At 33.2% G+C, this 72089-nt stretch overlaps 3 protein-coding genes and 2 long non-coding RNA genes across 5 annotated transcripts in view; 4 read left to right on the top strand and 1 right to left on the bottom strand.

Annotated features, from left to right (window-relative positions):
* Nucleotides 1-2708, top strand: part of LOC147401881 (polygalacturonase-like) — a 10651-nt gene extending 7943 nt beyond the window's left edge. Inside the window, exons 2-5 of the mRNA XM_086444452.1 lie at nucleotides 1199-1631; nucleotides 1707-1996; nucleotides 2100-2328; nucleotides 2425-2708. Of these exons, the coding sequence (XP_086300578.1) occupies nucleotides 1199-1631; nucleotides 1707-1996; nucleotides 2100-2328; nucleotides 2425-2646 (1174 nt within the window). The 3' untranslated portion in view covers nucleotides 2647-2708. The remainder of the gene's footprint in view (nucleotides 1-1198; nucleotides 1632-1706; nucleotides 1997-2099; nucleotides 2329-2424) is intronic.
* Nucleotides 2709-17673: 14965 nt separating this feature from the next.
* Nucleotides 17674-19387, top strand: LOC147401882 (uncharacterized). Its single transcript, XR_015178231.1, has 3 exons — nucleotides 17674-17804; nucleotides 18048-18206; nucleotides 19005-19387. It is a non-coding gene; the product is annotated as an uncharacterized LOC147401882 (long non-coding RNA).
* Nucleotides 19388-35016: 15629 nt separating this feature from the next.
* On the top strand, nucleotides 35017-39646 carry LOC147401883 (uncharacterized). The gene is made up of 2 exons (XR_015178743.1): nucleotides 35017-35368; nucleotides 39363-39646. It is a non-coding gene; the product is annotated as an uncharacterized LOC147401883 (long non-coding RNA).
* On the bottom strand, nucleotides 39157-41445 carry LOC147401884 (polygalacturonase-like). Its single transcript, XM_086443358.1, has 4 exons — nucleotides 41017-41445; nucleotides 40117-40406; nucleotides 39546-39774; nucleotides 39157-39460 (listed from the first exon to the last, which is right to left on the bottom strand). Exons 1-4 carry the CDS (start codon nucleotides 41443-41445, stop codon nucleotides 39242-39244), a joined length of 1167 nt encoding a protein of 388 aa, XP_086299484.1. The 3' UTR covers nucleotides 39157-39241.
* A 10965-nt stretch (nucleotides 41446-52410) lies between these two features.
* LOC147401885 (polygalacturonase-like) lies at nucleotides 52411-54976 on the top strand. The gene is made up of 4 exons (XM_086443356.1): nucleotides 52411-52895; nucleotides 52980-53269; nucleotides 54278-54506; nucleotides 54605-54976. The coding sequence occupies exons 1-4, from the start codon at nucleotides 52452-52454 to the stop codon at nucleotides 54824-54826; spliced, it is 1185 nt and encodes a 394-aa protein (XP_086299482.1). The 5' UTR covers nucleotides 52411-52451; the 3' UTR covers nucleotides 54827-54976.
* Nucleotides 54977-72089: the final 17113 nt, after the last annotated feature.

Genomic DNA, 72089 nt, shown 5'->3' on the forward strand with positions numbered 1-72089 from the left:
AATACTTGACTAATGTGGCATGGACCCGGAACCATGGATCTTTTTCCTTGGGATACACAATCACAATCTTTAAAGGGGATGTATAGTTGTGTATCCCAAGGAAAAAGACTTATGGTTCGGTGTCCGTGCCACATTGACCGAGTGAAGACTTTCTAGTTAGAAAATCAGCACTCTATAAACATTAGGCAAGAAATGAGCCATAAATTAAAGCAATGACATATTAATTAAGAGAGTCGTGATAATCTGACACTTTTTTGTATGCTCCCTTCTCAAAACCATAGATCCTTTGACTTCAGGATACACAAGGACAAAGATTTATGATTTTGTAAACAACCAGGTCGGAGAGTGTACAAAAATAGTACAGAAAAGAGTGTCAGTTTATCATGATTCTAATTAAGAACATGTATGCGGGGACTATAACTAGTGAGACGGAAAATTGAAAAGAGCAAGAAGAATGTGTTCTATGTTATATAAAATTATTTTATCTTAGGAACCAACTTTAAATCCATGCTTAGTACGCTACAAATCATTTGTATATGTTATGATTTGCATTGCAAATGTTTTGAGATGAAAATTTTACTTTTGCTTGGTAGTCACAACAAAATCTCTCGTGAAATAATGTTTATTTTAGTTAATATTTGTCATGTAAAATGGTTTTGCAATGATTTCTTGTTAAAATAAAATATAAAAATAATTTTAACAGCATTTTTGGTTCGGCATGTTTTCCTTTCTATTTAACTTTAAATTTTTTACTTGACTCGAGTAAATGGATATTCGAATCGAGTTAAATTGAAGCTCGAATTTTAAAACTATGCTTTGGACCAATCAAACTACCCATGGGCCAAATATTCGTGACATAGAGTGCTTGAAATGGTGCCAACGTCTTGTGCACTCAACATATCAAATCAACAAATACCAAAAATAAAGGGCAAAAGAAAGGTTATGTAGCACGTAAGTTAGGCAAGCCGAGATTAAGGGAATGGTTTTTGACCCAAGAATCACCCACACATGCACCAAAATTCAAAGTTTCTATCCTTTTAACTTCCAAATTTTCGGCTGCAGGTATGGAGCTTGCTTGCTTCACCATTCCAACTCTATAAATAACCCAAACCCTCTACCTCTTCTCTTATCCCATCATCTACTCACCTCTCTCTCTGTCACACACACACACACACACACACACACATACACAATGAAGAGCCCACTTCTTCTTCTTCTTCTTCTTCTTCATCATCTTCCATTGCACATTATCAGCAAGTGATGCTGTGTTCAATGTGGTTGATTTAGGTGCCAAAGCTGACGGATCTTCCGACTCCACCCATTCCTTCCTTGATGCATGGGCAGCTGCTTGTGCCTCTTCCACCTCTGCTACCATCTACGTGCCACGTGGAACATATTTGATAGCTCAAAAAACTATCTTCCAAGGCCAATGTAAGAACACCCATATCACCATTCAAATCGATGGGACCCTCGTGGCTCCATCAGATTATCATGCACTCGGCAACAATGGAAATTGGATCATTTTCGATAGGGTCAATGGGGTGTCCATCATAGGGGGCACATTGGACGGACAAGGCACGGCTTTGTGGGCTTGCAAGGCTGATGTGAAAAATTGCCCACAAGGAGCCACGGTATGTGAATCCTACCTATGAGACCCAGCTAGTGATATTAATTTATTCTGAATATTTGATCGTGTGTATCTGCAGTCGCTTGAATTTAGCAACTCCAAAGACATAGTGATCACAGGATTAACTTCGATCAACAGTCAGAAGTTTCACATCGTCATCAACGGTTGTGAGAATGTAAATGTTCAAGGAGTGAAGATCACGGCACTAGGCAACAGTCCCAACACAGATGGAGTACACGTGGAATCATCAACAGGTGTCACGATCACGATGGCGGGCATCAAGACTGGTGATGATTGCATCTCTATTGGACCCGGAACCTCAAATTTGTGGATTGAACAAATCGCCTGTGGACCAGGACATGGCATCAGGTAATTACACAGGATCATTTCTTTTTTTCTTTTTTTTTAAATAAATAATATTTAACTCATAAATACTATATTCCTAAATACTTTGGTTGGGTTGCCGTTGCAGCATAGGAAGTCTGGGGAAGGAAATTAATGAAGCAGGTGTGCAAAATGTGACCGTTAAAACCGTTACTTTTACCGGTACTGAAAACGGATTAAGGATAAAGACTTGGGGAAAACCAAGCAATGGGTTCGTCAAAGGTGTCCTTTTCCAAGATGCTACCATGAATAATGTCCAAAACCCCATCATTATCAACCAAAATTACTGCCCTAACAGTGAAGATTGCCCTGACCAGGTACACAATATTCAAAGGGTAGTTTTGTAAATTTCTTTAATTTGTATGACACACATGTGATGTAATTAATGTAACTTTTGTTTCCTTTTTATATAGGTTTCAGGAGTTAAAATAAGTGAAGTAACTTATAAAGACGTAAAAGGAACATCAGCAACACAAGTGGCAGTAAAATTTGATTGTAGTACAAAGAATCCATGCAGTGGGATTGTATTGGAGGACGTCAATCTTACTTATGAAAATCAACAAGCGACATCCTCATGCACAAGTGCTGATGGATCTGCTTATGGTGTGGTTAAGCCATCAAGTTGTTTGTATTAGAAAATTAATTATATTTCCATATTTACATCATTTTAGCATCAAAGATATACAATGTAATTCAATCGTGACACTCTTTATTATTCTTGTTGTATTGAGGGCAAGAATTTTAATGATAAATTAATATAAAATTGGGTGTCATGTTAAAACAATTTTTACCAAGTTATTTTTTTATTATTTATTACTTTTGCTTACATTGTCGGCCACCAGCTCATTTTGTTCATACTACACATTCCCCAGAACAGCTTGTTGGTTGCAATTGATTTGTTAGGGCCTATCAGATCAGGAATGATTGAAATGAAGCTTGGTTGTGATGGATTTGTTAGGGCTCATCAGATCAAGAAATGATTGATTGGGAACCATTCCAATAAGTTATCAAATCAAATCCTTATAATTGGAATCCATATCCTCCATCTTGATCACAAATTTTTGGATCAGTTTGAGTCTCATCTAGCACATTAACACTAGGTGAAAACTAAAAAATTAGACATGAAAATTTGACGAGCCAAGGCCCACGAATTTTAGAAATTGAATTTCGACAGTCCAATGCCATTGAAATTTTTTATGTTCTTGAATTCGACGGCTTAGAGGCATCGAATTTCTCCATCCTCCATTAATTTGATTGTTTTAGCCAGTCAAAAGAAAAATATTCGACACTTTGGTCCATCTAATTTTCTGAAATTCGACGGCCTTGGGCCACTGAATATGGGCTTTTTCCAAATTGTATAAGTCAATCTCATTGTAGTCATCATCATGATGTGAGCTCATATATTGTGGTCCATACTACATGTTGGTCTAAAATTTCATCATCAAACATGACATTAATGAACAATTCAATACAAAGATTCATGCTTATATATATATATATGGGAGCAGTTCGGCTGCCCTAAAGTGTGCCAAGTTTGGTGCCAAACATTTTTTGTAAATCACACAAGTGGCACCAGAGGAATTAATGCTCATACTGGTATCGAACTCACGACCTATCGAGCATCAACAGTTTATATGTACTAGGCCTTACTTCCATGCCTAAACCCAAGTGAAAATTGGGCTATGCCCAGGATGAAAGGCAAGATTTCTTATACTAGTATAATGAGAGTAATATTTACATACCAATATATATCTATATTATATATATATATATATATATATATATATATATATATATATATATATATATATATATATATAGGGTCGGGTTCTTGCGACACACATATAGACAACGTGTTTGTCTTATATGGGCAAAAATGTTTGGAATGGGCTGATTTTTTGTGAGGATGATGTCTGTGATGAGGGGATCATCCTGGCAAAAAATCATCACATTCCAAAACTTGTAACCCCATCAAAATTGATTTACAAAAATTGGACGGTATATAATTTTTCAACAAAAATTGGACGGTCTAGAAGTTTCATAATGAGCTGATTTTTGGCAAGGATGATCTCCTCACCACAGAGATCATCCTCACAAAAAATCAGCCCATTCCAAATATTTTTGCCCATATAAGACAAAACACGTTGTCTATATGTGTGTTGAAATGGTTGTCGTTTGAACCTGACCCATATATATATATATATATGGGAAATGTTCAGCACCCTAAGTTTTACCACACACTTTAACAAACGTTTTTTGTCCTACATGGGTTAGAAGTTTTGGAATGAGCTGATTTTTGGTGAGGATGATCTCTATGATTAGAAGATCATCCTCCCCAAAAATCAGCCCATTCCAAAATGTTTAGCCCCATGTTTACACGTTGAAAAATCGTGAACCGTCCATTTTTTGTAAATCAATTTTGATGGGGTTAGAAGTTTTGGAATGAGCTGATTTTTGGTGAGGATGATCTCCTCACCATAGAGATCATCCTCACCAAAAATCAGCTCATTCCAAAACTTCTAACCCATGTAAGACAAAACGCGTTTGTTAAAGTGTGTGGTAAAACTAAGGGTGGCGAACGGGACCCTATATATATATATGTAGGGAAGCATTCAGAGGTCCTAAAGAGAGCCAAACATTTTTCAAAATAAGGGTTGGAAGTTTCGAAATGGACTGATTTTTTGTAAGGATGATCTCTTTGGTGAAGAGATCATCCTCACCAAAAATCAGCTCAGTCCAAAACTTCTAACCCTAGTTTAGTAGTTGAAGAATCGTGGATCGTCCGAATTTTGTAAACCGCTTTTGACGGTGTTTGAAGTCTCTGAAAGGGATGATTTTTTGTGAGGGTGATCTCCTCACATAGAGATCATCCTCACAAAAAATCAGCCCATTCCAAAACTTCTAACTCATATATTGAAAAAATGTTTAGCTCTCTTTAGGGCTTCCGCACGCCACCTATATATTATTATTCTTTTACCTTATGTTTAAATAAAATATTACATAGGGACCTACGCCATTTATACATTTCAAATACATGGCTGGATTGAGTCCCTATTAGGTCGAAAGTAACAAAGTTAGGATTTGCTAATTATTCAGTGGGGCTTGAGTTTGGTTTATTTGGATAGTTCGTAAAGTTTCGTCCAAAAATGAGGAAAAAATGAAAAAATATAAAAGCAATGTTTTTTTATTTCTTACCTAAATGCATTAAATTCAACCCCCCTAAAAAGATTCTTATCTTCTGCATGAGATTTGAATGTTGAAAAAAATAAAATTTTGAGGTTCATGGATAAAAATCTTACTATGTTTCACGATTAATAGATAAGTCATCAATTAATTAGTCGATTCATTGAATTAATCAACTAATCCTATTTGGAAGATGGTTGATTTAAAATTGACCGATCTGATAAATTATTCAATTGGATCTTTCTTAGGATCCAAAACCTAGTTGATCAAGTACCCACAATTGTTGTTTCAAGTGAATCAGATTTTAGATTTGATGTGATCCATCAAAATCCTTACCGCCTATCATAATATTGTAAAGAATCCACACAATAAAACAAAGTGCATATCATGTGAATTTTTTATTCGGATTCGAATCCAACTCGAATCCTACTAACTAAAATCATATTCAAACCATTTTATTTTTACCAAACCCATATCCAAATCTGATCCGATCGAATTAATTGATTCAGATAAGGTTCGAACCATTCAAAGTTATTTCAATAAAAATCATCAAAGGTGTGACTTCAACTCAAGACTTCTTCTTTTGTTGAGGGAGGCCTTAGCCACTATATCCAACACTTATTGGTTTTAAAAAAATACCTGAAAAATATAAAATATAACTTACAAAGTAATATATCATTTGGATCTAGACAAATGTAGGGATGATCTGTATCTGACCCGGATCCAACTCGAGTCTAGGCACATCAACCCATTTCTAACCCATTTTTAATTGGGATATACTTTTAAAAATTAAACCCACTAAAGTTGGGTTTAGATCACTCGTATTTCAGATAAAATCCAACAAATTTTTTAGCCTTACTGTGAGTACATGTGCTTGCACATAGAAGGACATGTGAAGTCCACCGTAAGTGGGCCCCACAATGGAGAGAAAGTCTTGTATATATACATCATAAAAGTGAAAGATTGGATAAATTATCTTAGATTTTCGATTTTGGATTTCTTTTCCCCTTTTTAATTCAATAAAATATTAATTTTAGAATGCGTCGCAATCATTAGAAAAAAAGAAAAAAACAGAAAACATGGCAACCAAGAAACAAGCAAACGTGGGTTCATGAACACAAGCACCCTCCTCTAACTAAAATAATGGCAACCAAGAAAAAGATTTATAATTCTATGTATCCCAAGGCAAATGATCTACGATTCTATGATGGGGGTGTAGTGGGCATCATATTATCATAACTCTATAATCAATTTTCAAGATATATAAATTGTCTAACCTATGCTCTAATACCACACGTGAGATTTTTGTCTATTCAAAATCCTCACCTCTTGGGCATTCAAATATATTGAGATTATGTAAGGAATATTCAATTTTCTATGATTTAGATTGAAGGGATCCATTTACTTCCCAAAATTACACTCGTGCCAAAAACATCAAGAAAGAAATGAGTCATAACTTGATATAATGACATAACTAAAAACATGTATGAAAGGATGATGATTAGAACGAGGACAACTGGAAAAAAAAGATAGGAATGTATTCCAAATTACAATTGTTCTGGTAACGAGTCGATTTGAAGTCTCTCATTGTTTACTTTAATTATAGTTGCTTAGGTGTTGATACTATAACCTGGGTTCAAAATCTTCCTTCACTTACAATTTTTCACTTTTTAATCTGTCAACATGTTTTTTACGAGGATTGTAACTTAATAATGGTGGGAATTATAAATAGGTTTATTGTACCTACACCCATAGACTTCCTTAAGTATTTTTAAAATAAGTAGAATCAATATTAAGTATATTTTAAAATAATAATATATGAATAATATTGAATATTTTACTGAACACCCTATAATTATTATCTTATAATTAATATCCAATCCTTACAGGGCAATCTTGTTACAAGAACTATTGGCTAAGCCACTATTCGTAAAGAAGTTGAACTGTAATTTAGGGTCAACCTAGTAAAAGTAGCAATAGGTGAACTATTGTGGATGAAAATCCAAGAAAGAAATGTAAGAAATCAAGAGAAAAGCATTTTTAACACGGAAACGGATCCTTTGCAGCACACTTTAAAGGGATGAGAAGATACTTTTTAAAAATTAACATCTCAGCCTATTATGATCATGACTTATAACTGATTAAAAAATCGAAAAATAAATTTTTTTTTATGCAGATCCAAATCTTTAAAAATGAACGAATACTGAACTCCCAACAATTTAAATTGGGAGGTCTTATTTTATCATGCGACAATCATTTAAAGTGTGCTACAGACGATCCACTTCTTAAACGACAAGCAAACCACGTGTAACACTGTAACCTACAGTGAAAAATAACTCCCATTTAAAAACGTACGGCTCATTATTGTAGGTAGGCACAGGGCATATTGCTTATGTGCTTGACAACCTAATAAAATAATGAACAAGTCCTCCTTAATAAGGAATCTCCACAAAGCCAAGAAATCTCCTACTTTGGATAATAGCACTATTGTCGAGTCCACTTGAAACTTGGCCGAGTTGATTAGGCTTGATTTGATTACAAGGTGATTCCGTCCTTAAACTCAATGTAAGAGCATCTCCAATGCTAATGCTGAATTTGTTTTTGATAATTCTATTTTTCGAGAGAATAAAATGCTAAAGTTATCATATTTGACATGTACATCTCCAATGTCTTATCTGAAAAAAAAAAAAAAAAAAATTATATCATTGTTATGCTTTGGATGGTAATTTGATAAGAAAAAATTGTCAAATAGGAACAACCGTTTAAAACGGCATTCACTGTGTCAAAACAGTAAATTTTTGGCATTACTGTAGTACAAAGAATCCATGCAGTGGGATTGTATTGGAGGACATCAACCTTACTTATGAAAATCAACCAGCGACGTCCTCATGCACAAGTGCTGATGGATCTGCTTATGGTGTGGTTAAGCCATCAAGTTGTTTGTATTAGAAAATTAATTATATTTCCATATTTACATCATTTTAGCATAAAAAATATACAGTGTAATTCAATCGTGACACCCTTTTATCATTCTTGTTGTTTTGAGGGCAAGAATTTTAATTACTCATATAGAAGAAATAAACAATTAATGATAAATTAATATAAAATTGGGTGTAATGGTAAAACAATTTTTACTAAGTTATTTTTTATTATATATTAAGATATATACTTTTGCTACATTGTCGACCACAAGCTCATTTTGTTCATACTACACATTGCCCAAGACAGCTTGTTGAAATGAAACTTGGTTGCAATGGATTTGTTAATTAGGGCTTATCAGATCAGGAATGATTGAAATGAAGCTTGGTTGCGATGGATTTGTTAGGGCTCATCAGATCGAGAAATGATTGATTGGGAACCATTCCAATAAGTTATCGAATCAAATCCCTATAATTGGAATCCATATCCTACATCTTGATCTCAAACTTTTGGATCAGTTTGAGTCTAATCTGACACATTAACACTAGGTGAAAATTGAAAATTTTGACAAGATAATTTTACGAGCCAAGGTTCACGAATTTTAGAAACTAAATTTCGACAGTCCAATGCCATTGAAATTTCTTATGTTCCTGAATTCGACAACTTAAAGGCATCGAATTTCTCCCATCCTCCATTAATTTGATGGTTTTGGCCAGTCGAAAGAAAAAAAAAATTCTACAATAATGAAAAATTCGACACTTTGGTTCTCAAATTTTCTGAAATTCGACACCCTTGGGTCATCGAATATAGGCATTTTTCAAATTGTGTAAGTCAATCTCATTGAAATTAATAAATAAAACAGTAAATAATGTAAAGTAAAACATTAATAAAATTAATTTAAAATTTTTGAACCAAAAAATCGATCAAGGACCCCTCCATCTAGGGGCCTAAAGAATTAAAGATATAATAAAGGGGGTTCTCAAAAAAAAATTAAAGTCAATCAAGTAAGACTAAAGTCAAGATCTTAAAGTCAATCAAATAAGACTAAAGTCAATATATTAAAAGTCAACCAAGTAAGACTAAAGTCAAAATCTTAAAGTCAATCAAATGAGACTAAAAGTCAAAATCCTAATAGAGTTATAATTAAATAATAATTTTATTTAAAGCAATGATAATTAAATAACAACTCTATTTAATAGAATTCTAATTAAATAATAACTCTTTCTAAAAAAATTATAATTAAACAATAATTCTCTCTAAAATAATTATAATTAAACATTAACTCTATCTAAAAGGCACTTAAAAAAGTTTATAAATAGGAGTCTCCACACCCTATTTTCGTATGAAAAAATAAACCCTAAAAAATGTAGGTCAAAAAGCTTTCCTAACCTCCCATAAACCCTAATTTTGAAGTCCCGACTCCTTACCTAACATCTATACCTCAATTTTAACTCAAAAAACACCTAAAAGTTCTTTAAAAACACGTAGAAATTTAGAAAAAGTCAGAAAATTCAGATATAAGAAGAAAGTACCTCGTCTTGGAGATCTGAAGTAAATCCAGTGACAGAACCAAGCGAGGAGTGTTGTACGAAGAACTGTTCTATTAGATCTGAGGGAACAAAAACGTTGCGTTCGCGAAGGTAACTTTTTTTTTTATTATTTAGGTCTTTTTAGCAATGTAGTTTTATTTGGAAATTAGTAGAGATCGACGTTCGTCGGGCTGGGTTGGTGCCTAACACCATCCAAGCACGTAATGTGATCCCCGGACTCAGTATTTTTTTAGTAGATTAGTTATTTTTTATCCGTTTCGAGTCGATGTTCGTTTCATAGACCGTAATAACTAGGTGGCAACTCCCAAACTTCAAAATTAAAAGCGGATCCGCACACCCCGCGGATCAATGGCACTTTCACTATCGACTCTCTTACATTTAGGAGGCAATTCAACAAGATCTCAAACACTATTCTAATTCATAGATTTTAACTCTTCTTTCATAACATCCATCTACTTAATATAATTATTACTTTTCATTCCTTGTGAAAACGTAACCGGGTCTTTATTTATACCAAATATCAAAATCAGATTCTTGTAGATATACCATGTAATCATCTAAAATGACAGGTATTTTTTCTCTAAGAGATCTTCTCATAAATACCTGTGGTAAATCTTTAATTATAATGGTTGAGTCTTTATGTAGTGATGAACTAACTTGCTCTAATTATTGTTCATTCTCCTCAAGTTATTAAATATCTTGAGAACTAATAATTTCATGAAGATTTAGAGGTGATAGGATATTTATTTCTTCAAGAGTTATTTTACGTGATTCGACACTTCAACTAATCTAACCATTTTCCAAAAATCTAACATTTCCAATTTCAATTATTGTAAGGATAATACTTGTATCTTTTAGACTTTTATGAATGACCAATGAAATATCTAAATATAGGCTTAGGATCCAATTTCTTTTCCTGTGAGTCATAAATCATTGTTTCCGCTGGGTAATCCCAAACATATAAGTGTCTTAAATTGGGTTTCCTACCAATCCATAACTTGAATAGAGTTTTAGGAACTACTTTACTGGGAACTCTGTTTAAGATGTACACTGTGGTATTTACTACTTATCACTACAAGAATTTTGGAACTATTGAATGACTCAACATACTTCTAACAATGTCCATAAGTATACGATTTCGCCTTTCAGTTACACCATTTTGTTGAAGCATTATAGGCATTGTGTACTATACACAAATACCTAACCTTTATAGCTAATTCATCAAATCTACCATAGTATTTACCTTCTCTATCTGATTTAACTATTTTAAACTTTTTGTTTAACTACCTTTCTACCTCAATTATAAATATTAAAAGGATATCCATATGTTGGGATTTTTCATGAATTAGATAAATGTAATCATAGCTAAAGAAGTTATCTATGATGGTGATGAAATATCTTTCTCTACTCAAACATACAATGGGAAAATATTCACAAATATCAGTATATATGATCTCAAGAAGTTCTTTACTTCTTGTGACTCTTCTTTTAGTATATCTAGTTTGCTTTCCTTAAATGTAATTCATGCATATTGAGAAATCTGTGAAGTCCAAATTGTCTAAAACTTTGTCCTAGCTCTATGCTACAAGATTATAGAATTTTCATTAATCAAACCATGTTTCAAACCATTATTCGAATGCAAGGAAACTAAAGACTAGGCATAATCATAATTTTAACTTATTTTACATAAACCATCAATTAAAATCTCAGATCCAACTAAAACTGAACTGAAAAATAAATTTAATTATCTAGATTCAAAAGAAACCGAATAACCTAAATTATCTAATATAGATAAATAAACTAAATTCCTAAATATGGTAGGAACATAAAATAATGCTTTCTAGATCCATCTAATTACCAATCTCTAATATATAATGATAAGTCCCTACAGCTAGCACTTGCGCTTCAAGACGATTTCCAATGAAAATAAATCTTTCACTTTGTATTGAATTCCTACTTGAAAGCAATTCCTGTATCGAATTCGTAATGTGAGTTGTAGCCTCAGAATTAATCCACTACGTATTAGAGGGTATTTTAACAAAATTTGATTCATAACATACAAAAGAAATAAACATATATTTCTTTTCGAACCAACTTCAACATTTAGCGCAATCTTTTTTGTATGTCCCGTCTTACAACAAAAGTAGCATTTGACACTATTGTTGTTCTTCCTTTACAAAGACATTAAAGGAACATCAACGAGACAAGTGGCAGTAAAATTTGATTGCAGCAACAAGAATCCATGCACTGGTAGCTTATTGGAGGACGTCAACCTTACTTATCGAAATTAACCCATCAAGCTGTTTGTCATCGAAAATTTTATTTCCTAATTTACATCATTTTAGCATAAAATATACATTGTACTTCAAATATTGTAATTTCTTCCAACATTCCTATGATATGTGATCGAGCAAGAATATTAATCACTCAAACAAGAAATAAATTAGAAAATTGGGTGAATTTTTTTCTTTCCTTTTTTAAAAGAATAACTTCTTCCAATTCATCTTTAAATCTATTTAATTTTATTATTGAGGTTATACGTTCATAACTACATTGTTTGTCCCGATCGAACTCGAGGCAAGTTGTATCAAGTTGACAGGTGATGTAAAAAATAAGCACTCATTTGGATTTCAATAATATTTAAATAGCTATTATGAGTATGGGTGTAATAGGTATGAGTAGAACGACATTTTAGATAATATAGTATGTATGAATTATATATTAAAGATCATACAATTTTATTTTCATTTTCTACCTAAGAAATTATATTAAAAGAAGAAATTTTCTAAAGATCATATAATATATGACCAATCAATCTCCTAAAATGTACAATTTCAATGACCGAGCCTCCCAACTATAATACTAGTAGAATGAGAAATTTATGTTCTATACCTCCATGCCCTCTTATAGTTTATTTTATGTTTTTATCATTATAATGAGATTAGGTAGAAAGATGGCATCAAAATTTGAATTTCACAAATGCCCCCACCTTTACATTTAACCTTAATATAATTAAAGTCATTTCGATCAAAAATCAAGAAAATTGCAATCCCCTTTAGTTTTTAAAATTATAGAATTATCTTTTTTTTACTATGTAATCTTCAAAAACCCTTTGATTAATATTTGAAATTTCAATAAGTCCTCCTATTATGAGTCATGCTGGAGTGATCTCAGCGGGGAACACACGGGAGACACCTTGATGTGGTGGCACACACATGTCAGTAGATGCATTTTTACTTGTATCTCAGAGAAAATACAGTTATGGGCATGCACGCACCACCACGTCAAGATGTGCCCCGTGTGTCCCCCCACTAAGGTCACTCTAGCATTAGTCTCCTAATATATGTGTGTGCGTATGCACATGCACATGCCACCTAGTACAAAAAAATATATACACTTGAGCCGCGAAGACAACCAAATAAAATGGACAAAATTTTAAACGTGATTTAGACATACCTCTCCACATTTCCGTGAATGTATTAGAGATGCCTTTGAGTTTTCAAACCCATGACTTTGGCCTTTCTTCACCAGTCAATGAAAAATGGTATGAATGCACTCATCTTTAACCCTTACCCCCAAACACTTGATTTTTCTTAGCAAAATGTTATAAGGAGTGACTTTTACTGATAATACAAAGGTTAAATTTGGAATTTTGATCAAATAACACCCTTGACGTGTTTGCTCACAGCCCAAAAATGTTTGACATGTGGCACGAATGACATCAGCAATAGAGGAAAGCTTCTCTCTCTTGCCCGCATGTCCTTTGCCTACAGATTTATATTTTAAGATTTCGAACCTTAAAAAGGGTTGCTAGCCCAAATTGATTATCAACATTGACAATCCAACAACCCAGCATTCTAGATTTAATGAAAATATTCATATTAAATATATATATATATATTAATTGTTTTGCTAGCTTGATCCAAAGTGTGGAAAACAGATGATTACCGAGCACCCAAATTTAAAAATAAATTTCAACGGAGAAAAATAACTATTTAAAAACAAAAATTAAGTTGATATAATTTCATCCTCTACAACCCGCATTTCATCGTATTGTGACACTCAGGTGGCAACAATAATATGAGAATAGAAATCAGATCAAAAAAACATTTTTTATGCCAATCTTAGGAATTAATTTAATCTCTCTCTCTCTCTCTCTCTCTCTCTCATGTTTGAAGGGGGTTTCTCTCAAACAAATGCCTTTATTTGTTATGTTTTCATAGTTAAAATGATTAGTGTACTGATATGGGAATTTCACAATTTTCGATGAACACTTTGATAAATTAGCCCATTATTAATGTTGAGTTTAGTCCCACACGAGACATTTATTGCCTTGTCTCTCTCCGTAAAAATTCCTGGTCCTCTCCACTCTTTGCCAATTGATTTTTGCGATGGATACCCAAATTTATCATGGTATCAAAGCAGACATTTCTCTCATCCATGTCATCAAATTCAATCGGCGAATCCCTACCAATCGAAAGATGGTTAAGCCAAAACCAGTCAAATAGGTTGTTTGATCGGATCCATGTTGAAAACCCATATCCTTAAACCAAAACCATACATATCAGATCGAATCAAATTAGATTTCGAATTCGATCAGATCCCTTCTATCATAATAATGCAAAGAATCCACAAATGAAATCAATTGAATAAGGTGAGTGCATTTTGCATGCTCATGGCATGTGCTTATAAAGAAAAAGTCTACCATCAGTGGGTTCCACAATAAAGAAAAAGTTTTACATTTTTCCTTCTATGCGGAATAAGATATTTTTTGAAAACTTTCCCTAACCAAAATCATTCCCAGGAGAAAAAAATCCACCACAAACATGGGACCCAGAAACAAGCAAACGTGGGTTCACGAACACAAACCTTCCCTAACCAAAATAACGGCTAATGTGTGTTTTGCTAACAACACGATTTCACAATGTAGGGCCAATTCTAGGGTTTCCTATTAAGGATTTTTTTAATTATAAAGTAAAAAAAAAAAAATACTCTGACCTAAATCAATGTGTCATTTGATTTATAGTGAGACATATTGATCGACATTGCATCGATGGTTACATTTCGAGTTTGAGTAGGATGATTAGTCTTATTTGCATTATCACTTCTTAAAGAGCAGTTCCCGTAGAAGTTCATAATAGAAGACATCCATCAGGAAATTTTTGGGTACTATTTAATGAAAAGGATAGTTAAAGTACAACATCTTTTTATGTGTGAATTCGAAAAATTATTGGATATATTTCTTGACAAATAGAAGAAATCATACAAGTCTCAGGCCGGGTCATACGGTAACTAATTAAGAAATATTTGTAGAAACATTAAGGACAAAAAAAAGTTTCTACCTTTTTTTCCTTTTTCCTTTTTCTTTTCTTTTGATTTGCAGACAAATGGGACGAGACATCAAAAGTAAGGGTTTAAAACAGTAGTCAGTCTATTATATGTATATTTTTCTATGGAAATGATTAACAAAAGAATTGAACACTAAATGTGGGCTTCTCATGTGTCGTGATTGTCGGAATGACCTTATACTCTGACTCCCCCACATGTCATACTCAATCACCAGTTTGATCTCCTCTGAGTAAGGCCTCCGATAGATTGTCCCAACCTAAACCATCATTCCCTTCAGGGATCAACAGGGATGGGAACCATCCTTCCCCTGATAACTCAGAAATTTTCAAAAAACGTCCATATTCATTTATATATCCTCGTGCCATCTTACATCGGCCCATAACGGTTGATTTCTTCCAAAACGATTTCCCTGAGTTCCATCTTTTTGCTTCTACCAGGATTTGCACCAGCCACAAGCGTTCCTCTTCTAACAAGACAAGTTCCGATCCGCCCTTGTCTCTCCTCTCCACTAACCTGGTAGCAAGGTTATTTTTCACCCAACAGTTCTGGATCTCAAAAATCTTCTGGTCAACCTGAGCTAGGATAGCCCTCCCCACCAGTGAATAACTGTGCTTCACACGGACCTCCATACAAAGACAAATTCAAATCTCTCCCAGATACAGAACCATTTTTATTACCAGGTTTTAAATAAATAATATTTAACTCATAAATACTATATTCCTAAATACTTTGGTTGGGTTGCCGTTGCAGCATAGGAAGTCTGGGGAAGGAAATTAATGAAGCAGGTGTGCAAAATGTGACCGTTAAAACCGTTACTTTTACCGGTACTGAAAACGGATTAAGGATAAAGACTTGGGGAAAACCAAGCAATGGGTTTGTCAAAGGTGTACTTTTCCAAGATGCTACCATGAATAATGTCCAAAACCCCATCATTATCAACCAAAATTACTGCCCTAATAGTGAAGATTGCCCCGATCAGGTACACAATATTCAAAGGGTAGTTTTGTAATTGTCATTAATTTATATTACAGACATGTGATGTAATTAATGTAACTTTTGTTTCCTTTTTATATAGATTTCAGGGGTTAAAATAAGTGAAGTAACTTATAAAGACGTCAAAGGAACATCAGCAACACAATTGGCAGTAAAATTTGATTGTAGTACAAAGAATCCATGCAGTGGGATTGTATTGGAGGACATCAACCTTACTTATGAAAATCAACCAGCGACGTCCTCATGCACAAGTGCTGATGGATCTGCTTATGGTGTGGTTAAGCCATCAAGTTGTTTGTATTAGAAAATTAATTATATTTCCATATTTACATCATTTTAGCATCAAAGATATACAATGTAATTCAATCGTGACACTCTTTATTATTCTTGTTGTTTTGAGGGCAAGAATTTTAATTACTCATATAGAAGAAATAAACAAGTAATGATAAATCAATATAAAATTGGGTGTCATGGTAAAACAATGATAAAATCATCAGTTCTTCGATGTAAGTCTCTCTCGATCTCCCATCTCTCTATCTTGGATCTCTCTCTCAACTATTTCGATTGATTGATTCAGAAAATTATTGGTCGTCTTCTTCGACTTAAGCTCAAATCAAAGAACTGAAGATAAAATCCTCTCGATCTCGTCGTCATCTACACCTTCCAAGAACTAAAGCTCAAATCGAAGAACTGAGCTCAAATACTTGATCTTCTCTTCTCAGTCAACTATTTTCGAAGCACAAATTGAGATAACCATTTGATTGTTTCAGTTCAAGTAAGTTTTCTCTCATATTTTTTCTCCTTATTCATCGTTCATCAATTTTTTCTTGTTTATAGGATTTTTTTAAACAGTTCGATTACTTTTGTTTAATTTTTTCTCAATATTTACTGTAGAAATTGTTAAATTTACTCATGTTGTCATGATCATATCTGGTGGAAGAACAATTATTATCAACAACATTGATAATCAGATTATATTGTCCTTAATACTATTAAAACCACAGCAACCTCTTCAGAATGACAAGTTCTTCTCTACAAGAAAAACATCATTCCCAAACAAACAACATCGAAAATCAAAAGAAGAAAATCCACACAAAATCTCTATAGATTTTCGAACATAAAAACTCAAAGCAAAACCTCATATTCTTATTCGAAGTACTGAGAGAATAAAGTCCTACATCAACAATTTTCTTATATTTGATTGTTGGTTAGATTTTACCATTCCTTTGAATGAATATTTATGATTTGTATCACATTTTTATAAAATTTAAGAAAAATATTTATTATTATTAGTTTATACTTTAAAATATGTTGGTATACTTTATTATGGTAAACTTTTTTAAGGGAGTCTACTTGTGATGTTAATTAGTTAGTCTTTTCAGCGGTTAGTCTAAATTACTTGACAAACATTTAAGGTTAGATCTTCAGTGCCACCTGCTGCATATGTGCCATGTGTAGCTATTCCATTGGCTGCATACTGCCCTTATGTTCCACCTTATTTCTAACTGTAGATTATTCTGATACCTTACATCCAAAAGTAGAGCTTGCATTAGATTGCTTAATAGACTATGGAGTATTTAGATACTTTGGTCTTTTAAATCGTAGTCTTGATTATGAACTGTCTAACAAAGGCATAGATTTTTCTGTGTCTAATACATTAAATTTAGTCATGCCAATATACGATCCAATGAAATTCTGATGTGTAAAGTCCTAGAATAGGACGTAGATGAGTACACTGTTGTCACTAGGCCACGTGCCTGTCGGACACCTTGGTTGAAAGTTACGTCTCTCATATAGAGGTACTTTTCCCATGGTTATCTCCCCGTGAAATTCTAGGCCTACTTACATTTGTTTGCCTTTACTAGTATCCTTTTCATCCCATAGTATCCATGCCTGAAACAATTTCAATCCATAACCTTGGCCATTAAATGACAGAATGGTGATATTTCAACCAAACAGTGCTTGTTTCAATCACACCCATTTTTTTTTGAAAGAAGATATAATTTTTCATAAGAGCTTTCAAACTATTCTTCCTGGTGCAGAAATGGCAATCCAAACAGGCACTTTAAGTTCAACATACTTACATGTCCGAGAAGGTTGTGATGGTGATTTGGATGATAAAATCCTCTGTTCCTTATGCCACTTATTTGCGTAAGAGAAGTTGTCCGTGGCGGTTACTATGGTTGTCTAGTCAAACAAAGGTAGTTCTTGCTCTTCCTTCCCACTTTTGTAATTAACTGCTAGTTAGGAATATTGTTGGAAAAATGAATTAGTATAAAGAAACAATGGGTAATGTCTCCGGGGCTACACTATAATAATTGCAGAGTTTCCCATCTTTATATATCATCATCATTACAATTACTCAATGGAAATCATCTCTGTCCTGTCCATGAAATGGCAAAAAAATTATAGAATAATAACCTTGGGCGTTTTGGTTCCAAGAATGTTGGTGCTACCTATCAGATATCTGTGGCAATCATCTTGAAGGATTTTTCTTTTGCATTAGTGTATGTTTTCTTATTTCTCATATCAAAAGTAAACAGAGGAATCTGACATGACATATTTTAGGCCCCACTAGATATATTTAGTTATTTGAATCATGTTTCGGTAAAAGCTAATGATCAGGATGATGGTAAGGAGATTTTTTTAGTCATTCATCGAAAATACAATGAGACTCATCTTTAATAAGATCCAACAAAGTTCTCCTTTCTAGCTGGTACATCTCCAACCTTACGCAGATCATGCCCACAACTTCTTCGTTAATTTTAGCTTTAACACGTCCATATTTTATTGAAATAATTGATAAATGGTGTGGTTCACCTAATTTAGTATATTTTTTCAGCAAATAAGTCTCACTTGGTTTGGGAGTCTAGACGACACTTCACCTTACATCGAAGGACATGATCTGTTCTTGAATGACACGTTTCAATGCAGGGCCGGATGTTGACATTCATATCAAAACCAGGCTAACACCTTAATTTCTTCTTTGGGAAGTGCAGGTGATAATGTCAAACCACCATCAAAGCAGAGAACAAGGTCAGTTTGGATCAGCCCATGACATGAAAAGTAACTTCTTACAAGCATGCTTAATGTAATATAATAGCACTGGAGACAATCAGACAATCACATATTTTATATTAGAAGATTTTTGTAAGTGTTGAGAATGATTTTACCTTCTTTCTTTCTCCTTATTTTCCAAATAATGCACCCGATCACCAAACCCAAGAGAAGCATATATTATTATTATGTTCTCCTCGAGCTACTACTAGTCACTGGAGGCAAATCAAATTGCCATATGTAGGATTGAGGCCTGAATGTGTTTTGTGGTTGGTTGAAATTAGAGGTGTTACTTTTTGATGAATACAGGCAAAGCTCAGATTTTATTAAAAAAATACATTTTCCCTGGTGCGTGCCTTTCGTCATTGAGTAGACTAACATCCTCTATGGCTGCTGCATCTAGACTTTGGTAAAAATTTAAAGGATCATCACTATTATTACATTTATATCATCTTCTATTTTATTTTTATTTTTATTTTTATTTTATTTTGGAAATTCAACATTATGTGAAAGTATCGTTAATGCAATGTGGAGCATCTAGAAAATATAGGAATACATTACTACCAAACACTGAGGTATTGGAGGAATAATTTCATGGCAAAACAGAGGTACAAAGAATACAATTTGTTTAATTTGAGGTCGTGAGATCTACACATAAAGAAATTTCCATATTCTTTTTAGATTCAAATATTGCATGTCATCTCATAAAAATCTCTGTTTATCCTTAGATTCTTATATTGTGTTACTTCTTGGATTCCAGTAAAATACTTGCATTGGGATTCGATGAGAAGTTCATCAAGACATGGGAATATTATTTTGTCTATTGTGCAGCTGGTTTTAAAACACGTACTCTCGGACAATGCAAACCAGCTCTGAATTTATGAAGTGGTAAGAATTTATGCAAATTTTTTTCATTTGAAACATTAATAGTTAGAATGGGTCCTGCATTGCTTCTGATTTTAGCCGATTTCATTTTCTACTTATGGGAGAATCACTTTGATAATCCGAGTAAAACTAACATCATCGAATTTTAGAATCAAATTATGGGTAAGAATTCTCCATTGATGATCAATGTTTGTTTATGTTTCATAAATGAACCTCTTGGACAATGCGGTGAAGATGTTACCTTACTGTGATGGCATAATGACAAAGCTCCTCAACGACTTCTCAAGCAATCAGTTAAGAAACAAAGAGATACATGGCTAGATATGGTTGGTTGCCAATTACAATAGGTGAGTTGAGGAATGATTTTCTTTGTCCCTCTACCAAAAAACAATAATGATGAACTGCTAGTTGGCCCAACTACAAACCTTCATGGTGCATCAAGGAGTGACCATGAACAAAAAGCTTTCTCATAATTTCGAAGTACCAACTCCATCACTGGTGGTTATTCCACTCATAATCATGCTTCTCTCTATCCCCCTATATGAGCATTTGGCATCTGTGTTTGCCAAGAAGCCCTCGAGGAAGAGTAACTGTTCCAACTTCTCCGACGTATAGGCTTGGGACTTGCTCTGGCATCTGGATCAATGGCCATTGCTGCAATAGTGGAAGTTAAGAGGCGTGGGGCTGCAAAGAATCACATTACGCTATCTGTTTTTGGGTTGGGGTAGCAATACTTTCTACTTGGTGTGTCAGACATGCTTATACTTAGGGGAATGCTGGACTTTTTCTACTCCGAGGCTCTTGATAGAATGAGGAGCATGTGTACCTCATTGTCGTGGTGTTCAACTTCCACGGGGTACTTCCTTAGCTCTGTACTGGTCTCGATCACTAATGCAGCGAGTCGACGGTTTGGGCATGAGTGGTTGGGTGGAAACGATTTGAATCACAACCGATTGGACCTGTTTTCCACACTTCTCTGTGTTCTTAGTTTTCTCAATTTGCTTAACTATATGTATTGGGCTAAGCAATACTAGACATGGGAAAATCGACTTTGATAATTGCACTTTGGTTATGTTTGTACTATGTGTTACATTTTCTCAGTTGTGTAGACAAGAAGCTTATGTTAAACCTTGTGAATGTCTGACCCAATTACTTCAAATAAGCTAAAACATAACTAAGCCGGGTTTAGTGATTATTTAGGTTTCATTGGCACAGCTCTACTTTCAATAGAAGTACTTATGTGGCATCACTTTTATAAGCCCAATCAAGTAGGAGTAAGCCCAATCCAAATGAACCTGACAAATTTGATGCACATCCAGATTGGGCGAGTTCTAGTTGAGGACCTAAAATTTTTTTTTTAAAGAATACCCTATAGCGACGGTCGACAACTGTAGCCTTTAAAAAATATTTTTTTAATAAAATACCCTATAGCAATAGCCAATAGTCGCTGTCGCTATAAGTCCATATACCGAAGTCCCCTGTGGCTGTTGCTATATGTATTTGCGACCTCTATAGAGACGGTCGGTGACCGTCATTATATCCTTAAATTCTATGATTTTTAACCGCCGATTATTTTTTCAACAAGGCAAAATTCGATGGACCAATTCGACGGTCGAGACTGTCAAACTGTCCCATAATTCGACGGTTTTGGACTATTGAATTTTGAAAATTTTCACATAGTGATTAAGTTGTTTTTATTTAAAAAATTATATCAAACCGTTTTACTTCTTAAAAACTGTTTTAATCGTCATTTTAAATGTCCAAAACCACCGTCTCTTTCTATTGGAATTTGGAATGAACCTCTTTTTTCTCTTTCTGGCTCTCCCTCGATCTCTCTTGCTGTCAGTCGCTTTCTCAATCAACTCTCTCATCTCTCTCTCTCAGTCGCTCCCTTGATCCTCTCTTTCTCAGTCTCTCTCGATTGATCTTTCCATTTCTCTCTCACCGTCTCTTTCGATCGATCCCTCGATCTTTCTCTCTCTCCCTCGATCGATTTCCCTCAATCATGGCTTCCTCTAAAGAACGCGAGAACTTCGTTTACGTTGCTAAACTCGCAGAACAGGCAAAGCGATACGATTGTTAGGTATTTTTTTTCTTTTCTTTTCTTTTCTTCTGTGGATCTCGAATGTCAATTCGATCAGGGTTAGGGTTTGAATCATTTGACGAATTATTAGGTTTTAATTCTATTTGTTTCTTTATTTTTGACAGAAATGGTGGATTCGATAAAGAAAGTTGCGAATCTCGATTAGGTTTTAATTCTATTTGTTTATTTGTATTGAGAGGAAAGAGGCTGTTGATCAATCACTAAAAGCATATGAGGTAATTTTGCTTTTTATTTTTTATTTTTATAAATGTTATGGGATTTTGGGCTCTGTCCTCAAGGGTCCTCAGCTTCATCACCTGATTTGTGATTAATTTCTATTATGTTTCACCAACAATTCATCAGAGTTATCTCTATTTGTAGTATTTCAATGAGTTTCTTTGATATCTTTTACTATAAGTGATAATTATTGATAAAAACATTGAGGAAGTTACTTGGTTGTAAAACACAGTCTCCTGGATGCAACCTTTTCCTTATCCCTTTTATATTTTTGTATTTTTTGCACGGGCCTCAACTTTAACAAGCTAACAGGACAAATTCCAAACACCTTTACCAGTTTGTCCAAAATAGATTTCATGTAACTATTCTAATAAATATCTTTAGTTTTTCTCATAACAAGTGGTAGTGACCAAGGTTTAAAATCTCATCTCAAGGCAATGTCTTGGTCTGGAGGAAAATTGAGACTTTCTCTATCAAGACATTCCAAAACATTTTGAGACAATCCAAAACATTCAATGTTTCGGTTTAATTTTTCGTTACTTTTTTGGCTAAAACTAGAATGTCTTGGACCAACCATTCTGAGATGGTACGAAGCTTTAAACCTATGTCTATAATTCATATGCATTATCATGCTCACTTTGTGGAAACCATTTACACTCCAAGAAGAAATCGATATCAGGAGAGAATTATGTCATTTGTGTTGAAGGCCTAGTTTTTTCCTTGGAATCTACATAAGAAACTTTTATCTTCTATTTTTAGTCAAACTACCATAACTCAACGTTCTCGTAGATTATCCACTAGTATAAATTGCTTCCCTGTTGCTCCATGAGCAATTTCCCATGTAATGTGCAGTTTTCAATTGGGTGGAAATAACACTTGTGATCTTATACCTGATTCGAGGGCTCGCATTAAGATCTTTTAATATATATGTAATCATATCTATATATATATATATATATGCCATCGAATTAAGATCTTTATATATATATATATATCTTATACAAAAACAAGATGTCCAACACCCACAATACAATTAAGCCAATCTACAAACTCACTCCCATCTCCCCTTGAAGTACACAAAGACGACTCCTTTTAATTCTTCAAACACTTTACACCAATAGAAGAAGAAACCTTTGATTGACACAAAGCATGTCTCCTAGTGGCCCGTATGTGTCCTGGCTTAACAACTACCATGTTTTTCTTTTTCTTTTAATTAGTTACAATTGTTAGATAGATACTGAATTCATGTTGTTAATGTTTCTGACATTCAACTTGGTAAACCAAATGTTTACAAGTGCCGTTAGATACCTAAATCCAGCTCCTTAAATTGTGTGTCTGCATTTGAAATCGCAATACCATGCACATGGTGAGATCCACAAACAAAAAACTAGTTCATTCTGTCAGCATTTTTGGTTTAAAACCCCACTATAAGAAAACAGTGAATCAGGAACTAAATTATAAAACAGATTCTATCCATTTCTAATTAAAAACGGGTTTAAACCGTTTCACCATTAAAAATTGTTTCTAATGTATGCTTTTATAACAAACTGTAGTATGATTCATATTCAATTATGTTGCCTAAAGTTTTAACAAAGAAAGAAAATACAAGTGTAGCCAGAATCAGTTATCCCATATCTAAGTTTCTCAATAATAAGATCCATTGAACCAAGTATTCGGCTCTATTAATTTTTGTACTAATTCCCATTTATGATGCAGGTGATATTACAGGCATTACGTGGGCACCTAGGACTATTCCAATGGGTAAGTTACCTGTATACCTTGTGAAAAATTACATATAGTTTGGAAATTTTGTTGCATATTTCTGACTTTAAGATCTTTTACATGAATGAATAACCCGTACACTAGTTGGGCCACCGCATGAAATGATGTTCTACTCCTCTTTTTTATAATATATGTGACTTTTTATCCTCATATTATAATGTTTTCCTGCAGGGGGTGCACCCACCATGGTTCTAGCCATAGCTGGTCTCGATTAGAAAGTAAAGCTATGGACTACTCCGGTTCTAGACCCATCCTAAATGCATCACAATCAACCAACTACAAGTTTACCATAGATTGTGGATTTTGGTCTATTTCACCTCAGGTTCAATAGTTCTAACCAGTATCCAATACAACCTTTGCTCACCTAAGCAGAACACAATCCGCGAACAGTAAGGTAGAGATTAAGTTTATTATTTTTTTCCTTTTAATGATAAAGCTTTTATCATCTAATGGATGCAGCTATATCAAAATTAACTATATGAAATCTTGGACATTGAACCTATTGATATGAAATTCATTAAATCTATGTTTAAGATGTGGCATCTTAGACCTTAAAAAGTGTGTAATGTTCTTCGTACAATTTGCAGTCTACAATTGGTGAGTTTGCTTCAATAGCCGATATGGCCGTAGTCAAGAGTTTCTTCACAAATACAATGCAGAGGCTCTTGAAGGTGACTCAAGAGGCTGTTAAAGTAGAGCAACCTAGAAACTCCAATTTTATGCAAATTGACTCTTCACCAAATGAAAGTTCAACAGTGCTTGCAAGGTGAGGTTCCTTTCGTGTTAGTATTTATAATTTTCTAGTCTGTTAGATATGTAGTTCAGTTTCTTATGTAGTCAGTCATTGACTTCATGGCTATTTTCTGTAGTATTTGAATTTCTTTGGTTCATTGCAATTACAGGGCCCAACTATTTGATTTGGCAGTGTCGCTTCTGCTTGGTTTGGGTGCCAAAGGGATTGATGTATTGTTTCTTGCAATAGGCCTGCATTACAAGTCTATTAGAGTTCTTGTATTATGGTTATTCCATTTTATTGTTGAGGCAACTTCTGTCAACTTGTTAAATGGGAAAGAGTGCAATAAGATATTCTCAAATTGTAGGATAATGACTCTTTGGTCCAGAAAAAGGCATATAAAACTCTTTTAATCATTCTCAGGATACTGGTTTTTGTTCCCTTTTTCCCCCCTATATTGTGTTTTTTGTGTAATCTTGGTCTTACTCATTTTTTTCTTAAGCCATCCATCTAAAAAGAACCAGGACTGGATTTTCATGTAATAACCATCTGCCTGGTTATTTTTTAGCTTATTATATTAGAATATCTCCGAAGTGAACCTCTATTGGATGGAAAAAAGGGATGTGTGTGTGGGGGGGTGGGGGGGGGGGTAGATGGTGGAGGTGAGTATACTTGGGGAAGCCCCTTGTAGTTTTCACTTGTACAACTAAGCATTATTAAATATATGTGAAGTTTCTAATACCCAGGCTTTAAATTTCTATGTTTTACACTTTGGAATGTTCTTTCCACCAATCTCCTTGCTGAATTCATATGGCCAGGACCATGAAGAGTTTCTTTCAACTAAGTTTGATGGCTTACTTCAGCTGATGATTAAAGTTCCTGTCATTTTTCTGCCAAACATCATAGACTTGACTGCTTATACTTCTTAATCACCCATGTTTTTTATTGGTCCGACATCAGTTACTTCATTTCTTTTTGTTGTTGTTTGGTTTTACTTGGAATTTGGCAATTATCAAAATGTAATGGTTATCTATAATGAATAAACTTAGATTTGGATGCATTGAATATTTCATTAGAAGATCACCTGCATCTAAAAGCAAGAACTTTTGTTTGTGTTTATAGGATCAATCAAAACAAAGGAAATGTGACATTTTCTTGACTGAAATTATACTTGCACTGAAAGAGGTATTCTATATTAGCTTCAAAACAAAATAGAAAGTCAAAATTATCTTTCTTATTGTAATGGTGATTATTTATATTTCCATATCTTTTATTTTGAACCCTAAGTTGGAGTACTAGTTCTTTAGTTAATCAGGAGCACTTGCTTCTCAGACACTCCTTTGAAGGTGCGGAAGCTCATCGTGAGAGTATGCAATGTGATGACAGGAAAGGCTACTCAATTGGTAATTGCGAGGATTTTAAAGAAGATAGGGAGGGATGGGAGTGATGGCATTGCTTCCTTTTAGGCACCTGTGCTTATGTAACGATTGTAAAGGATTTATCGATGCAATGTAATTTTGGATTTATAAATTATGACTCATTATAACCTTTTTTATTCATAAATTAATGTGATAGAGAACCTCGATGTTCTTTATTTGGGTCTATTTTAACCGTGGATAATAGGTGTGTAGAAGAAAAAATTTAAAAATTAATTTTTTTTTTTTTAAGTTTAGATATCGATTTATGACAATTTTAGATAGCAATTTGTAACCGATGTTTAAAGTTCGAGACTTAGGACATCAGTCTTATAAAATTCGATGTTTACGATATTTTTGTTTACTGTTATATTTGGAATGGTTTTTAGCCGTTCCAAATTCTGAGTTCTGGAACCGTTAAAAACCGTTCCAAATCCAGAGATATAGAACGGCTTCCGGTCGTTTAAATTCATTAACGACACCTCAATTAGAGACGGTCCATAAACCGTTTCATAGTGGCTTAGGAACGGTTATAAATTGTTCCTAATTGCCATATTTCTTGTAGTGTTTTATTTGTTTGGATGACAATATTATCAAAAAAATTAATTGAAAAGATAACTTTTATAACCTAAAAATTAAACACATCGATTTTAGCATATGTCATATTTGAGACGTGCATTGGAGAGCATTTATGAGAGGTTGTTTCAAAACTTGGAATTTTCTTCCCAATTTGAGGTGCGGTTGGGGATGCTCTAACCAACTTTTCTAATCAACTCATCAATTAGGCAAAGTTTTTTTTGAAAATTGTTGAGTCGGGTCAGAAATTTTATTGAGTTATATAGTGTTAATTAATGGAGAACATAAGATAAAAAAATAGTATAATTAATATATTTTTATTCAATTTTTCTTATTAGGTATGAGTCTTTCCATCTTTTCTACAAGTTAACCCCCCATTAGTGAGATGGCCAACACCGGAAGCGGATGTCTTCAATTTGAATCCCCCCTTAAGGGCCAACTTTAGGGATTTTTCCTAGAAATTGCTTTATTTATTTATTATTATTATTTTTTTTTTGGGGGGGGGGGGGGAGAGAGAGAGAGAGAGAGAGAGAGAGAGAGAGAGAGACTATACGTTTCCCAAGGATTAGTCAGATAATCTCACAACAAAAATAACTACTTTTAGCAACCTATTTTCAACGACGGCCAAAATAGGCACCACTATAGAACAGAGCCTGTGATTAGTAGTTATATATATTCAAATTTTTATAGGAATCCATTATCATAAGGAACTTCTAAGGTATGGGCAATTTTCAACCTCAAACAACATCGGAGGTTTTCTATCTTACATACAGCGGCCATCTCAACTGTTTATCTGATGTGGAGTCTCAAATCATGGGTTGAGGCTCATGTTTTCCTAGAAATATTACCTCATTTGAGACGGGTGTCAATGGATGGTTCCGATTTTGGTCTTGGACTCTATAAATTGTTAAATTTTCTCGATTCTTGATTCCTAACTATTCGATCAATTCCATCTTTTAGACCCAATTCTAATCGATTTCAATTTAAAGGGAATCAAAACTGAGGTTCTGGATTCCAATTCTGATTAAATGGGTCCTCTAATCTCAAGTGTTTTATGGAGTTACCTCATTCAAGGTTGGTATTTTCTGTTTGTATTTAATTGACTCACGAGTTTTCAACTTGAATAGAGTAAGTGAAGCTTAGAGTAGAGTTGAGTTCAACTTCAAGTTTTAAAACTATTTTTTGGACCAATAAAACCTACCCATGGACCAAACATTCATGAGATAATGTGCCTGAATGGTGCCAATGTCTTGTGCACTCAACATCTCTACAAATACAAAAAATAAAGGTTGTGTTGCACGTAAGTCAGGCAAGCCGAGATTGAGGGGTTGATTTTTGACCCAAAGATTCCACTACTTGTGTTTTAAAATCTAGACTAAACCAGTGGTCTAACCGGTTCAGTTAGGATATGTTATTTACAAAAGCCAACTCCAGCTCTAGAAGCTGGCTTCTAAAAGAAGCAGAAACCCAAAACTTGAAAAGTCACATCCACCAAAAGCTTGTTTGTTACAAAAACACATAAGCCAGAAATTGGTGTTCGTTTGATAGTTTTTTATTGTTGGATTCTCGTAAAATGACCAGAATACTCTTAATGTTGATAATGCACAAAAAATGAATAGAATACCTTAATAAATATATAATTACACTAAATATATATAAATATAATAAATTTATATTAAAAAATTATAAAAAATAATTATTTTCAATTTAATAAATTTATAAATTTTATAATTCTATTGAAATTTCGATAGTATCTCCTTTTAAAAATGAACATATGATAAGAAAATACTTGTATAATACACAATCCAACATCCACATAAAGATAAAGGGTGTTTTGGTAATAAAGTAGTAATGATGAATTATTTTTGATCTTGGTACTAAAGAGAAAGGGTATTTTGGTAAAGATGAAGGGTATTTTAGTCAATTCATTTTATTTTTTAAGGTTAAGATTGATTGAAAATTTGATTAAAGATGAAGGGTATTTTAGTAACTATACTTGAACCATTTACGTTTTTGGCTTCCCACAAAAGCCATTTGAATGAGCTCTTCTTGGGTGACTACTTTTAGGAACTACTTTTGGGCTTTAATTGAAATCCATTAGAACCAAAAAAAGCCCAAACGAACATCATTTCTCTAGCTTTTTTAGTTTAAAAGTAAAAAAAAACTGGCTCTTGAAGTTGAAAAGAACAAGCCTTAGATTTTGGGTTTAGGGTTTAGGATATATAAAATTAGATTATGATTAATTAATTTATTTAAAAAAAATATACACATTCTAAATTGAAAAAGAAAAAGAATCATGATAAATGACTCCCCCTGCTTGGCATATTCAACGACTCCCCTTGACGTGACATGTGCTAGAATTGTAGATATGTACTCTTCGGGATACACAACTGTACTTTTATGAGGATGTGCAGTTGTGCATCCTGAAGAGTACATATCTATGATTCTCGCACATGCCATGTCAGGGAAAGTCAATTGAGTATGCCACTTGGGGGAGTCATTTTATCATTACTCAAAGAAAATATTTAGACATTAATTCCTTGGATTGTGGTTTCCTTGGCATGTGTTGACGTGTGGAAGGAGGGTTTCAATGCTCCACCTTGGGTGCATATGGACCGAACTCTTTTCTAAAACATTGACCACATGCACCATGTCTTCTTGAATTAGTAATGTTGATGCATGCTTTCTTTCCCTAACTACAAATATTTAAATTCAAAGTTTCTGACCTTATACTTTCAAAAATTCGGTTGAATGTGTAAAGCTTTGCTTGCTTGCTTCACCCTTCCAACTCCAAATATGGTGCAGAGAAATTGAGTTTCCCTAACTACAACTTTGATCATGAATAACGAATGGAAAATGATATTCTCTTAATTTTTAATATCTAGAAATATTTTTTTTTTTATTTCGATGATTTATAAAAGGAAAATTGAAGTACGAAGTTGAAATTCGATTTTTTTTTTTTATGATTATATTGTAACTTTTAATTTGCAACCATAATTGATACATTTTTGGGTATTTCGAGGAGATTAACCAAGTATTGAAATTAGAAAAACAAAAAAAAATTTGAAAAAACTAATTTGCATTACAGCGTTGAGTTCACCATTTTTTTATTTAATTACCAATGAACTCAACAGTAATTAAGTTAAAAAGTGGCGAACTCGACACTAAGTAGTAAGTTCATCAGCTTTAAAATTAGTGTTGAGTTCACCACTTTTTAACTTAAGGTTAAGTTCGAAGGTAATTCGATAAAAAGTGGTGAACTGGACACTAAGTTAAAAGTTGGTGAACTCACCACTTAGTGTTGAGTTCACTAATTATAACTTAGTATCAAGTTCACCTATTTATAACTTAGAGTCGAGCTCGCCACTTTTTAACTTAATTACTGTTGAATTTAACGATAGAAAAAATAATGGTGAACTTGACGCTGTAAGGCAAATTGAATTTTTCACTTTTTTTTTTTTTTTTTTTTCATTTTTCCAATTTCGATACTTGATTAATCTCTTTGAAATACCCAAAAATGCATCGATTATGATTGCAAATCAAAAGTTACGATATAATCATATCTAAATAAAAAATTGAATATCAATTTTTTTTTTTATAAATCATTAAAACAAATGAAAAATATATATATTAGATGTTCAAAATTAAGAGAATATCATTCTTCATTCATCATTCGTGATCAAAGATCTTTGAAAATGATCACAGTCCTCGTTGAAAAACCTAACTATATAAAGAAGATGAGAAAATGATAATTTGTGCATTTGAAATACCTTATACAAGTCAGATGAGAGAAAAGAAAAGTTTACTAAATGTCCTGACAAACCAGAGTAAAAAGCTTAGGAATTATTTAGAATGAAATCCCTCCTCGAGGGTCCTTTAAATAATTTTCCCTTTCATTGTCACGGTCCTCATGGAATAGCTTGTAGAGGAGACTAATGAGAGGCACTAATATCGTTTATCCACTCCAAAGGAGGATTTCTGAAACAGTAGATAAGTTGGGGGGCCATGAAAAATTTTGCAACTTCAAAAGATGTTTAGAAAATCATTATTCTTTTTTTTATTTTTGGGATATTGACTTATTGACCATGAAAAATAGTGATCGTTAATACCATGATTTAATGAGGACATTTTGCCATTGACTTGTTCTCAAACTGAGGTCGCTATAGCATTAATCAATTAAATAATTTAAAAAAAAAAAAAAAAAAAGAGCTGCTGTTTGCACTCAACTTTTACTTGTTACACCCCAATTAAAAAACCAATAAAGAATAAATCAATAGTTGAAAATAAGTAAAATGTTGGGATGTCAATAGAAACTCTTTCTTCTTTTTTATGTTTATCATTTCTATTTGATAGATTTAGGACTTTTTTATAAGCCTAATACTAATTGTAAACGACTCTCGATCAAGTTATTTGAATGTGTGATAATGATTGGTAATGTTGAGGTAATAACTTGAACCAAAAATTTTTATAATGGTCAAATGGTGTGTTTTAATCTTTAATTAGGGCGTGATAATGTATGATAATGATTTGTAAAGTTGAGGTAATAATTTGAATCACACCTTTTTAATGGTCAAATGGTGTGTTTTAATCATTAATTAGGATGTGATCAATAATTTAAGAAATTAGGGTGTAATAAATAAAAGTTTGGGTGCCAATAACATATCTAAAAGAAATATGATGGCTCAAGTTCACTAGTGTTGGGTATTTCAACTTGAGTCTTTGAGAAAAAATAAAATATTTGATAGAAGAAAGGAAGATATTTTGAATAATTTATTATAATAGGATTAGGAACCTTAAGATTTAACATCTTTATATTAAATTAATATAATCTATCATTATTATATGATAGATTATTGGAAGCTCAGACACAAATTATTACATAAAAACATGTGGCTAAGTATTCATTAACATGACCGATATTTTCAAAATCTTGAATTATTCATCTCGGGGATGTAATAATGTGATGGACAATACAACAATTGAAAATGGTGGAGAACAAGTGACCACTGTTTAAATTGATTAAGCTAAATTGGTGACATATTTAACGTTCGATTCATCTCAGCTAAGATGACAATGGCTCTATGATTTAGAAGAAAAAAAAGAAAGAAAGAAGCTAAAAGTGGATATTCAAACGTGGTCTCATTCATGAGTGATATAGCGGTAACTAAAGCTCACGTGCCGTTTGTTAAATTGAAAAAAATAAGTGATGAATAGCATTAAGCGCTGAAACTTATAAGTGCTGAATTTAAGTGCTGAAAAAGTTGTTTGTTTAGATGCTGAATCATGTTTGTTACACATTGCTGAAACTGATAAATTGTCTTTGTTACCCTTACAATCATATTATACATTGTTTGCATGTTTCGAATGCTTATTTATTATCAAACACAATAAAATATATTATTTTTTATAAAATTAAAATACAATTTATTTTTAAGTAATAAATAATACTCCAATCTTCAATTTATAAATAATAATTTTTATTTATAAAAGTCCACAAATTTCAAATTAAAAATAAAAATCGCATACAAGTCACCAAAATTTGAAATCAACTTTAAAAGAACTTAATTTTGGATGAATAATTTTCGATAGAAATGAAGAATGTGTAATTATAAAAACACCCTATGAATTAATAAGGGCAACCCACACTATAGCCATTTTTTGTTTTGTTTTATATAGGTTAAAGTTTTTGGAATGGGCAAATTTTTACTGAGGATGGTCTATATGGTCTAGAGATCATCCTCACCAAAAATTAGTCTATTTTGAAACTTCTAATTCGTCAAAAATAGTTTTCAAAAAAAAAAAGGACAATTTACGATTCTTGAACTAGTTTTGATAGGGTTAGAAGTTTCAAGATGTGCTGATTTTTTGTGAGGATGATCTCCTCATTGTAGAGATCATCCTCACCAAAAATCAACTCATTCCAAAACTTTTAACCCATATAAGACAAAATAATTTAGCTATGGTGTGGGTTTATTAATTTGTGGGGTGCTTATATAGTTATCCATGGGATATAAGAGTTAATTCCTTTTAAGAATAAGGGCATACTTATCCATGCTCAAAAAAATAAAGGACATACTTGTTCGTGTTGAAAAAAGCGAAGTGCTTACCGCTTCAACACTTTTTTTCAGCATCAAAATAGTGCTGAATTTTTTTCACTTATTTTTAGCAATAAGCGATGAAAATATAGAGTAAACAAACGCGTTATTTTGACAAAAGTGTTGAATTTAATTTTTTTCAGCAATAAGCGCTGAAAAATAGTGCAAACAAATACCACCTCAGTCTTGAAATTTGTGCTTGAGTCCTCTCAATCTCTAAGGATTAAACAAGGGAAAGTTACTTAATAAACCCTGTGAAAAGGTTTCTTTCTAAATAGTCCCCGATTTTTGGGTGACCTCTTCGTAGTCCATTTAATAAACTTTTTGTATCTAAATGACCCCCCTGAACAATTAACCCTATCTCACCTTAAAATATTTTTGAAAATCCCCAAACTATAGCTTTCTCATCTTCTCATACTTAAGTTTTTCAATAGTATTGTGATCATTTCCAACGATTTTTTATGATAAATAACAAATGGAGAATTGATGTTATCTCCCTAATTGTAAACACTTAGATGTAATTGTTGATCTATTTTGAAGATACTTGAGAATGACTAACAATCAGAGTTGGAGATCTTTAAAATTCTAGTTTTGGCATCCAAGCAAGTTAATTTTCTTTTCTCTCTCCTTTTTTTTTTTTTTTTTTTAACTTTGTACTTTAAAATGATGATATTTAGTCATAAATCAATATTTATCAGCCAATTGTAAAATTATATCATCATCAAGTTTGATAATAAATATTATCGATATCAATAATTTTAATTTGTCGAGATCAATTATTATTGTCGAACAGGACAACATTAATGTACTGAAGTCATCAATAATTGATCTCAATAACTTTAAGTATTGAACTCAACGATATTTTTATTCCAAATCTTTGAGCTCAACATTGGTTCACTAGCATTCATAACTATATCCATACGTATATCCACCTCTTAAAAACCTCTCTAACAAATGCAAGTAGGAATTTTTTTTTTTCCCCTTTCTAATCTCCCAACTAAGTAATTTTCATGAAACTCTAACATCGTTTTCTTAATATTTTGAGTACATTTTATATTAACATTACATTTAAATGTTTAAAGTTAAAATTATATCATTCTTCATTTGTCATTCACCGTAAAAAAAATCGTTAAAAATTGATAACAATCACCATTAAAAGACCTAAGAGCATCTCCAACTGTTTCTCAAATTGGGATGGCTATTCCAAATTTTGAAATAACCTCGTAAAATTGTGCTCCAATGTTGGTCTCCAATGGTCTCTCAAATATAACATATGCTAAAATTAATGTAATAATTAGCATTGGTTTTAGCATATCTCATAATTTGCTAGTGGTTTTTAAGTAATAAAATGTATCTTTAAAAAAATAAAAAAAATAATTTGTAATTATATTTTTTTTTATCAAATTATCATCCAAAGCATCTCAATATATATATATATATATATATATATATATATATATATCTATATATATATATATATATGAACAGCGTTCCTAAGACTCATATTGGGACTCACATTGCAACACACCGTTTTGTCTTATATGGGCAAAAATATTTGGAATGGGCTGATTTTTTATGAGGATGATCTCTATGGTGAGGAGATCATCCTGGCCAAAAATCAGCTCATTATGAAACTTCTAGACCGTCCAATTTTTGTTGAAAAATTATAGACCGTCCAATTTTTGTAAATCAATTTTGATGGGGTTAGAAGTTTTGGAATGGGATGATTTTTTGTCAGGATGATCCCCTCATCACAGAGATCATCCTCACAAAAAATCAGCTCATTCCAAACATTTTTGCCCATATAAGACAAAACGGTGTGTCGCAATGTGAGTCTCAATATGAGTCTTAGGAACGTGACCCTATATATATATATATATTTAGATCAAACATCGGAGAAATACACGTCAAGTTTGTGAATTTTGCACTTTGTTGCCTTAAAAAATAAATAAATAAAAAAGAATTAAGAGGTAAATTTAGCATTAGCATCGGAGATCCGATGCTGTAAGTATCTGAAGAAGATGACAAAAGGGCATTTTAGGTATTCTGGAAAAAAAATTTATTGGGGGAGATTGGGTTGGACTATCTAGATGTTAAAACAAGAAAAGTCTACTACATATGGAAAACCCAAAAGTCAGAAATACTGAAACAGTGTGTTCATGCCAAACACACAAAAGTGAGTCCTTGAAGTCCGTGTGAACATGAAGTCGTAAACAACAATCAGAGAAATGCGAACTAGAAATTGTTAAAAAAGAAAAAAAAAATTCCCCAAGAGAGCTTTTTTTTATAACCAATTCAATAACTGGTCCCACACACAGTCCAATCGTCCCTTAGCTTCGATTGAAAACTGATATTTCGTGATAAGGTCAATAGGCAATGTTTCATCGTTGATTCGAAGATCTTTTTTCAGGGCCTTTGGGTTCTGTTTCTTCTTCTTCTTCTTCTTCTTCTCCTCCTCCTCCTCCTCCTTAGTTTGAGATGAAAAATATGGCAATTAAAGGTGAGTTTTTATTTTTATTTTTATACCCATGTGTTTGTTCTTATTCCTCTGTTGATTTCTTGGTCTGGGTATCTCTGAATTTTCGTTTATTTTAATTTGTATTTTGTGGAAGTTGAATTTGGTCTTTGGGGTTTAGTGGGTTTGAAATTACTGTTGTTTATTGGTTAGGGTTTGTAATTTTTGGTGAAATTTCATGCTGATTAGTTGAATTTCTTGTGTTTTTAGCTGATCTGTCGATTAATTTCATCTGGGTTTCCTTCAATTTTGTTCTATTTTTATAGGTTAAATTTTCATTCTGTGAAAGTTATTTTTTTTTACCATTAGGTTTAGTATTTTGAAGGGTTTGAATTTCTTGTGTTTTTATCTGATCTGTTGATTAATTTCATCTGGGTATCCTTCAATTTTGTTCTATTTTTATGGGTTAAATTTTGATTCTGTGAATTTTATCTTTTTTGTTACTATTAGGGTTAGGATTTTGAGGGGCGATAGAACAAAAGTCTTCTTCTTCTTCTCCATATATTTTTCTCCTTGTTTCTATGTTGTAATTTAAGCTATGCTACTCCTAGTGATATTCTTTGCTTGAAAACTCTACAAAAGTCTCTACGAGACCCTTTAAACTAGGGGTGCAAGTTAATTCGGTTCAAACCGAGAACCGAACCAAACCGTGTGTTTTGAATTGGTTTGGTTCGGTTTAGATTAATAACGGTTCGATTTTGGGTTTTAAAAATAAAGAACCGATAGATTCGGTTCGGTTCTCGGTTCAGACTTAATAAAAAATCAAACTAAACCGAAAACCGAACTAACCATTATTTTTAAATAAAATATATATATATATATATGGGTCCCGTTCGGCACCCTAAGTTTTACCACACACTTTAACAAACGTGTTTTGTCTTACATGGGTTAGAAGTTTTGGAATGGGCTGATTTTTGGTGAGGATGATCTCTATGGTGAGGAGATCATCCTCACCAAAAATCAGCTCATTCCAAAACTTCTAACCCCATCAAAAATGGTTTACAAAAAATGGACGGTCCACTATTTTTCAACGTGTAAACATGGGGCTAAACATTTCGGAATGGGCTGATTTTTGGGGAGGATGATCTTCTAATCATAGAGATCATCCCCACCAAAAATCAGCCCATTCCAAAACTTCTAACCCATGTAGGACAAAACTTCTAACCCCATCAAAAATGGTTTACAAAAAATGGACGGTCCACTATTTTTCAACGTGTAAACATGGGGCTAAACATTTCGGAATGGGCTGATTTTTGGGGAGGATGATCTTCTAATCATAGAGATCATCCCCACCAAAAATCAGCCCATTCCAAAACTTCTAACCCATGTAGGACAAAAAACGTTTGTTAAAGTGTGTGGTAAAACTTAGGGTGCTGAACATTTCCCTATATATATATATATATACACACACTTTAACAAACGTTTTTTGTCCTACATGGGTTAGAAGTTTTGGAATGGGCTGATTTTTGGTGGGGATGATCTCTATGATTAGAAGATCATCATCCCCAAAAATCAGCACATTCCGAAATGTTTAGCCCCATGTTACACGTTGAAAAATAGTGGACCGTCCATTTTTTGTAAACCATTTTTGATGGGGTTAGAAGTTTTGGAATGGGCTGATTTTTGGTGAGGATGATCTCTATGGTGTAGAGATTATCCTCATCAAAAATCAGCTCATTCCAAAACTTCTAACCCATGTAAGACAAAACACGTTTGTTAAAATGTGTGGTAAAGCTTAGGGTGCTGAACGGGACCCATATATATAAATATATATATATATTTTTTTTCTTTTTTAAAAACCCTAAACTATCCTACCTACACTAGTATTTATCCTATACATCTAATGCACCCAAATTACTCTATTCGCATCCTTCACATTTAGGAACATAATAATTTGGCTGAGTCACATAAAATTATATTAAATCAATAAGAACCGTGATAATCTGACTACCCCACATGGCACACTTAATCGACTCTACTGACGTGACAAGTTTAGGAATCGTAGATATGTATGCCTTGGGGTACAAAACTGCGGTTCCCGAACTTGTCACGTCATCAGAATCGATTGAATGTGCCACGTGGGGTAGTCAGACTCAATTAATAAACATTTAAAAAATAGTTTTCGATATTTTAACAGGATGAATATAAATTATTATTTGTTCTCCACAAAATATTATATATAAATGAGTAACTCGATCAAGTTTCGGACTGGTCTTTATGCATTTTCAAGTAGCAAGTTGGTTCAATTGAGTTTTGGGACTGATTCCACGAGTTTTAAAACTATAATTGGTAGACCACTAAGGTCTTTGTTAATCATTGGAAACAGCCCTACAAAAGACTATTATAGTTCCATGGAGTTTCATCACATGGGCTCTCAAGATGTCTTCCAAGACTTCATATGCTAAAACTGATAATCACATGCTTGGTTCATTAGCTTACCTACCAAATATGGGCTGCCATGTGTCATGTTTAGCTCCCAGACCCCTTTCGAAGGCTAAATTCTTAGTACTTGATCAAAACAAATATATATGTGCCACTACACATAAAAGAATGCCAACAATAATACATTTTTTAGTAATTAAACATCATTTGATTTCAAGATATTAGTTTTGTTATTTGAGTTCCCCTTTGAAAATTGTCGATTAATAATTTTTTTTAATTATCTTAATTTAACAGGAGTTGGTACTCTTCTCCTTCCATCTTCTTTTCTAAGTGATTTGTCTATGTTATATTACAATCTATGTAATATAATATAAAAGTTGGCTTCACTCAAGGTTTATCCTATGTAAAAAGTGGTTCAAAATCAATGTTGTATATATCTCAAGAAATAATTTTAATTTTATTAATTTTTTTTCTTTCCTTTCCTATATTACTCTTTCAATTTTGTTGTCTTTTCTCTTCTACTCCATTTTCAATAGTATCTCTCAAATTTTATTATCTTTCCTCTTATCTCCTTTTTCAATAATATCACTACAATTTTATTATCTTTCCTTTTTTACCTCTTTAACCTCAAAGAGGATGTTATAGTATTGTGTATCTGAACACCTTTATGGAGATCACTTAGTAATTGATCAAACACTTTTTGGGTATTTCACCAAACACCTTATATGCCACACCTTCCAAGACCTTGTTTGATAATGACAATGAGAGACAAATCCAACCAATAGTAGCAAATGCAAAGAAGATAAACAATCACCCAAAGAAAGAGTAAGAACACAATACTCACAATATGAGATTTTACGTGATTCACTCGAAGATTACGTCCACGGAGGTATGAGCGTTGGAATTCAATTTTACCATGAAGAAAATTAGACAAATTGATACAAGAAGTCACCTCTATCACTTAGCTTCATCTTCTTTTAGATCTCAATCTTTCCGAACCTCTCAGCCTCTCCTCTCTACTCTCTTCCCTTTTTCTATACTCTCTTCTCTAGAAAAAACTTAGACTTACAACAAAAGAAAATCAAAAACTTTTTTTAGAAGCACTACAAAGTGGGTCAGTTACATAAATTACAAACACAACTCAAATTACACTGGACTGACCAAAAAACATACATGCTTGGAATGGGCCTAAATGATTTTGAGCCATACTCCATAAATAAATGATTTTAAAAGGTTCTTATTAACTATCAAAGGTTGTGGAACTTGCTTTTAGAATTCCCCTTTAGATATTTGTTAGGCAACAATAAACTTTACAAACAAACTTTACATTAAACAACTTAGGGAATCCATATATCTCCCTTAAACTCATGATCATCACGAGTTTGCCAAAATCTATAGTCACGAAAATTATCTCAGAAAAAATAATTTCATTGGTTATGTGACATGGTATATATAACAAATCAATTTTTTTCTTTTTTACAAACAACTTTCTGGCAAAACAAAACCACTAGCTTTTCCATCGGCATTGAGACAAGAGGATTGTGCTGGGTTATTCTGATAAGTAAGTTTCACATCTTTTAATTCAATCTGATTGCAGGGATTGCTCCTACTACAATCAAACTTCATTGCGATCTCTGTTGTTGATGAGCCTTGAATATTTTGGTATGTTACTTGACTGATTTTTACACCAGACTCCTGGAAGAAAACAAACAATAAATTGGTGAAAAATAGGCTCAACCAAGAGAATATGGGATTAAAGTTAAATTATATCGATCTTTACCTGACGAGGGCAGCCTTCATTGCGAGGACAGTAATGTTGATCGATTATGATGGGATTTTGGACATTTTTCATAATAACATCCTTATAAAGGATTCCTCTTACGAACCCATTGCTCGGTCTAGCCCAAGATTTAATTCTTAATCCATTATCACTTTGGGTGAAAACAACAGTTTTAACGGTCACATTTTGCACTCCTTCCTCTACTAGGTCTTTACCTAGACTCCCAATACTACACACAAAAAATGATCATATTAGCACTTACGTTGCACCCGTAAGAAGAAGACTATGGAATTTCTAAGGAAAAATTCAAGATCACAAAAAATACCGATAAAACCTTTTAAGTAATTATAAAGAAGTCAAGATAGAGTATGGAGTTGGTAGGGTTTGGAAAAAAAAATATAGTTGAAGCCAATGATTAATCTGTTACTCCCTTATTTGACAATTTTTTTTGATGATGGTCATGCATCCTAAACTTGTCTTGTCAAATTGTTCATTACTAAAGTAATTGAAATAAAATACAATTTTGGGTTGCTGGATCCAACACTGATCGATTTCGAGGAAATTGGCTCACCTTATTCCATGTCCTGGTCCACAGTTGACGCGCTCGATCCATAGATTTTTGGTTCCTGGACCTATTGAGATGCAATCATCACCTGTCTTTATATTAGTGTCTGTGATGGTTACACCCGTCGAGAATTGTACATGTATGCCATCGGTGTTTGGACTATTATCGGGTGCCACTATTTTGATCCCTTGCACCATCACGTTCTTGCAACCATTGATGACTATATGAGAAGCCTGGCTGTTGATTGATGTCAACCCTTTAATCGTTATGTCTCTAGCGTTGTTGAACGATAAAGACTGCACACATTCATCCCAATATATTAGTGACCAGAGAGTGAATGTTTCATATCAAATTTATTAAGTTTTTAGAAAACAATCCTAATCTCCGAAAATCACTTAACTTGAAAGATTAATATCTCTGATCCTGGAAGGCATCAGATTATCATTGATTATAAGTTTTTTGTTGGGTTAGGTTTAGTAGAGCTAGAAATAATATCAATTTCAGATTATTTATCTTTTTTTTTTTTTTTTCCAATGTTAGATCAAAGTCTATGATTTTGGAGTTCCTTTGTGTTGGACTCCAAAATCTCTGCCTAGGGGTATGCCCTTGATCCTATCTAAATCATGCTTAATTACTGTATTTAACTACCCCTTTTCTTAACATAACATAAAAAAAAAGACCCATTTTGTAAATAACATTGAACTCAAGGGCATAAAAGTAAATTCCTTAGATAACTGTTCTCGTAAAAACAAATTAAATGTAAAATTAGATAAATTGCCATCTTCATAAAAAAAGTAAGAAAGACTGGTTCAGTAATTAATCTTGGAAAAATACATAACTGTTTTAGTAATTCCGCTTAAATTTACAAAGAGATTTTATAATTTAATAATGAAATAACTCACTTACCCTTGCCCCCGTTGGGCACTTCTTGCCCGAACCCATGCAAGCCCAGAAACCAGTTCCTTGACCATCCAGAGTAACACCATAGACTGTAACACCAGTGACCTTAACGAACAAAAGCCAGTAACCAGAATTACCCAATGCCCAATAATCTGAAGGGGCAATGAGGGTCCCTTCGACCTGAAACGTCGTGGCATTGTTCTTACATGGGCCTCTAAACACTAGTGCTTTATTGATCAAATACCTTCCAAGAGGCACATAGATTATGACTGGTTTTGTTGAAGCACATGCAGATGCCCATGCAGCAAGGAATGCTGGACTTGAATCAGTTTTACCATTGGGTTTTGCACCCAAGTCGACGACATTGTAAGCTGCATTTGTAGATTGTAAAAAGATAAAGAGAAGGGCGAGAAGAAGAGCCACAGATTTCTCCATTAGAGAGAGAGAGAGAGATGTTGATAGTTGGTAGTTGAAACTTGAAAGAAGTTAAAGCCGTCGAGGTTATTTATACTATTTGAGGTTTGATAACATAAGATAAAATTATTAAAATAGCCCATGTCTTACAATTCCTCAAACCCATTTTATTATTATTTTTAAAATTTTAACGTTAAAAGTAGAAGACATGTTGGCTGCTGGTGAATGAATCAGGACAAGTTTATAAAGTTTGAAGCAAGAGCTTGTTGTAGACATTAATCAAGTTTGCCAACATGGTTGGCACTAGGGCTGTCAACGGATCCTGTGTTTGGATCCAAATATGATCAAATTAGTCTAGTTTGATCTACAAAATATAAATAAATCCCATAAATTTAAATAGAATATATCATATATTTTATATGATTTCTCACATTTTATTAATGGGTATAAAGATGTTTGATCTAAAATCAGTCGAATAGGTTTTAAATCAGGTCGTTATCAAAAATCAAAATCCTTAATTCAGATTCATTTCTTTTTTATTTTATTAAGATTATGATTAATAATTAATAGGTGAAAGTGGGTTTTGGAATGATTGTAAGACTGAAATTCATCATGATTATCATCAGGGGCAGAGTTAGTAAGGAGCTGGTGGGGGCAATTGCCCCCACAAAACTTTGAGACACCCTTATAATTTTAACTAATTACATGCCCCATTTGTCCCCATTCCCTCACCTCTCTTCCCATTTGCCCCAACGCCCTCATCTCCCTCCAATTTTTGCCCCCACACCCTTACCTCCCTCCAATCAAGTTCTTCAACTATACAACTAATCATAGTTTGCCCCCACTACAAGAAAATCCTGGCCCCGCCCCTGATTATCATTGATATAAGCCCATGTAGAACTGTAGATCAACGGTCAAGATTAACTATTGCATGGCCATGTTACTTCATGGGTCATACACATGATACATCGAGTGAAGTACGGCGAATACATCGCTGCCTCTTTGACCAAAATGCCTAGTTTGTTGTAAAGTAGTTGGGCCCAACTATAGTACATCCGTATGAATTTCTTTCTGGAAACTTATGTGCCAATGTATTTAGTCCTAAATTCTTGTACATGTTTAATCTCTCTTTAGAAAAACTGTTTATTAAACTAATTTTTTTTCTCGTTTTCACATGACTTTATGGATGGTCTTGGCGGCATGGTTGGACTTTTAGTTATAATGGATAATATTTTAAAAGGTCAACTTATCAACTACCATGTGAAACCTCATTTTTTCCTTGATAAGCAGTTAGGACTGTCAATGGATCGGATATTACCCAAAATTTGATTCGATCCAATCCAATAACTTAGGGTCAATATTCTGTGCTTGTCATTTTATGGATTAGGATCCTATTAAGTATAAATTTCAATAGCATGTGAGATAATATATAAATCATATTATATTCATAGATATAAAATTGAAAATCCAGAAAAAAACATATTTCTTAGGAGAAAAGAGGCTATATGCAGATAAATGGTGATCCATAAGCATGAATTATTTGTGTTCTTTGTGCCCATAAAAAAAAAAGGGGGTGAATCCATGTAAGGAAGATCTGAGCCATTCTAGAAAATGGTCCTAAGTAATTGAATTACGAGGAAAAGTACAATATACGGCTTTTAGTGAATGAGTTCTATCATAGAATAGACTCTGATCAGGTAGAGGAAACTTTCATTGAGGAGATTTTATCGAGATAAAGATTTGCAAAAGTCGATTAATCGCAAAAGTTAGGTCTCAGACTTGTGAAAGATGAGTTCAAAGTCTCCAAAGGTTTGGGCGGGAGAATTGTGCGAGAGTTTTGGTGAGAGAATATCATTAATTATGAGGTGGGAAAATCATTTTGGCCCCATGACATGTAAAGATACCTTATTCAAATCTAACACCACACTAATCTAGGCTATCGAATTTGGCCCCAAATGGCCAACAAACATTGGAAATATTCCCCACAAGGATGATGGTGGGATTTAGAACGCTAGTTAGCGCTTAATTAGTTTATTGTTTGATACAATAGATTCTTAATGCTTTGACTACTATAAGATTTTTTTTTCTGGTAATTAAATACAACAAAAGTCAAATTGAGCATGTGTTTTAATTAAGAATAGATTAATAGGGTTAGTTTTAATAACACTGAAAAGGTAATATCAGTTTTTATTGATTTATTCTCATGAACATGGGATTAGTTAATTTATTGTGTTAGGTATCCATGTGGAAGAGTAGAACAGTTTAGAATTTGGATCATATAATATTTTACATTAACAGATCGTGAATGTGTGGTTATAAATCTACAGAACTGTTCCATTGGAGTGGTTCCTCTCCCACTGATGTAAAAGGCAATCCAGGTAGGATGAGAAATTTGTATTCTATGTCTCCATGCATGCTTTCATTATGACATTTTTTTTTTTTTTGTACACTCCCTTCATAGAAATATGAAAAATCATAAATATTTGTCTTTGTGTATCCTGAAATAATGGATCTATGGTTCTCTGAAGAGAACATACAAAAAAGTACATCAGATTATCACGATATATATATATTTTAGAAGACAACCTAATACAAGAGACAAAAGTCTTATACCCCTAGAACTCATTCAATGTTCCATCAAATAATAAAAAATGACTGCAACCCATGACCAAACGCCCTTGATCTTTCTTACCTTGCCTTCTTCCATCACAGAAGAGAGCCTCCAAAATTGATAAGGGGAAAAAAGAAAATAAATTGAAAATGGATTTTTTGTCCAAGACAATAACCATGAAGAACTCTTTATTATTGAATATGTACTGAATAGTCCCTTAATAAATAATTCAAACCATTTAAGTCTCAATAAAATATTAACCTATCAAAGATCTTTTAAAGATTCTTTAAAGAAAAATACCTGAAAAACCCTTTTAACAACTTCACAAAGTGGTTTGATCTAAAAGTATATTGAGTCAAATAAAAAATTTGACCAATTTATTTGATTATTAATATTTATGTGAAAAAATAAAAATAATTTTTTATTTATTTATTAAAAGCTATTCATAAACTAAATATAATTTTATTTGACTCATTTAAGTCGACTTGCTAATTTTTGAGTTGAATCAATTCGATGAACATCAAATCGAGTTTTAAAATTATATTTTAATAATTAAAAATTATTCATATATTTTAATAAATTTAACATACATAGATCAAATCAATTTGATGGCGATGATGACTATACTCATCTCCATCATCATCTTTGTTGTAGTCATCGTAATCTTATCTATATAAGTTAAATATTATTAGTTTTGGGAAGAGAAAACAATGAATTTTTTTCTTCATTTATATCTTTCTTTTTCCATTATTCTTTAAGAGATGACCATAATCAAGGGGCTTGTCATTAATTTTAAAACATAGGAGTACCTAAAATATTTGCAAATAAACAAGTTTCTTTAAACCTCAAAAATCATGGAAAGGGTAATTATGATTTTTTCACTTCAAAAATCTTTTTTAGACTAATATTTAATGAAAAGGGTACTAAAGGATCCCTATTTTTTTGGAAGGGATATTTTTATACTTATTTTAAAGAAAGGTCTTTGTGGTCATTGCCACTTTTTGTCTTCCCTTTAAAGTGAAAGTCCCATTATTACGCCCTAGTTTTTTTTCCTCAAGCTCACATGAAAGTCCCACTGAATCATATTTAAACCGTATCTTCCTCGCTTCATTAAGTTTCCAAGTCGGGTCCAATTAGTAAAGATAGGGATAGATAACTCATTTCTTGCTTCCTATATAAACTAATCCAACTTTTTTTGGTTGTTGCATATCATGGGCATCCACACTCTTCGGGTGAGACTAATCCCACAATCACATGCACCGCCCTCTTGGAAAGTCTTATGTGCAACTGATTGAGTCGAGGGTCAATCAGACACAAGGAATTTATTGTTTCGTGGGGTTTCGAACACTATCTTTCCTGAGGAGCTTATCAAGGCTCGACTTGCCACTAGGCCAACCTCTTAGGATTATAATAATAACCCAACTATGGATTAGATTTAGAAACATTTAAAAAGAGTCGTGATAATCTAATTACCCCACGTGGCAAACTGAATCGACTACCTGACGTGACAAGTTCGGAAATCATTGATCTATGCTCTTCGATATACACAATTCCCACGGGATACATTTTTTTATGGCGAAATGCAATTGTCTGTATTGAGGAGCACAAATCTATGGTTCCAAGCTTGTTTCGTCAAGGTAGTCGATTGACTTTGCCACGTGGTAGCCAGATTACCACCATTCTTTTAAAAATGAATGCTGATTTTTTAGCTCAACCGGAAACTCAAAAACTCATTGATGTGGCATGGGTAAGGAACCGTAGATTCTATTCCTCGGGATACAAAATTGATCTGCCATCTGCAATTATGTATCCTGAGGGTCCAATTGTGTATCCCGAGTGAAAGAATGTACAGTTCTTCGCACATGACACGTTAGTGATTTTTGACTCCAGCTTTCCAGTTGAGTTAAAAAATCATTAGCCTTGGATCAAGTTTAGAGTTCACTCAACTAGTTTTGAAACTACAATTTAAATGGCCTAATAGGGTAGCAATGGATCAGGTTCGAATCTGATTGGTTAATATTGGATCAGGTCTTTGTCCAAACCCAAATCCTTGATCTAGATCCATGTTAATTGGAGTGAAATTCGGATCTGATCCGATCCAATCCATTGACAGCCCTACTGCTGCCAAATAATTCCCAATTGAAATCGCAGAGAACAATCTCCAAATAATTTACGTAGTGTACATTTTTCATAAACATAATGTTAAAAAAGGGAGAAAATTCCCTTATTACATAAATTCCTAAATAAACAGTCCTAACACAACACAGAGATATCAAAGAGGGCTCTCAGATGACAGCAACATTTAGGAGATCGAGAAAGGAGACCTGTTAATCGTCGATCGAAAGGCTTAGGGGTCGGGAAGAAGCCCAAATCAGGATCTCCCAATAATCAGATTCATTCTCAAAACATGAATCTATTAGGGTTTTTGGTTTCTCTTCATCTGCTACGTCGTCTCAATCCCTTGATCTTCCATCGTTTTTTAACCAGTCGGTCAAGCTTCCAGGGGAGAGATGGGAATCGTTTCGGAAGAAAAAAGTCGTAATGCGTGTTGGATACGTTGGAACTAATTACAGAGGTGATTTTTTTTTTTTTTTTTCGTTTGAAATCTCCAATTTGATTCTTCGATAGATAATTTTAAACCTTAGTTTTTATTTTCAGAAATGTATATCTAGCAAATCTTGGTGACACTAATATTACCTGTTAGCTACTAATTCAACTCTATTGGAGCTATTGTTAGTTGGGAGATTAATAATTACACAAAAAATATGTTAATTAGTATCCATAATATTCTGATTTATGGTCAATGCAAAGTAGTTTGTTGGATTAAGTTATAGAGAATAGATCTCTATCACCCGTGTTCTTGAGATATATGGTATATTTTTTAGGTATCTGGGACTCCTTTTCAAGTTTATGATTAGTCTTACTTTCATGTTGTAGTTCTCAAGTTGTAGGATTTAGTTTTTCAATTATTGCTTTCAAGACTCCGAGGAACATTTTTCACCTTAATTTTGTGTGGATCCCAAATTCTAATGTTTTGATGATATTGTTCCTTAATATTGATTATTTGAATCTTTTCCTCCCGTGATAAACCAATTGTATCCTCTTTTAATCCAATGTATTTATTGCCTTCAATAACTCTCTTTTATGATCGATTCTTCCAAAAGCATCTTTGTTCCATATCTTGATTCTCCTTAAGCCCTTTCAATTTTTTCCTAAATTGGACTCTCACCTCCCCTCAACCTAAATATCTTACCACCATTCTTGAATCTTTTCTATGATTGATCATCCTATCAAAATCATCAAATTCAACGTCATCCTCATGTGCATTGTAAATCTTCGAATCACATGGACCCAAGTTATCGAATACACTCCTCATTTTTCTATCTGTTAGGCGATTTGGAAGGAATGGAATGGTGACTTTTTTTTATGGTAAGGAGTATGATCTTCATGAGTTCATTATTTATATCGTTGGGTTCATGCGTTTTTTGTGCAAAAAATTTGAAGAGTTTAAGGGAGTATGGTAGGTCTTCTTGACCTCATGTTTCTTTTGATGATATAATGCATGTTATGTACATAAGAGAAAATTGAAGCAAAACTCTAGAAATATATAAATTAGGAAATCCTACTATGTATATTCGTTGTATCCCTTTTCCACTTATTTTCAATTTTTTTTCTTCTTCCTATAATAGGCCTACCTATTCCACTACGAGGTTTGCCAAGGTGTTGCATTGTGCATCAAATGGTGTAAATTCATTAATGTGTGTGATGTGGTGTAATTTTTTATGCATTCTGGGTGCATTATATTGGATTGCATATTATGTAGATATTTTGTTTATCAGGAAAATTTCATATGTTCATTTTTAATAGGAGATGTTACCGAAATTTTTATAGAATTATAAATTTTTTATAATTTTTTTAAAAATTATAAACCTTTTAAAATTAAAATAATTATTTTTATAACTTTTTAATATATATAAGGGTATTCTAGTCATTTTAACCTAATACAATAGATTCTAGAAGTTGTATCAAATAATAATTACCAAATTTTGGTAAACAACACAACATTTTTACAAAGCTATAACAAACAAACTTTTCAGTGTTTCAACTTCTGACAACAGATTCAAATAGCAAATTTTGACAGCAGATTCAGGCAGCTGAATCAAACAGGGTCTAAGATATCATTTGAATTTCTAATTTTTTTTTTTTTTTTTCCTTTTCTTTTCTTTTGAAAAACAGAAATAAAAGTTAAAATTTAATGTGCGGGCATTGCACACTTCCCAGGACTAGTCCTTGGACAAGTCCATGGACTAGGCAAAACCCAAGTATTATAAAAAAAAAATTTTAATAAAAAAAGTTAGAATTTATAACAGTATGGTCAGTCTATTATATTTCTTTTCTTCTATGTAAATGATGTACAAAATACTCACACCAAATGTGGACCAGTCGATTTTTTGCACACAATGCTGACAGACTCCTCAATGCTTGCCACGTCAAGCAAACATGGGTAGTTTTGTAACTAACAAAGGTACTTATGTAAATTAGGAATGCCACATTGGTACATGTGATTGCAGGATCCCAGATTTCTTTGAGTAAAAAAATTTGAATCGTGATGGGGTGACACAGGATTTACTATAATTCTCACAATTCTGACATGGACATACATACATAACCATAGATGATTTTTACTCGTATCACGAGAAAATACATTTATGATTATGTGCACATCCCACTTCAGACTTATGAGAATACCTTGTGTCATTTCAGCATTTTCCAAAACAAATTCAATGGGAAAAGTTTTGTGAAAAGTAAATGCAACTTATAAAGAGTAATGTTTTTTTTTTTAATTTATTTAAAAAATAATAAAAAAATGAAGATAGAATAAAGAGGAATGGATATTAAATAATATGAATCTTTATGTAGTTTTCAACCCATATGGCGGCGCTCATTGGACAAATTATATATATCACAAAAAGTCTTCTACTTTGGACCATATATTTTTAAAACTTATCTGAGTTGACTCAAATTTTGGACAAATTATTCGAATTAAATGATTTTGAAAAACACTTTCAGTACTAACTTAGTAAGATTTCAAATCTTATTAAGAGTTGTTGGGTCCACATAAATTACAACATTGGCAATCCAACACCACAACCTTCTAGTTTTTATGGAAAAACCTAGAATAGAAAAACGTAAATCTATTTTGAGCTTCGTCCAAGGTGTTGAAAATGGTGGAATACCTAACTCCAAAATTTAAATTTAAAATTCAACAATGAAAAAAGAAAACTTATTAATTATTTAATAATTTTAGTTAATAGGAATTAAAATGGATAGAATTCAGGTTGAATATGCATATATCCATGTTTAGATCTAAAGTTTCTTAATCTGGATTCAAATACAATTCTGATTAGGATCCTACTAGATAAATCATTTCCGAATCATTTTTATTTCACTTAATCTAGATCCGACCAAATTGCTTGATTCGAATCATTCAACATTTCTTCTATACTTATTTGTTAATTGCTATACTATTCTATCAAACCATTATAATCATTTTATTTTATAAGAGTTTATGTTATATTAAAGCAGTAGAAAATTATATTTTGAAAAATCTAAAAATATAATTTGGATCTTGGAGAATATATGGATAGATCCTTACTCGACAGATCTAACTCGAATCATGAACATCAAATCATATTCAATCCATTTTTTTTTTTTTTTTTTTTTTTTTTGATCTATTGCAAATTCCGAAATCCTTTAAATTTGAAATTCAGATTACTCGAATTTCAAATAAAATCTGAACCATTTTATGCCCAAGTAAGTAAGTTATATGAAATATATTTTTGTTTTTGGAAAAGAAATAAATATTTCTATAATTTTTCAAGTATTTGTCACCATATTGTATTTTTATTTGATTCATTCCAGTTGATTTATTATTAGTTGAATTGTGATAATCCGACTTACCCATGTGGCATACTCAATTGACACCCCTGACATGACAGGCTCGAGAATCGTAGATATGCTTTTTTGGGGATACAGAACTACAATTCCCTATAAAAAGATGCAGTTTTGTATCCTAAGAAGAGTAGATCTACGGTTTTCGAGCCTGTCACAATAGGGATGTGATTGAGTATGCCACGTGCCTAAATTAGATTATCACGACTAGTATTAGTTTTCGTGTTTTAAAACAAACGTACGACGAACCACACGTTCTTGAGATATAGTGTATAAGAAATGGTGCCAATGTCATGTGCGGCCAACATTTTGATGTAAGCAAATAAAATAAAGAGTTTGAGCCTTTGTAGCACGCAAGTTAGGCAAGTTAATCATTTGGGGGATTGGTTTTTAAGTCAAGGATGTATAACATTAAAAACGGGACTGAACCAGAAAGATCAGGTGGATTTAGTAGAGTGATTGTTTTCTCACAAACGAACACCACTTTGACATGTGGCACTGATGACATCAGCAATAATAAAACAATTTTTCTCTCTTGCACATGGTAAAAACTGAAATTTCCTAATAAGGTCATCTTCTCACATTCAAAAATATGATCCAATACAAAAGTGTAGTAGAGGATGAAATTCTATGAATTTCAAAAGAAAAGAAAAATTAAAAAACATTATTTTTCACTGTTGTATTTAAATTTTAAATTTTAGTGCTCGGTTGCCGTCCATTTTTAACACCATTGATCAAGCTCGAAAAAATTTGTTTTTTTACCATAAACTTTTTTCATGAAATCTAAAAGGTTGTGGTGTTGGATGACAAATGTGGATCCCACAATACTTCTTAAGATTTGAAATCTAAAAATAAAGATTTCTCGGCATTGGATGTGTGGGTAGGAGAGAGAAATTTTCTTCTTATTTATTTCTTGAAAAGTAAATCTATTGCAACAAATGTTCTCAGAAGAGTCGTGATAAAAGGATGAAAAATATTTTTTTTTCTTTCTTTGAAATTTCATAAAATTTTATCCCCTACAACCTTGAAGCATTGGATCATGTTTTTGGATGCCAAGAGTTGAGCCCAAGGACCCTTAGTGAGGGTGAAATCCTTACTTAGTGAGGTTATTCGGACTCATTCTTACTAGATAAATCATATCCGAATCATTTTTATTTCACTTAATGCAAATCCGACCAAATTTCTTGATTTGAATCGTACAACATTTTTTCTTCTATACTTGTTTGTTAATTGCTATACTATTCTATCAAACCATTACAATCATTTTATTTTATAAGAGTTTATGTTATATTAAAGCAGTAGAAAAATATATTTTGAAAAATCTAATAATATAATTTGGATCTTTGTGAATATATGGATAGATCCATATCCGACAGATGTAATTCGGATTATGAATATACTGAAATCCTTTAAATTTGGAATTCAGATCACTCGAATTTGGGTTAAAATCCAAACCATTTTATGCCCAAGTAAGAAAGTTATATGAAATATATATATTTTTTTTGGAAAAGAAATAAATATTTCTATAATTTTTAAAGTATTTGTCACCTTAATGTATTTTTATTTGATTCTTTCGAGTTGACTTATTATTAGTTGAATCGGGATAATGTGACTTACCCATGTGGCATACTCAATCGACATCTTTGACGTAACAGTCTCGAGAGTTGTACATCAGCTCGCCTTGGGATACAAAACTCCGATTCCATATAAAAAGATGCAGTTTTGTATCCTAAGAGGAGCAGATCTACGGCTTTCAAGCCTGTCGCGTTAAGGGTGTGATTGAGTATGTCAGGTGCCTATGTTAGATTATCACGACTATTATTAGTTTCCGTGTTTTAAAAAATACGTACCATGAGCCTCACGTTCTTGAGATATAAAATAAAGAGTTGGAGCCTTTGTAGCACGTCATGTGCGCCCAACATTTTAAGAGTTTGAGCCTTTGTAACACGTAAACACGTAAGTTAGGCAAGTTAACACCACCCGTGTTTTAACAATGGGGCTGAACCAGAAGTATGATCAGGTCGGTTTAGTAGAGTGATTGTTTGCTCACATTCAAAAATATGACAAATTTTTCTAAAAATAGAGAGAAATTTTCATCTTATTTATTACTCAAGTCATCAACCCCATACGCCAAAACGGTGTTGGTCTGTGAGCAAACAATCACTCGGTTAAATAGATGAACCAACTGTTTTTTTCATCAACTTATACTGAAACAAATATTCTGGGAAGAGTCGTGATAAAATGACTCGCCAGGTAGCATACTCAATCGACTCACTGTGGGTTTGGCCCTAATATCCCTCCTTCAAAATTTCAAAGTTTCAAACTTCAGAATTTTCGGCTGCAGGTATGGAACGTGCTTGTTTACTTCACGCTTTCACCCTTCCAACTCAAAATCCTCTCTATAAATAACCCTAACCCTCTACCTCTTCTCTTATCCCATAATCATCATCATCTCTCTCTCAAAATGAAGATCTCACTCTTCTTCTTCTTCTTCTTCATCATCTTCTTCTTATTTACATCATCATCGTCAGCTAGTGATGTCGTGTACAATGTGATTGAGTTAGGTGCAAAACCAGATGGCTCTACAGACTCCACCAATGTCTTCCTTCATGCATGGGCAGCTGCATGTGCCTCTCCCACCTCTGCTACCATCTCCATCCCACGTGGAACATATTTGCTAGCCCAAAAAACCATATTTCAAGGCCAATGTAAGAACACCCATATCACCATTCAAATCGATGGCACCCTCGTGGCTCCATCAGATTATCATGCACTCAGCAACACCGAAAATTGGATTCTTTTTGATAGGGTCAACGGGGTGTCCATCGTAGGTGGTACACTGGACGGAAAAGGCACGGCTTTGTGGGCTTGTAAGGCTTCTGGGAAAAGTTGTCCACAAGGAGCCACGGTATGTGAATCCTATATCAATTTATAATCCTTTGCATGAACAACTCTGGATTTTATTGACATATTTGATCATGTGTACATGCAGTCGCTTCAATTTAGCAACTCTAAAGACATAGCAATCAAAGGATTAACTTCGATGAACAGTCAGATATTTCACATCGTCATCATTGATTGTGAGAATGTTAACGTACAAGGGGTGACGATAACGGCATCAGGCAACAGCCCTAACACAGATGGCATACACGTACAATCATCTACAAGTGTCACGATCACAAGGACTGTCATCAAGACTGGTGACGATTGCATATCTATCGGTCCCGGCACCACAAACTTGTGGATGGAGCAAATTTCCTGTGGACCGGGACATGGCATCAGGTTACACAAGATCATTTCTGTTTTAATTTTAGAGAAATTTACCATAATAGAACACCAATTTCGAATAATTCCCAAAACATAGTACTTTTAAACTTATTTCCAAAAAAGGTAATTTACCTTTTTCGAATTTTTTTAACCAAAACAGTAAAAAATAATTGAACAGTAAATTGGTAATTCAATATATTGAAAATCCTCTTTAAAAAAAAATCAAGGTTAATGAGATCCTTTTGACACAATACAAAAATAAATTATGATCTCATGTCAAAAATTATGATCTTGTCATTGAGTATTTATTTATTTATTTATTTTTAAATGTTCTTTGTCAATGTGATCCTTTTAACAGTGCACAAAAGCTAAATCCGAATTCATGTCAAAAGGATCCTATTGGCATTGAGTATTTTTTTCAAAAAAATTACATTTCACATGAGATTAATTTTTTTTTTTTTCTTTTAGTATAGTGTTAAAAGAATCCCCTTAACAAAGAACATTTTTTCTTAAAAATACTCAATGTCAACTGGGAATCCTTTTTACTTAAGATCAGAATTAATTTTTGTGCAGTGTCAAAATGATCCCATTGACATAGAACTTTTTTTAAAAATATTTAATGTCAATAGGATCCCTTTGAGATGAGATCAAAATTTATTTTGTATAGTGTCCAAAGTATCGCATTGACACTGAACTTTAAAAAAAAAAAAGGGGCATTTTCAATATATAAAATTATTAATTTACTGTTCAAAATGTTTTTTTACCGTTTTGGTAAAATAGCACTCTGTTTTGAAAATTATTTGATTTTCGGTGCATGTTTTGGTACATTTACCTTAATTTTATTTATCTCATAAAAACTATTTTTCAAAAAAAAGGGGGGGTTACCAAATAAATTACTATGAAATCAGATATATAATCATTTTCATAAATTTTAGTAAAATATGTTTGATTTAGCAATTCTAGCAAAAATGCATAGTTGTTTAAGTAATTTCCACAATATTAATGTGTGGCCTTTGTTTGCAGCATTGGGAGTCTAGGGAAGGAAGCTACGGAAGCAGGAGTGCAAAATGTGACCGTTAAAACCGTTGCTTTTACCAATACCCAAAACGGATTGAGAATCAAGACTTGGGCAAGAACAAGCAATGGATTCGTTAAAGGAGTCCTTTTCACCGAAGCTACCATGAACAATGTTCAAAACCCCATCATAATAGATCAAAATTATTGCCCTCATAATGAAAATTGTCCTAACCAGGTATACAATATTGAAAGGGTAGTTGTGTAAATTTCATAATGTGTAGCTTTGTTTGTATGACACACATTTGATTCAACATTTGTTTTCTTGTTGTATAGGTTTCAGGGGTTAAAATAAGTGAAGTAAGATACAAAAACATTAAAGGAACATCAGCAACACAAGTGGCAGTAAAATTTGATTGTAGCACAAAGAATCCATGCAATGGGATCGTATTGGAGGACCTCAACCTTACTTATGGAAATCAACTAGCGAAATCCTCATGCACAAGTGCAGATGGATCTGCTTATGGTGTGGTTAAACCATCAAGTTGTTTGTTATAGAAAATTATAGTTCCAGATTTCTTATATCATTTTAGAATAAAAGATATACATTGTAATTCAATTGTAACTTCCTCTATCATCCAATGGTAAGAGGGAAAGAATATATATTAATTACTCCAAGGGAGAAATAAATAATGATAAATTAGAAAATTGGGTGTCATGGTGATTTCTTTTTTTAAAAGAATAAGTTCTTCCAACATCATTAATTTTTATTTCATTTTAATTATTTTTCTACATTCATGACTACATTGATTGTCTGGACACCAACTATTAAAGGAAAATTGCATCAGGTTGGCAGTTGATGGAAAAAATCAGCACTCATTAGAGTCCGATTTTGAAGCTGGCAAGCAGCTTCAAAATTTTGAAGGAACCCTCCTCATTACAAGACATGTTGTGTTGTGAATTTAATTCACAGCCCTACATTTCCACCAAACTTGGAATAGAAATGCCACATGCAATCCAATCGAGAGGGATCCTTAAAAAATTTTACATTTTTTCCCACTCCTCTATCATGAATCTTAATCAAGTATTTATTATTATTGATAAGCTGGGGTTGATAGGAACCCTCCCAGAAACAAATCAAGAAGAATAATTACAGTATAAGTCTTCAATCAAGATTCTCGTTAACTCTTGAGTAATGCAAGAAGCATCCTCAGTTATAACAAATTCTTCTCCAAAGGAACCCAACTTTACTTTTGGAAAATACTAGAATATTTCCCAGACGAGTTGGCGCGAAGCCTGGTCGTATAAAGAATAATTCTTACTGAAGTTCAAAATGAATCTTTAGTTATTCTCATGGATCTCTTTGGCACTATCTAATGGAAAGGAAAGACTAAAAAAATTAATTCTTTTATGAGTATTACATTCGAATTATTCTTTGTTACATTCCTTTTATCTTAATGGAAAAGTCATACCAATCTCTATTGATATGGCCTGCTCATATGGTACCGAGGCTATTAGTTTATGACAGACTTGCCGAGCAGACCAATCTGTTGCATTCTATTACAAAAACTCTCTTACTTTATCAAGTTTGGTACTTTCTTTCTTAAAGACAAACTAACATGACTTAACTTGCAAGATTTGAAATCTTACTAAGTGTCATTGGGCCCGCAACCTTTTTGAGCTTGATCCAAGGTGTTGAAAATGGACGGTCACTGAACTCCCAATTAACTTTCTAATGAAAGTGTTTTTCTTTCAATCCTTTTAAAAATGTAAAACACATATAACACCATTGGTACATGCGTGTATAATTAAAAGATCTAAGGTATTATAGGTATTTAATCATTTAAAATGATATAGATCTCATTCAACATTTGTTGATTAACACTTCATTTGTATTTTTTTTTAATCCATCAAAAATATATTTTTTATAAATCATTACAGATAATCATCAACTTATTTTATCTTTATCCTATTTTTCTTTTTCAAATGAAAAAGTAATTTATTAATAGAGAATCACTTATCCTATGTAATATTAGATCTGATGATTATTGAAGCAATAATAATGGTGTCTATTTAGATAGACACATTGGCTCTATAAAATTGGATTTCATAAGCCATTTAAGATACATTGAAAATAGGATTTCCCTTTTATTTTCAAATTATTTTTATTTTCTTGATTGGTCATACAATCTTAATATTTGGGTTTCTTTTGTTGGCATAAAAAATAAGAGGTAACAAATAGATTGGACTTCATTGCTAAGGGATTATTTCGCCCCTGTATCTAGGGGTACACATTAGATTGGGTAAATCCGAGAACCGAACAAATCCGAAGCCTTTTGGATCGGATTGAGCATGGTTTGATTCGGGTATGGATTGTATATTAAAAAATCTGATTGATTTGATTTGGTTCGGTTCCGGATTAGGGGTATAATAGAACCGAACCAATCCGAAAGCCGATCTAATCCGAAGTATCTATATATATATATATATATATATATATATATATATATATATATATAGGGTTAGCGTTCAATGGCTAACTTTTTGGCAAAACATTTTTCAAAACATGAGTTAGAAGTTTTGGAATGGGCTGATTTTTGGTGAGGATTTACCGTAGAGATCATCCTCACCAAAAATCAGCCCATTCCAAAACTTCTAACCCATGTTTACAAGTTGAAAAATCGTGGACCGTCCATTTTTTGTAAACTATTTTTGATGGGGTTAGAAGTTTTGGAATGGGCTGATTTTTGGTGATGATGATCTCCTCACTGTAGAGATCATTCTCACCAAAAATCAGCCCATTCCAAAACTTCTAACGCATGTTTTGAAAAATGTTTTGCCAAAAAGTTTGCCATTGAACGTGACCCATATATATATATATATATATTATGTAGAGGTAACTCATCAAAGTCTTCAACTTTATCTCTATTTTTTTTTTCTAACAAAAACTCATAAAAAAATATACACAAATCTCTCTCTCAACTCTTAAATGAATCAACCCATTTATGGAAAAAAAATTTCAAAGAGTTTGATTCCTTATTTTTTATGAGAATCTTTATGTCGTATTTGTTAGATGAAATATACTATACAAACCTAGGCTTGGATACGTTAATCTACCATTTATGGATTAGTTTCCTCACTAATCCATCCAAAATACTAATTTTAAAATTGTAATTTTTTTTAATCTCATTGAGCTTCCTCTAATTTTCAACTTTTACAGATTTCAGTCAGAATTTAATCATAAAATCATTTTCATTTAAAAAATATACATTATTTATGATCTGAACCAAAGGGTTCCTCTTTTGAAAGAAAAAATACTAGTTTTTCTATTTTAAAAGTATGAGAACCGAGAACCGAGAACCGATTCGAACCAATCCAAAGTAAGGTTGGTTTGGATTGGTTCGGTTCTATAAGGTAATTGGATTGGTTTGGTTCCAAATTTGTAGAACCAATCATATTTGGTTCGGTTCTAATTTTGCCAAAATCCGAACAAATCCGAATCATGTGCACCCCTACCTGTATCTATTTTTTTTTTTTTTTAATTTTATCTTACTTGAAAAAAAGAAGAAGATTGGACTTCATTGTATCCTAGGAACATGTTTGGTAGAACACATATGTATTCTTATATCAGAATGGGAAAATTTGCATTTTAAAGAAAATGTTGATTCAACATATGTTTTGAGTCATCTCGATATAATTCATAAACAAGACATGACGAAAATTGGGAGATCTCTCATTTTCCTACTCTTCTCCTTTTTTCCTGGTTCTTCTTCCTCTTAATCTTCTTTGCTCTCTTAATCAAAAATCTGGGAAGAAACTCCCATTTCATACGAAATAACTGATATGTCTCATGGAATCATCTTGGTATTGTTCATAAACAGCACGATACAGAAAACCAAATTTGAAAACTATGAAGTCAATAATGCCTAGCTACTTAGGTTTGAGGTTTTCTATATGTTTGCCTAGTATAAGATGCTAAAAAGAATTCTTGACAAATGCTTACATGAAGAAACAAAAATAAGAAATCACAAGGAAACAATGTATCACCTACAGCATAAAAAAGTCATCCTTAAGAATACTAATATCTTCAAAGTAAAAAAGTCAACTTTAGACCATATTTTTAAAACTTTTCAGAGTCTACTCAAAACTTGGATGAGTTCACTTGACTTACTTGGATTTGGAGGTGACTCGGTCTGGAAAAGTAGATGAAACTAACTACACCATTTTCGTGCTTTAAAACTATACTTCAGACAATTCAAACTTATCCGTGGGCCAAACGTTCATGGGAAGTGCCAACAAAAAAATTTACAAATCTACCTCAAGATTTGTGAAATAAGATTGCAAATAATATTATATTGATTTTGATGAAAATGAGATATAGATCTCAATGTTGTCATTTGATTAACAGTCAAGTACAAAAATAAAGGTTAGGTGTGTAGTTTTCTTCTCTTCGGATTTCGCACGTGATCGACTAAAATTCTTGCTTTGATTACGGATTTATTTGTGCTTGATTTTCTTAAAGGCTTCTGTAGATTGTCTTCTCCCTAGGCTTCGCACTTTATCAACTGAGAAGATTTTCTTAACTTTTTAAGAATGGCTTTTGAGCTTGATTTTCAGGTTTATGTAGATTTTCTTATCTTCGGACTTCACGCTTTATCGACTTAGAAGGATTTCTTGACTTCTAAGGAAAGACTTTTAAATCTGATCTTTTGTAGAGATTTATGTAGATTTTCTTTTCTTCAAGTTTCGCACTTTATCGGTTGAGAAGAATTTCTTTATTCCTAAAGTGAGTTTGAGCTTGATCTTCTCTTAAATCGAAGTTCAAATCTCTCTTGAAGAGTTTTTTTTTTTTTTTGTCTCTCGAGGAGGGCTTGAAAACTTCTTCTTCTTTAGAGAGAGAGTTATTTTCTTCTGAGAGAAAGTGATTATTCCCCCTTCAAATGAGGAAGGTTCTTATATTTATGGACTTAAAGATAATTTAACTTTCCAATTATACCTCAACTTAAAGAAAATTGATTGGTTTGTTAAAAGGATAAACTTGTCCAAATCCAATTTTAAGGATTCTATGAAATGCTGGTGGGCTTAAACTCATTTAGTTGAGTATAGGGCCCAACATCTAATATGGATCACTTAGATATATTGGACTATGGGTTTTATTCACAAAAACTTAAACTCAATCTTTGGAAGTCCTATCCCAACCAGTGGGGCCCAATTTGGACACATGAATTCATTTTAAACTTTTTAGGGGCCTTATTTTGATTTACGAAGTTTGTAAGGACCTTCTCAAAATTTTGATACCTATAAATGCCCCCTCAAGGATGCGTTGTCGGAAGCATAGTTGATGGCATTGTATGTCCTTGATCCATTTGGAAGCAGATGAATACTTTAATTTAGATGGATTGACCACATGATTTAACTTAAAAGAAATTAAAAAATGTTAAAACATGGCATAAGATCAATGTCGTGCAATTGAGATGAATGGGATCTGATCAACTATTGGTACATTTACCCAACAAAAGGTAATAAATTGTTTTACAACTATACTACATTCAAAGCAATTGGCAAGAGTAGTTGGATAGTTTGACTTTACCTAGCTAAAGACAAGCTCATTAAATATTTCAATATTTTGGGACTCGACTAAATTGACTTCAAATATGAATTTGTCACACCTATGAGAGACATACTGTCAGATTTCTTTGCCCTTCATCATCAACACTTTTACCAAAGCTTATATTAAAGAGATTTACTCCATCAAATAAACCTTTCAGCAAGGGTTCAAAGGAACATGTTGGTTTCAAGCTTCACGTAGGTATTTGTAGACACCCCATTTTTGCATCTGCTTAATTCGACAATTCGTCATCTAGTTATCGTGAATTCCTAATGATGATCGTAAAGAACTCGAAGGCTTGTGAGTACTATCTCTGATTTCCTCCATTTTCAATCTTTTCATCTCCCCTACTCGTTACAACTCGACATAGAAATTTACGCACGCTTAGGATCGTTACACTTTACACTCGATTTAGCAAGCACGTACGCTTAGGTTTACTACACAGTTCAATAACCTAGAGACCTCGCTACGCTAGAAAAACATGACTTTGAAACTTAGAAATAATCACGTCGGAATTGAAAGAAACCTCATGTTAAAATTCGTAAAAAACTGCAAAAATTGACAAAATGACGAAAATATCCCTCATAAATTTCAGACCTCCGAAAGACTTCGAAAATACCTCCATTGCACTCAGAACATGATTTCGAGTCTAACGAAACCTAAATCGATGAAAACAGAGAAATTTAGGAAAAATCATAAAAATGATCGAAATGCCCCTCGACCTCCAAACTCAACTTAGAGATCTCGATCCTTAGGAAAATGTAATAAAAATTGAAATAAAATTTAAAATATAATCCAAAAAATCAAACCCCAAATTAAAAAAATCAAACAATTAAAATTTAAAGTGTAATAAAAATCAAATTCAAAATTAAACAATTTAAAATTTAAAATCTAATGAAATAAAAAATTAAATTCAAATTTAAAATCAAACAATTAAAATTAAATCAAATAATTAAAATTTAAGTAACCAAATTTAATCGATCAACCAACAAAACCAAAATCAAATCAACTTAAATTAAAAATTACATAACCCATTAAAATGAAAAATCAAATTAAAAAAACTCAGAATTCAAAACAAAAGATGTTAATCAAATAACCAACCGATCAAATTAAAACGTAATCAATAAATTAAATCCTATCAAAAAAATTTAAAATTGATCAACCAAAATAAAAAAATATCAATTAATCAACCATTAAAGTTAAACTGAAATTATACCGAAATTTAATCAGAAAATTTAAAATTTGAAGTCAATCGAGCAACCAAATAAAATCAAAATCAAACGGCAAATTAAAAATCAAATTAAAATTTTTAACTAAACCCAAAGTTCAAAATTTATCAACTAATAAAACTCAAAATCAAAATAAAAAAAATTAATTAATCAACAAAAATTTGAAATAAAATAATTAACCAATCGATAATTGACTTACCGTAACTTAACAACAAGAGACAACTAATAAGATGAGTAGCGTGGGATCGTCCCACCGTCATTCTTTAAAAGGAAATTAAAAGCAAAAAAAGAAAGAGAGAAACACGTTAAAGAAGAAAAAAAGAAAATTAAAAAATTAGTAAGTTTTTTTTTATAAAAAGGAGGACGTCTCCTTCTTCCTCCTCTCTCTAACGTCCTTAGGCTGGGTTTTATTCTTCCTCTCTCCTTCGGCTTTCTCTCGACTCTCACTCACGTACATCTTCTTCTTCTCCTCCATTGACATCTCATTCTACAGCAACAGTCCCATTGCAGCATAGCCATCCCTTCAACGTGTGACTGTTGCAGCCATCTGCCCACAGACATCAACTCCATCAGCTCTATTAAACCTGCAACTTTGCTGTCCAGCCCCCTGTTCAACTCGTTGCTGCAATACCCAACGCCCCAGCCATCCTCTGTCTCTAATCCTTACTGCCCAACAACACAGCAGCCAGTTCACTCATCTCTCTCACATTATTTTCAGCCCACATCTCTGCAATCCAGCCACGTTTTAGAGAGGACAGCAGCACAGTCCCTATCATCTCTCTCACCATTCTCAAACGTTTTCCCTTGTAGCAGCAGTCCTCTCCCCACGTCTCTCTCTGTTCTGGACAGCAACTATGTCTCTAGAGAGACCACCCACCCACGTTTGAGAGGCTCTCTCTCTCACATTGGGCAGTAGCTACAAGACTCCTCTCAATGATCTCTCATCTTTCTCTAAACTCCTCTCTCTGAACACCAAGCACAGACGTTCTCAATTATCAACCTTTTAGTTTCCACGTTTTGGAGCAAAAACAGAGCACAACCAGCAACCATTAATCCTCTTTGCTGCACTCATCCCCATCTTCAACTCGCTGCTGTAACGACCCCTTGCTGCCCAACATGATGCCCCTCTCTTTGCCCGATCTCATCTCTCTTTGCTCTCGTCTCTTTGATCTCCATAGCAACGAGTGCTCATAGGTCATTGAGTCCTGCCTGAAGGAATCGATTCATACTATTTCATTCTATAGGTAAGTTTTTCTTTATCTTTTTTTTCTTTATCTATTACTATTATAATTTTTTTTTTTTACTTTGCACATCGAGAGGATTAGGAGATGCTTTTAGTTCATGTAATTTCTATATTTTTTTTTATCGATAGGTCAAGAAGGATATTCATTTTTTATGTAGGCTTTATTTTTCTATTTTGTTATTTTTGCATGTTGGTAGGTTAGAAGAATTTTTTTTTTTTTTATAAGTATCATTATATTCATGAAAACAAAGCTAGACCGGTCGAGATGACCAACCTATCAGAACCTTACATAAGGAACTACTCATGAGAAATACAATGAATCTCATCCCAATTGTAAAGAAAGTCCTCAAAAAATAGTCCCCTAAACTCCTTATAAGCTTTAGACCAACAAAACAAAAGACCTAAAATAGATACAAACATGTCTGTGCAATCCATTTGTTTCCCTTCAAAAATGCGTCTATTCCTCTCCAGCCACACCCCCCAACAAATTGCGAATGGTGTAATGTTCCACAGAAGTCTCCTTGTGCCTCTGAAGGAATACCCGATTGACGGCCAACACGTGAAAAGGTCCTTTATTATTTTTGGAAGACAAGTTATGATTCCATACAACTTAAAGAATTGTGCCCAAATACCATGAGAAAATTTGCAATGAAGGAGAAGATGATCCGATGATTCTCCATTTTCCATGCATAAGACACAACAGCTTGCCCCATACCACCCACGCTGCATCAAAAAGTCCACCGTTTGTATCCTTCCTAACGATGCCGTCCAAGTGAAGAAAGCAACTTTGCTTGGCACCTTTGGTCCCCAAATTGGGACACAAGGGAATGTATTATCACCATTATTACACAAGGAATGGTAGAAGGAACGTACCGAAAACTTGCCATCTTTGCTTGCCATCCACACTCTCTCGTCTTTCCTACCCAAGCGAAGGTCGATACTCGTAGCTACATCAATTAATCTGCCAACTTCTACCAACTCCAAGCCATCAATACCTCTTCGAAACCCAAAGTCCCAAGCCCGTTCTCCGCCTACATCTCGTCGGAAAGATGCGATTGGGAACCCTTTTTTAAGGATATGGAATACAAAAAAGGGAATACTTCCATAAGAGGTTGATTGTTGCACCAAATATCCTCCCAAAATCTTACTTTGTTCCCTTGCCCTACTTTGAATTTGATTCTCGATTTGAGTGTAGGGATGACTTTCATGATACCTTTCCACATCCCACAACCATAGGCATGTCTAACTGGACCACTTTCCCACCCCGTTCGCCTTACTCCGTATTTTCCTTGAATGACTTTTCTCCACAAACTGTTCTCCTCGGATCCGAATCTCCATAACCACTTCCCCCTCAAGGCCATGTTCATTATTCCGAGACTCTTAACCCCGAGGCCACCCTTCTTCTTATCTGAGCAAACTTGTTTCCAATTAACTAGATGATGTTTTCTACCCCCATTCCTGTCATGCCAAAGAAAATTCCGGAATAGCTTATCTAACCTTAGTTCCACGCTGCGAGGTAATGAAAGTACTGAAAGAAAGTATACTGGAATGCTCGATAAGACGCTTTTAATCAAAGTCAGCTTACCCCCCTTAGAAAGGTAATTTGCTTGCCAATTTGCGAGCTTTCTTCCAATTCTTTCTATTATCGGATCCCAAATCTCCACTCTCCTATACGGAGCTCCCAACGGAATCCCCAAGTAGGAGGAAGGCAATCTACCCACTTGCCATCCCAACGATGCAGCAAGTAAAGGAACACATCTAACCAAGCCAACCGAAAACACCTTGCTTTTCTTCATATTAACTGGGATGCCTGACGCTGCTTCGAAACAACAAAGCAATCCACCCAATCTTGTTGTTTGCTCAATGGAATCATCTAAGAAGACTAGTGTATCATCTGCGAATTGAAGGTGTGAAACAGTTATATTACCTGCTCCTACAGCAAAACCTGATAAATGCCCAATCGCCACCCCTCTCTCCAACATCTTCCCGAGTGATTCTGCTACAATGATAAATAAGAAAGGGGAGATAGGATCTCCTTGCCTGAGACCTCTAGAGCTCTTAAAGAAGTCGTGAGGTGTCCCATTTACCAACACCGAAAAGGATGGAGAAGACACGCATATCATGATCCAGGAGATCCATCTACTACCAAATCCCATTCTCCCTAGCATATATTCCAAGAATTTCCAATTGACGTGATCATATGCTTTCTCAAGGTCTATCTTGCAAACCACTCCTGCTTTCCCAGCCTTAATTCTAGAATCAATACATTCATTTGCTATTAGGACCCCATCTAGAATCTGTCTCCCTTTAACGAACGCACTTTGGTTACAACCTATCAACCCTTGAATAACGCACTTCAGTCTTCTAGCGAGAATGCTCGTGATGATTTTGTAACTAGTATTCACCAAGCTGATAGGTCTTAGGTCTTTTATATCTTCTGTCCCCACCACTTTAGGGATAAGAGCAATGAACGTACAATTTGACCCGATATCAAACACTCCATCTCTGAAAAACTCCTCTATGACTGCGATGAAGTCGCTTTTGATTGTCTCCCAGCATGTCTTGTAGAATTCCACGGGAAAACCATCCGGCCCCGGTGCTTTCTCATTTTTCATGCTTGAGATGGCCTCCCAAATCTCATCTTCCCCACAAGGTCTTTCTAACCAGTTCCTTTGAAGCTCGGTGACTTTTGCAAACTGCAATAAATCGGGTTTTGGTCTGATACGAGTATCATCAAAATACAACTTCGAGTAGAAATCCACAAAACCTCTAGCAACCGCCTCATCCCCTTCCATCCATTCCCCGTTCACCTTTATTCTTGTAATGCGATTGTTCCTATTGCGAGCATTAGCTATACTGTGAAAAAACTTTGTATTACTGTCACCTTCTTTAAGCCATCTGCATCTAGATTTCTGTTTCCAACTGACCTCTTCCATAAGAGCCAACCGTTGATACTTCTCACGAAGGTTGAATCTAGCTGTCTTATCATTCATTGATATTGGATTCAACTCTTCAATTCGATCCAGTTCCTCAATTCTAGCCAAGGTCTCTTTTTTCTGTGTATCCACTCTTCCGAATGATTCCTTGTTCCATTTTTTTAAAGTCTCTTTTAGAGCCTTCAACTTCTTTCTAAACACTTCCCCCGCTGTTCGTACAAACACAAAACTTCTCCACCAATCAGTTACCAAATCCTTAAAATTATGATGCTTCAACCACATAATTTCAAAGCGAAATGGAATAGGACCCCTACTAAACGGCCCCGCTTCCAACTGAATGGGGCAATGATCTGAAACTGGATTAGGGATGGCCATCTGAGAGATCCGACAGAATAACAGTGTCCAATCTTCTGAAACAAGGAATCTATCCAATCTATTCAAAATGGGCTCGGCATGATGATTAGACCACGTGAAGCTTCTACCTTAAAGGGGAATGTCCACTAAGTTATTCCGATTCACAAACTCCCCAAATCTCCTCATCCTTGAAGTTATACTCAATTCCCCTTTCCTCTCGCATGCGAATCTAATGACGTTAAAATCTCCTCCCAAACACCACGACCGATTCCAATAAGCTCCCACATTTTCATGTTTCTATCTTGTTTATTTTTATTTGTTATTGTTATTTTATTATTTTTGCATGTTAGATGGATTAAATGATTTTTTTTTATCATGATCGTTATATTCAATTTGGATTTACATGATTTATGATGATGTTAGATCTCTCCGTATTATTTTGAGGTTTTTCCATGTGATTAGTGTACCCCTTGACTTGACAGATATGCATGTTATTAAATGATAGCTATTCTGACAAAATCGAAAATCATGTGTGCATGCTCGTTTGGTTATTCTAAGGATTCGATAAATATTGAATTTTTCTTATGGTTTTTTCTCTTTGATTTGGAAATTTTATGCAATGACATTTGTCAATTTCCAATTTGTTGATTCCTGACAAACGTATGATCTTCTAATTTGGGACTTCATTTTTATATAATTCTTCATTTAGAAAATTATTGGTGAATTGTTGGAAGACACATATTTGGAAACCTTCTAATAGGAGGTTGCATAATTTTCTATTTTGGGAAAGACACATACTTGTAAATTTTCATATTTTATCAATTTCCCAATTTAGAAGATTCTGCATCCTTATATTTAGAAGGTTCACATTCATGAAAAGTTGGGAGTTTCTAATTCAGAAATTTATATTTTTTGAAACTTTCTATTTTGAAAAATGTACCTTTTGAAATTTCTAATTTGGGAATTCAACACATATTTTTTTAAATTCTAATTTGGGAAACTTCATATTCCAATTTGGAGATCCTAAGTTCTAATTTGACAGTTTCTATTTTGGACGATTTGGAAAATACTTGCAAGTGAAATTTCTTAATTGATTTTTAGATCATGGAGCTAATCAGGGTTTTTTCAAATCCTTCCATATTTTATGGAATTCAAAGAATGATCATGTAATAATTTGGACAATTTTAGTCATAAGATTTGTTTGGCAAACCCAACATAAATTGATGATGGTGATTGGACTGTGACCTTGACTGTAGTCTTTGTATGTTGACCATAGGATGATTTTGGATCGTAGTAGAGACCGATCATGTTGATCGGGCGAGTTCGGTTCCTAACACCTTCCAAAACCCGTAATCTAACCCCTTACCCATCTCTCTGATTCGTGGATCGACCCATATCTATTTGGAGTTCTTTATGGTTCCTAGACCTAAACTAGGTGGCGACTCCCATTTTTCAAAAGTCCCCTATTAAATAAATCTGACCCTTATCCACTATTTAGTGAAAAAGGGTCGAGGCAATTTCAGTATTACTGCTTCCAACATCCAAAGATTATGTGGAAAATTAGATTGGATAATGGGTTTTGAGAAGGTTTTTTAAAAAGAAAAATCTCTTATGTTAGATTAATACAAACATGGATTTGGGGTTTTGAAAACCCATCCATCAAGAAGAACCTCAATTTCTGATGATGATAGTCTTGAGTAGAAAAATCAAAGATTTTGCTCAAGAATTTGAAGAGATCAGTTTTGGATAGAACGACCAAGGGTTTTAGTCTCCCTTTTTTTTCTTGAATTTTCTAAGTTCAGTCGTTCAAGCATCTAAGTTAAGTCATCTCGCAACCAAGTCACCTCAATATTTGTTTGAGGTTGTTTATGCTTGCCTAGTCACCCCATATTTGAATAGCTAATTTGGATAAGCTTACAATGGGTCCCAATTTATTTGAATGTTAGTTGTATTTGGGAGTTAAAAATTCCTTAACGTATTCAACTTCTTAAGAAATTGATATAATTTAGGACTCGAATACTCTAAATCGTAATTCTGGTCCATAGAGCCATGGTCTTTATCAATGGAGTCCCTTTTCAACTAGAATTCTTTTTGTGTTATATAAGGTATGACATCTCCTTTTTTTATCCCAATTCTTTTTTGCTTCTGGGAATGTGGGAGGCAATGAAGTACACCGAAAAGCCCAATTGATCCAAACATGTTTGAAGCTTTGGAATTGAGAGGATGAGCCTTATGAATGCAATGCAATTTAAATCATGCCTTTCCAACAAATTTTAAATGAAGTTTTTCTAAAGATTTCTATAGAATGACAAAACCTAATCAAAATAAGATTCGAATGAAAAGCAATTGTTGGTAGAGGAATGAAAGAGTGATATTATAGGAATGGCTTGCTTTGAATAGATAGACAAATGGGAAATTGAATTTGAACCAATAACAAGGTGTAAGAAGGGTAGATCAAGGAGAAAAAAGTCTTGATCCTTTTTGGGCCTCTAATCAACACTAAATCTATATTGAAAAGATGATTCTCTTATGTAGAGTGTGATCCTTTATAATTTTTAATAGTGTTCTGACCCAAAAAGATTTTCTAATTTTTCTTCCTTAATTGCCCGAGTTTTTTAATGTCAACTTTTGGAGTTTTTGGAATCCAAAATTATTTTGTAATATGCCCTTGAGCTAACATTCCAACTGCAAAACTAATATCCAATCTAGTACAAGTCTGAGCATACATCAAAATCCCAATAGCTGAAGCGTATGGAATATCCTTCATCTACTCCCTTTTTAAATCATTATGCAAACATTGCATCAAGTTGAACTTATCTCATTTCTCGATAGGCGTGTCACTATTAGAATAAGATTGCATATTATATCTTTCTAAGACTCTATTGATATAATCTTTTTGAGACAATCCTAATAATCATTGAGATCGATTTTTACGAATTTTTATGCTAATGACATATGTTACCTCAACTATATCAACCATCTTAAAATTCTTAGTGAGATAATTCGTAGTTTCGTGCAACAAATCAAGATCACTATTAGCTAACAGAATATCATCCACATAAAGAACTAACATAATAAACTTAGTCTCATTGATATTCAGATATATACATTGGTCAACAGTGTTTTTCTTAAATTCGAAAGAGGTAATGGTATCGTTAAACTTTATATATCATTGCCTTGAAACTTGTTTAAGTCCGTAAATGAAGTTCTTAAATTTGCAAGCTAGACTTTTCTTTCTCTTTTTCTGTGAATCCTTCAGGTTGTTCCATGTTGACTTCTACATCTAAACTCCCATTTAAGAAAGTCATTATCATATCCATCTGGTATAACTCCAAATTATAATGAGTCAACAATGTCATAATTATTCTAAGTATTTTTTTAAAACTGGAGAGAAAGTCTCAATGTAATTAATGTCTTCCTTTTGAGTAAAACCTTTGGCCACAAGTCTAGCTTTATATCATTCGATATTGCCTTTTGCATCAAACTTGGTATTAAAAACATACTTACAACCGACTCTCTTACATTTATGAGACAATTCAACGAGATCACAAACACTATTCTAGTTCATAGATTTTAACTCTTCTTTCATACCATCTATCTACTTGATATAATTATTACTTTCCATTTCTTGTAAAAACGTAACCGGATCTTTATTTATCCCAAATATCAAAATCAAATTCTTGTAGATATACCATGTAATCATCTAAAATGACAGGTATTCTTTTTCTAAGAGATCTTCTCATAACTACCTGTGGTAAATCTTTAATTACAATGGTTGAGTCTTTATGTAGTGATGAACCAACTTGCTATAATTATTGTCCATTCTCCTCAAGTTGTTGAATATCTTGAGAACTAATAATTTCATGAAGATTTAAAGGTGATAGGATATTTACTGTTATTTCTTCAAAAGTTATTTTAGTGATTCGACACTTTCACTAATCTCACCATTTTCCAAAAATCTGATATTTCCAATTTCAACTATTGTACGGACAATACTTGTATCCTTTAGACTTATATGGATAAGCAATGAAATATTCAGATATAGTCTTAGGATCCAATTTCTTTTCCTGTGGGTTATAGATCATTGTTTCCGTTGGGCAGTCCCAAACATATAAGTGTCTTAAATTGGGTTTCCTACAAATCCATAACTTGAATAAAGTTTTAGGAACTACTTTATTGGGAATTCTGTTTAAGATGACTCAACATACTTCTAATCATTTCCATAAGTGTACGATTTCGCCTTTCAGTTACACCATATTGTTGAGGCATTCTACGCATTGTGTACTATACACAAATACCTAACCTTTATAGCTAATTCATCAAATCTACTATAGTATTTACCTTCTCTATCTGACTTAACTATTTTCAACTTTTTGTCTGCATTTCTACCTCAATTATAAATATTAAAAGGATATCCATAGGTTGGGATTTTTCATGAATTAGATAAATATAACCATAGTTAAAGAAGTCGTCTATAAAGGTGATGAAATATCTTTCTCTACTCAAACATACAATGGGAAAAAGTCCACAAATATCAGTGTGTATGATCTCAAGAAGTTATTTACTTCTTGTGACTTTTCTTTTAGTATGTATGGTTTGCTTTCCTTAAATGCAATCCACGCATATTGAGAAATCTGTGAAGTCTAAATTGTCTAAAACTTTGTCCTAGCTTTTGAGATGTGTCTTAGACATCTATGCCACAAGATTAAGGAATTTTCATTAATCAAGCCACGTTTCAAACCATTATTCGAATGCAAGTAAACTAAAGATTAGGCATAATCATAATTTAAATTTATTTTACATAAACCATCAATTAAAATCTCAGATCCAACTAAAACTGAACTGAAAAATAAATTTAATTATTTAGATTCAAAAGAAATTGAATAACCTAAATTATCTAATATAGATAAAGAAACTAAATTCCTAAATATGGTAGGAACTTAAAAAAGTGTTTTCTAGATTCATCTAATTACCAGTCTCTAATATTAAATGATAAGTCCCTATAGCTAGCACTTGCGCTTCAAGACGGTTTCCCATGAAGATAGATTTTTCACTTTGTATTGATTTCCTACTTGAATGAAATTCATATATCGAATTCGTAATGTGAGTTGTGGCTTCAGAATTAATCCACTAAGTATTAGAGGGTATTTTAATTAAATTTGATTCATAACATTTAAAAAAATAAACATACATTCTTTTCAAACCAACTTCTACATTTAGCACAATCTTTTTTGTATGTCCCGTCTTACAATAAAAGTAACATTTGACACTATTGTTGTTCTTCCTTTAGCCTGATTTGCATTTCCTAGTGCTTTACATTCTCTTGATGAATTCTTCTTTTATTTCTTTGATATTCCTCATTTCTTTCTCGTTCCTTGAGTCATTATAAAAATAGATTGTTTCCTTTCTTGTCTCGATCTCGTCTCCTCTTGAATGCACATGTTAATCAGTTCGTTCACACTTCACTTGTCTTTATTAGTATTGTAGTAGATCTTGAAAAGTTTGAACTGAGTTGAGAGAAAGTTGAGAATGAACTAAACCAAGAAAGAGTCATCTACGCTCATTCCTAATACTCTTAACTTTGTAACCTTGTCCGTCATGTTGAGGATGTAGTCTTGTATTTCTCACATCCCATCATACTTCATAGTTGTCAATTGAGCCATCAGTATGTCCGCAACAAATCTGTGGATAAAACAAATTGACTGTGGACCAGGACATGGCATCAAGTTACATAAGATCATTTATATTTTTATTTATGTCCTAAAAATTATTTTTGAAAAAATTATATATAAATTAAAAAAAAAAAATCTTATTGTTGTTACTGATGTGTTGTACGCTTAGTCTTTGGGTGTAGCATAGGAAGTCTGGGAAAGGTAGAATGCATAATGAGAATAAAGAGTTGGGGGAAGACCAAGGTTCGTTCAATGAGTACTTTTCAAAAAGCTATCATCATGAATAATGTCCGCATCATAATCGACGAAAATTACTGCCCTCGTAACGATGATTGCCTTGGCCAAGTACATAACATTAAAAGGGTAATTATGGAAAATTCTCTAGTGATTGTAAGTCGTAACCACAGTTTAAAAACTCAGAAAACTCAACTCATAACCAAAGTCCACTGATCAAGTACAAACCTTTTAGCTGACTCAAATGAGTCAAATAAAAATATATTAATTTTGTATATGTATTTAAAAATAGTTTTAATATTTTAATGGTAAATTGCATACACTTTCACCCCCTATGGTTTGGCATAATTCTATGTTGATCCCCAATTGTTTTGTTGATTGCACTTACCTCCCCTGTAGTTATCAAAGGGTTCACTTGCCTCATTTCCGTCTGCTAATAGTTGATCAAGCAGTCAACAAAATATTTTTTAGTCTTTATAAAAACTATTTTTATCTTTTTACTATATCATTTGTTTTCATAAACAAAAACAGCCTTATGAAAAAAT

Source organism: Akebia trifoliata, chromosome 5 (assembly GCF_017979445.1).
Source record: "Akebia trifoliata isolate Shusen 1 chromosome 5, ASM1797944v1, whole genome shotgun sequence".
Taxonomy (NCBI): Eukaryota; Viridiplantae; Streptophyta; class Magnoliopsida; order Ranunculales; family Lardizabalaceae; genus Akebia; species Akebia trifoliata.

Excerpts from the sequence above, each read along its gene's own strand:
- LOC147401885 (XM_086443356.1), top strand. The coding sequence starts at position 52,452 with ATGAAGATCTCACTCTTCTTCTTCTTCTTCTTCATCATCTTCTTCTTA. Across the intron at positions 53,270-54,277 it reads GGACCGGGACATGGCATCAG|CATTGGGAGTCTAGGGAAGG; the intron begins GTTACACAAGAT and ends CTTTGTTTGCAG. Across the intron at positions 54,507-54,604 it reads ATGAAAATTGTCCTAACCAG|GTTTCAGGGGTTAAAATAAG; the intron begins GTATACAATATT and ends CTTGTTGTATAG.
- LOC147401884 (XM_086443358.1), bottom strand. The coding sequence starts at position 41,445 with ATGGAGAAATCTGTGGCTCTTCTTCTCGCCCTTCTCTTTATCTTTTTA. Across the intron at positions 40,407-41,016 it reads AGTGCCCAACGGGGGCAAGG|TCTTTATCGTTCAACAACGC; the intron begins GTAAGTGAGTTA and ends GAATGTGTGCAG. Across the intron at positions 39,461-39,545 it reads ATGAAGGCTGCCCTCGTCAG|GAGTCTGGTGTAAAAATCAG; the intron begins GTAAAGATCGAT and ends GTTTTCTTCCAG.